The following is a 70772-nucleotide window of genomic DNA, read 5'->3' as shown; positions in this document are numbered from 1 at the left end:
TACTTCGCCCGCTCGAGAAAATGGCATCTCCCGCCGTTTTGCTTTTTGGCGGCCAGAAACAGAGCCAATCACAAGCCAGGAGACTCTGCACTCCACCCAGCATGACGTGGTACCCTTACACGTCGATAGCAGTGGTTGGCTGGCCAGATCAGGTGACCCTGGAATAGACTAGGGTCAGAGAGGGGGCAGGTTATGTTGGTGGGTGGTGATGTGGGCTGTGTATGGGGGCCTAAGGCAGTGGATAAGGAGATCCACAAGTTGCAGAACAGTGGTGAGGATATATGTGCCAGTAAAATGACTTTAAATCAGATAAATAACTGTGGAAAATTAAATTGTATGTTCACAAATGCCAGAAGTATCTCAGGCAAAATGGGCGAGCTTGAGGCTCTGATATTAGAGGAACAGTTAGATGTTGTTGGTGTAGCAGAGACATGGCTCGATGCATCGCATGATTGGGTTGTTAATATTCAAGGTTTTACACTCTTTCGGAAAGACAGGGCAAATAGGAGGGGAGGTGGTGTATGTCTGTATGTCAGAAGAGACTTAAAAGCGATTGTGAATGAGTCAATGGTCTCAGAAAAGTGTGAGGAGGCTGAAACTTTGTGGGTTGAAATTCAAAGCCAAGAGAGCTTTGAAAAAATTATTTTTGGTGTAATTTATAGACCCCCTAACATCTCTGAGGAAATAGAGGGTCACCTATATAAACAGATGGAGCGGGCTGCACAGGAGGGGACCGTAGTGATAATGGGAGACTTTAACTTTCCAAATATAAATTGGGGTCAGGGCTCGTCTTCATCTATGAAGGGGAGACATTTTATCAACTTTCTGCAGGATAATTTTATGGTGCAGATTGTAGAAGATCCCACAAGAGGTGACACATTGTTGGACCTTGTGATTTCTAACAATGAGGAGATTGTCCAAAATGTCAGTATCAGGGAACCCCTTGGGAACAGCGATCATAATATAATTATTTTCCTCTTAAACTTTAAAAAGCAGGAACAGGTGGGAAAATCGAAAACTTTGAATTTTAAGAGGGCTAATTTCCAAAAATTCAGGGCTGCAATACAGGATATAGACTGGGATCAGATACTGTCACATGGTGATACTAATGTTAAATGGGAGAAATTCAAATCTATCCTGGGTTTTTATACTTCTAAATTTATTCCAATAGGTAACAAGTATAGACGGCTAGATTACACCCCGCGTGGCTTACAGCTACAGTTAAAAGGGCAATTAATGAGAAAAAGAGGGCATTTAAAAAATATAAATCTGACAGGTCACTTGAGGCTTTCAATACTTACAAAAAACTTAACAAAATCTGTAAAAAAGAAATCAAATCAGCCAAAATACAAAATGAAAGACAGGTGGCTAAAGATAGCAAAACAAATCCCAAGAAATTTTTTAGGTATATCAATGCAAAAAAAAATGGGTCACAACAGGTTGGACCCCTTTATTCTGAAAATGGGGCATCGGTGACTGGAGACCAGGAGAAGGCGGAGATACTTAATAGGTTTTTTAGCTCCGTTTATACAATAGAAGAGAGAACTTCTGACTTGGGTGGTGCCAGTGCGGGTCATGCACCCTGTAATATACTAGACTGGCTAAATGTAGACATTATCCAATCTAAGCTCAATAAAATCAATGTGTACAAAGCTCCTGGACCAGATGGGTTACACCCCAGAGTTCTTACAGAACTCAGTTCTGTTATTGCTGTACCGCTGGCTAAAATCTTCAGGGATTCTGTAATGTCTGGTGTGGTGCCAAGTGACTGGCGCAAGGCAAATGTGGTGCCAATATATAAAAAGGGCTCTAGAACTTCGCCTGGCAATTACAGGCCTGTAAGCTTAACTTCCATTGTGGGGAAAGTATTGGAAGGGTTAGTAAAAGACTACATACTGGAGTATGTGACATCAAATAGTATAATAAGTGACAGCCAGCATGGGTTTACTAAGAATAGAAGTTGTCAAACTAACCTTATCTGCTTTTATGAAGAGGTGAGCAGATTCCTGGATGGAGGAGCAGCTGTGGATATTGTGTTCTTGGACTTTGCAAAGGCATTTGACTCTGTCCCTCATAGACGCCTGATGGGTAAAATTAGGGCTATTGGTTTGGCAAAAATCATTTGCAATTGGATTGAAAACTGGCTGAAGGATCATATCCAGAGAGTTGTGGTCAATGATTCATACTCTGAATGGTCACCAGTTATGAGTGGTGTACCCCAGGGTTCTGTGCTTGGCCCACTACTATTTAATATATTTATTAATGATATAGAGGTAGGAATTAATAGCACTGTGTCTATTTTTGCAGATGACACCAAACTGTGTAGTGTAATACAGTCTATGGAGGATGTTCATAGGCTGCAGGGTGACTTGGACAAACTGAATGTTTGGTCATCCACTTGGCAAATGAGGTTTAATGTGGATAAATGTAAGGTTATGCACCTGGGGGCCAATAATCCAAAGGCAAAATATGTCCTTGGGGGAGTAAATCTGGGAGAGTCCCTTGTTGAGAAGGACCTGTGGGTACTAGTAGATCATAAATTGAATAACAGCATGCAATGTCAATCAGCTGCCTTTAAAGCCAGTAGGATCTTGTCATGTATCAATAGTGGTTTGGACTCTCGTGATAGGGATGTAATATTACCACTATACAAGGCACTGGTTCGGCCACACCTGGAATATGCTGTCCAGTTCTGGGCACCGGTCCATAAAAAGGATGCCCTGGAGCTGGAGAGGGTTCAACGTAGAGCCACAAAAATGATAAGGGGTATGGAGGGTCTCAGTTATGAGGAAAGATTAAAACAACTAGATTTATTTAGTCTGGAAAAGAGACGACTACGAGGGGACATGATTAATTTATATAAATATATGAATGGTCCATACAAAAAATATGGTGGTAAGTTGTTTCAGATTAGATCAAATCAAAAGACGAGGGGGCACTGTCTCCGTTTGGAGAAAACAAGGTTTAATCACCGGAGGCGACAGGGCTTTTTTACTATGAGAACGGTCAATCTGTGGAATAGCCTGCCTCAGGCGCTGGTCACAGCAGGGACAGCGGAGAGCTTCAAGAAGGGTCTAGATGCCTTTTTACACCTAAATAACATTGATGGTTATGTTCTATAGAATTGTTTCCCCTAAATCCCTTCCTCATCCAATCCCTTCCCTTCCTTGGTTGAACTTGATGGACAAGTGTCTATTTTCAACCGTAGAAACTATGAAACTATGACTAGCCCCTGCTTGCGCTGCTCGGATCATTCTGTGTCTGGATGCCGCTAGGGAGAGAGCTGCTGCTGGTCAGGGAAAGCGTTAGGCTGTTCTATTAGAATAGTGTTAGGCAGGAGTGATTCAACAAGAAGCAAACAGCCCTTCTTAGGGCTACAATAACGTTATACATTTTTTTTTTTTTTATTTGCAGCTAGTACCATATTGTGAGGAATTTGCAGGGGGACTTGCTACCGTTGTGTTTAGCTCTTAGTGACACATATCCACCTCAAACACCAAAGTGGGACAATTTATTAGGGGTTTGATTTCAATTAGGCACAGTCTGGCAGTTTCTTTTTATTTTACGTTTATTTTTTCATAACTCAGCGTCATCTCATCTGGCATAGCAGTGTGCTTTCATACTTGGCTAGAAAATAGCCATAGGAGAATCCAAACGGCTTAGTTAGGCCTACAATAGCGTTGTATATTTTATTTCTGGTTGATCTGCTGGTGGCTGGCCTTGCTGTAGTGCATCTACTACCATACTGTGAGGAATTTGCATTGAGACTTGCGACCGTTGTGTTTAGCGCTTAGTGACGCATATATACATCGCAAAGACCGAAGTGGGACAATTTATTAGGGGTTGGATTTCAATTAGGCACAGTCTGGCATTTACTTTTTATTTTACGTTTATTTTTTCATAACTCAGCGTCATCTCATCTGGCATAGCAGTGTGCTTTCATACTAGGCTAGAAAATAGCCATAGCAATAGGATAGCATCGTTTGGTTTTAAAAACTTAAAAACACAAAAAAAACAAAAAAACAAAAAAACAAAAAAAAAGTAAAAAAAAAATTAAAGTTATAACTTTCATTTTCAAAATGTTTAACCCGAGGGCTAGGGGTAGAGGACGAGGGCGGGGACGTGGGCGTCCAACTACTGCAGGGGTCAAAGGCCGTGGTCCTGGGCGGGGTGAGACACCACCTGCTGATGAGGGAGCAGGGGAACGCCGCAGAGCTACACTCCCTAGGTTCATGTCTGAAGTTACTGGGACTCGTGGTAGAGCACTGTTGAGGCCAGAACAGTGCGAATAGGTGATGTCGTGGATTGCCGACAATGCTTCGAGCAATTTGTCCACCAGTCAGTCTTCCACGCAGTCCACCCATGTCACCGAAATCGGCACTCCTCCAGCTCCTGCACCTCAGCCTCCTCCCCCCCAGCCTGCCCCCTCCCAGGAAAATTTGGCATTTGAACCGGCATACTCTGAGGAACTGTTTTCTGGACCCTTCCCACAGTCACAAACCACTTGTCCGGTTGCTGCTGAGCACTTTTCCGATGCCCAGGTTTTCCACCAGTCGCAGTCTGTGGGTGATGATGACCTTCTTGACGTAGTGGAAGAAGTGTGTAAAGAGGTGTCCGACGATGAGGAGACACGGTTGTCAGACAGTGGTGAAGTTGTTGTCAGGGCAGGAAGTCCGAGGGGGGAGCAGACTGAGGGATGGGAGGATGATGAGGTGACAGACCCAAGCTGGGTTGAGAGGCCGGGTGAACACAGTGCTTCTGAGACGGAGGAGAGTCCTCGACCAGAACAGGGTGGAAGAGGCAGTGGTGGGGCCAGACGGAGAGGCAGGGCCAGAGCTTGTGCATCAGCGCCAAATGTGTCACGTAGTGAAGCTCCCGTGGCGAGGGCTCCCGCGGCGAGGGCTAGATTTTCAGAAGTCTGGAGGTTCTTTAAGGAAACACCGGATGACCGACGGACTGTGGTGTGCAACCTTTGCCAAACCAGGATCAGCAGGGGTTCCATCACGACTAGCTTAACTACCACCAGTATGCGCAGGCATATGAATGCTAAACACCCCACTCAGTGGCACCAAGCCCGTTCACCTCCGGCCGTGCACACCACTGCTCCTTCCCCTGTGTCAGCTGATAGTCAGCCCCCTGCCCAGGACCCTGGCACAAAAACCCCATCGTCGCCTCCACGATCCTCCACAGCATCCACCAGCGTTCAGCTCTCCATACCCCAGACGCTCTAGCGGAAAAGGAAATATAGTGCAACCCACCCGCACGCCCAAGCACTTAATGTCCACATCTCCAGATTGCTTAGCCTGGAGATGCTGCCCTATAGGCTACCTCATGGCGGCGTCCGCCCCTCGGTATTCGGTCCCCAGCCGCCACTACTTTTCCCGATGTGCCGTCCCAGCCCTGCACCAGCACGTGTCAGACAACATCATCCGTGCCCTGACCAACGCCATTTCTGACAAGGTCCACCTGACCACGGACACGTGGACGAGTGCTGCTGGGCAGGGCCACTATATATCGCTGACGGCACATTGGGTTAACTTGGTGGAGGCTGGGACCGAGTCTGACCCTGCGGCTGGTCATACACTGCCAACGCCGAGGATTGCGGGGCCTACCTCGGTCCAGGTGTTTCAGGCCTACTATGCCTCCTCCTCCTCCCACCCCTCCTCCACCTCCTCCTCCGAACTACCATCCGTGGGCATGGCGCCATAAGTCGCTAGCTCTAGGCACAGCAGCAGTGCCGTCGCTAAGCGACAGCAGGCGGTGCTCAAACTGCTGAGCCTAGGCGATAAAAGGCACACCGCCCAAGAACTATTACAGGGCATCACGGCGCAGACTGATCTGTGGCTGGCCCCGCTGAACCTGAAGCCAGGCATGGTTGTGTGTGACAACGGCCGTAACCTGGTGGCGGCTCTGCAACTCGGCAGACTGACACATGTGCCATGCCTGGCCCATGTGTTAAATCTGATAGTTCAGCGTTTCCTCAAGACATACCCCAATCTGTCTGATTTGCTCACGAAGGTGCGCCGCATCTGTGCGCATTTCAGGCAGTCCAGCACAGATGCTGCCACTCTCAGGGCAGAGCAGCGCCGCCTCCAACTGCCCGCTCACCGACTGTTGTGCGACGTGCCCACGAGGTGGAATTCAACATTAACCATGTTATCCAGAGTTTACCAGCAGCACAGAGCGATTGTAGACTGCCAGATGTCAACTTCCACCAGAGCTGGTAGTCAGGTCAGTCAGCTTCCTCAAGTCTACAATGAGGAGTGGACGTGGATGTCTGATATCTGTCAGGTGCTGAGTAACTTTGAGGAGTCAACACATGGTCAGTGGCGATGCCGCCATCATCAGCCTCACCATCCCGCTGCTTGGCCTGTTGAAAAACTGTCTGATCAGCATGAAGTCGGAAGCTTTGCGCTCGTCACAAGAGACGGGGGAAGAAGATTCCCTTGTTGATAGCCAAAGCACCCTCAGGTCTGTCTCTCAGCGCATATCGGAGGAGGTGGAGGAGGATGAGGAGGAAGAGGAGGAGAATGTTGGCGAGACACAAGAGGGGACCATTGTTCAGTCCTTCACTGTTCAGCGTGTATGGGCAGAAGAAGAGGAGTTGGAGGAGTTGGAGGAGGAAATGGACAGTCAGGCCAGTGAGGGGAGTGAATTCTTGCGCGTTGGTACTCTGGCGCATATGGCAGATTTCATGCTAGGCTGCCTATCCCGTGACCCTCGCGTTCAAAGAATTTATTCCAGCACCGATTACTGGGTATTCACTCTCCTGGACCCACGGTACAAGCAAAATCTTTCCACTCTCATCCCTGGAGAGGAAAGGAGTGTGAGAATGCATGAATACCAGCAGGCCCTGGTGCACAAGCTGAAACAGTATTTCCCTTCTGACAGCGCTAGCGGCAGAGTGCGTAGTTCTGCGGGACAAGTAGCGAGGGAGAGTAGGCGAGCAGGCAGCTTGTCCAGCACTGGCAAGGGTACGCTTTACAAGGCTTTTGCCAGCTTTATGTCACCCCAGCAAGACACTGTCACCTGTCCCCAGTCTCGGCAGAGTAGGGCTGATCTTTACAGAAAGATGGTGAGGGAGTACGCAGCTGACCATACCATCGTCCTAAATGATCACACAGCTCCCTACAACTACTGGGTTTCAAAGCTGGACATGTGGCACGAACTGGCGCTGTACGCCTTGGAGGTTCTTGCCTGCCCTGCCGCTAGCGTGTTGTCCGAGCGGGTTTTCAGTGCAGCTGGTGGCATCATCACCGATAAGCGTACACACCTGTCGACTGACAGCGCTGACAGGCTGACGCTTATTAAGATGAATAAAGCCTGGATTTCTCATAATTTCCAATCTCCACCAGGTGAAGGAAGCTCAACCTGAATAATTTATGCACTTCTCCTCCTCATTTTCCTCCTTCTCCTCCTCTTTGTACACTAAAGCAGAGGAAACTGGCTATTTTTTGACAGGGCCCACTGGCTCTAGCTATAGTACTTTAGGCATTTAATTTTTCTGGAGGGCCACCTACCCGGTCCTCTGTTTTAAACAATTTTTGGGACTGCCACATACAGGCACTCAATCTATTCAATTTTTCTGGAGGGCCACCTACCTGCTCCTCTGGTTTGAAAACTTTTTTGGACTGCCACATACAGGCACTATCCAAATTAAATTGTCTCCATAGCAGCCTCCACACGTTGTCTCCATTTCTACCTCCAAAAGTCTTCCATATAGCTGCCTCCATACATCGTCCCCTTATCAAACGAGGTGTGTCAGGCAGAAATTTGGGTTGTTTTCATGGATTCCACATCAAAGTTGTTAACTTTGTCGCCACCCTGCTGTGTTATCCACAACATATACTGGCAAACTTTTATGATTAACCGATATTATTTCAGCGCTTCTTGCTCATCTGTTGATTACACTGCTGTGTAATCCACAAAATATACTGCCAAACTTTTACCATTTACGGATATTATTTCAGCGCTTCTTGCGCATCTGTTTACATTCCCCTCATCTGTTTACATATCCCAAACTTATAAGAACCGTACTACACTTAACTTGGTGGAGGCTGGGACCTAGTCTGACCTTGGGGCTGGTCATATACTGCCGACGCCGAGGATTGCAGGGCCTACCTCGGTCCAGGTCTCAAAGGCCTATTATACCTCCTCCTCCTCCCACCCCTCCTCCACCTCCTCCTCCTCCGAATTACCATCCGTGGGCATGGCGCCATCAGTCGGTAGCTCTAGGCACAGCAGCAGTGCCGTCGCTAAGCGACAGCAGGCGGTGCTCAAACTGCTGAGCCTAGGCGATAAAAGGCACACCGCCCAAGAGCTATTACAGGGCATTCCACATCAAACTTGTTAACTTTGTCGCCACCCTGTGTAATCCACAAAATATACTGGCAAACTTTTATCATTTACCAATATTATTTCAGTGCTTCTTGCGCATCTGTTTACATTCCCCTCACCCGCCATATCCTAAACTTATAAGAACGCTACTACACTTGATCTTATACAAAAGGTTCTTAGAAGTGCTGTTTGGGGAGTAGCCTAGAGACAGGGGCTTGGATTGGCGAAAGCTCGCCTGGCTGCGGAACGCCAGCTCCATCTCAAGATCCAACTAACATAGTTTTAACTGCAGCACCTTTAATCTACTACTAGTTCCCTGCCTCCATACATCGTCCCCTTATCAAACGAGCTGTGTCGGGCAGAATTTTGGGTTGTTTTCATGGCTTCCACATCAAACTTGTTAACTTTGTCGCCACCCTGCTGTGTAATCCACAAAATATACTGGCAAACTTTTATCATTTACCAATATTATTTCAGCGCTTCTTGCGCATCTGTTTACATTCCCCTCACCCGCCATATCCTAAACTTATAAGAACGCTACTACACTTGATCTTATACAAAAGGTTCTTAGAAGTGCTGTTTGGGGAGTAGCCTAGAGACAGGGGCTTGGATTGGCGAAAGCTCGCCTGGCTGCGGAGCGCCAGCTCCATCTCAAGATCCAACTAACATAGTTTTAACTGCAGCACCTTTAATCTACTACTAGTTCACTGCCTCCATACATGGTCCCCTTATCAAACGAGCTGTGTCAGGCAGAATTTTCAGGTGTTTCACCACATACATAGTGGAACTCGGCGCGTCTGTCGCCGCCATGCTGGAGACCTGCAGTTGCAATCATAGAAGCGCAATATGGATGCCCCATACTGTCGCTCTTAATCATGGAAGTCCTCTCCATGGCTGCCTCCAAATGTCGTCCCCTTATCAAACGAGCTGTGTCAGGCTCATTTTTCGGGTGTTTCACCAGATACGTTATGGAACTTGGTCACTATGTCGCCACCATGCTGTGTTATCGACTAAATATACCGTCAACCTTTTGTTCAAAGAGGAAATAATTTCAGCGCTTCTTACTCACCTCCTTTGGTTCCCCTCTGCCACCCATTGGTTTGAAGCCTGAGTCCATTTGGGGTATGTCGCCATGACACTCTCTAGCCTGCCACTGCTGCCGCTGCCTCTGCATTCCGTCCCCTATAGTGTCAGGGTCAATTATTGCATGTTTTAGATGCTATCTAGCCTCATTCGGTCACTCTGTCATGGCCATGCTGTTGCCCATAATTTTGGCATAATGGTGCGATTAAGCAGCCTCAGAGGCATCCATGCATGCTGCCCCTGCTGTTTCCTGTCCATTTCTGTGGTGTTTCCATCCTTTTCTGAGGTTCCCAGGTGTTTGGCCAAGCTTCCCTGTGCAGAGCCTTGGTCCCCTTGAAAAATGCTCGAGTCTCCCATTGACTTCAATGGGGCTCGTTATTCGAGACGAGCACTCGAGCATCGGGAAAAGTTTGTCTCTAATAACGAGCACCCGAGCATTTTAGTGCTCGCTCATTTCTATTAGTCACCATAGTTTGTATCTTGAGTTATTGGCATCATAGCCAGGTTTTGATTTCTTTCTGAAGCGTGGTTGTCCCCCCCGTGTGCCAGTTATTGCCCTAGCTAGCCAGATGATAACACTGTCATGTAGCTCATTGTTGGCGTGTTAGAGGACCACTCCCTATGGTGGAGGCTGTGGAGGCAGAGGAATAAAAGGAAGCTCAGAAAAATAAGGCAGAGGCAGAAATGCCATGACCTGGCCGTCATGCTGGGGTGCATGCTTCTCCACCGCCCTTATCTAGTAAGGGCTTAAGGTTGTATATTTCACTTGGCCAAAATTACAGCTCCTCACACGCGACCTATCATAAACACAAGTCCACAGCATGTAAAAGGAGAGACTGCAGGACAAGCAACTTGGCCAGGTGTGTGTCAGCTTCTGCACCTGGATGGCTGCACGCATACAGTTTGCTGGTGATCAGTTGCTGGCAAGTGTAGTAATGGGCACAAGTAAGAGGAGAAGGATCACCATAAACTTCAGATAAAGAGACAAAAGCATAGCTTTTGCTTGCTGAGGTAGAGGAACCCTGATTGCTGGGGAAGGGGTACAGACTGCGGGAAGGAGCTTCCTCTGACTGTACCCCAAAATGTTTGCCATGGTTTTCTCAGGCAATGTTGTATCAGGGCTGTGGTGCCATCGGTAGTACCCAGTACATGCCTCATCTTCTTGGCACATACCTTAGATAATGGCAGATTTGGTTGCTCATTTGACTTCATGTAAAAATCCCGCAATTAATCCTGTCAATCAATTTTTTTAAGGAATAAAATTCCTATAAAAGTTGTAGCCCTCACCGGTCTTCGTGCAAAATACTTTATTCAATCATGCCACACACAGGAAATTGCATACCGAGGGATTAGGCTCTATTGCACACCAAGGGCGATTTCTAAAGCCTATGATGCACCTGTGTGACGTGTCGGATTATATGCAATTAGAGCTGAACTCAACATTGCTTGCTGTTACCTTGACGCCTCCGACGCTTGTGTGCATCATCTTAAGTTTGAGAAAGGGCCATTGGGTGCAAAATGGCCTATTGCCACGGTATACAATATCATCATTGAATATCGCATCATATGGGAATAAAACTTTTTGTTAGTTTCCGTTGATCCAAGAAGTTATCAGCATGTTAAAGGTTGGTTGTGTTACAATGCCCATGCGAATTAAGATATGTGGGAAAAACGCATCGAGAAATGAGGATTAGAGTGAGGGAACACCTAAATTCAATTAAAAAAACTATGACAAAATGCAGGCGGAAGCTTTGAGACAGAACAAACCCAACCTACACCAATAGCGGAACATTTAAAAAAAATTCCATAATTGCAATCCCTAGGACCTTAAAGGATGGAGATTGCCCATATAAGTTTGGGTGTACGAGGATGGGACTTAGATACCCTACTTCTCCAAACTGAGAGTCGTTGGATCTATAGGTTGGGGAGCCTTAAACCCAGTGGTATAATGACAACTTTGGATTTTATTTGTAAAAAATCTCCCCCTTTTTTCTATTCTTTCTTTTCTGTACAGAATGTTGGAGACTTATTTATTGTCTAAATACTGTTGTTCTCTTTAGAATAACACCTGTAAAAATCTGATATATGCAAAGTAACGTAGAAAACAATACAAAATATTTTAGGCTTTTCTGTTTTAATAAACTGCCATTTATAGTTTCTGGTTGTACAAAAACATGGATTTACACATTAGCCCATCATGAATTCATCAAATTATTAATGACAGTGCGTGTCATTTGATTGTGGTAATTGATTCCAGTATTTATAAACAACTGATATTCTCTTGTTACATTGTTTCCTATTGCTTAACTAATGGTTAATCTGATTGGCTAGCGCAGCTGTCAAACTGAGATTACAATATAAGAAGGGGCCAAGCCCGGCTAGCCAGAGTTTAGGGACAATTAATTGAGGGACAGTGTTAGCTATATTACCTATTACCAATGAACGATCACTCGCTGTATAAGCTCTGATATCTCCTCTATTGGCCATTACCAGCACGTGGCAGAATAGAGGCAGTCTACAGGCTCACTCACACAGTGCCAGCTGAACCTTTAGTAATACCATGGTCAGGGCCGATTCTAGGGTTTTTGCTGCCCGGGGCGAAAATTACCAAGATATTAAAGGTCGGGAAGGACCTTAATGGCCATTTTAGGAAAAAACATATTGCCATGAAATTTAGGTTCATGATGTCTCTAATAGGCAGGTAAACCCAGTTCATGAGCCAAATATCTATCTGTGGTGTACACCACTTTGTGAAGTATAACACTAGACCATGCTCATTGACAGCTCTACATGATGCCCATCCTGATTACAAGACCTTTGAGTTGAGATAAATTGTAAGAAGGTGTGAGATTGAACACAAGAAACTTGGACTTTAATTAATTATTAATTTATTTAGTAAGTTGTTTAATAAGGAATAGAAGAGGGAATAGATGTTTAGTTGGCAGAAACGGTGCTGGAGATCCAGGCGTTGTAGTTGCAGGCCTTGGTGTAGACGCCGGGATAGTTCCTGAGGGCACAGCCATATCCCCAGGAGACAATACCCTGGAGCTGTCCATTGCACACCACGGGTCCACCAGAGTCACCCTGAGAAGATAAATAGAAAGCTCTTGTTATTCCTATTTATATCTAGACACAGTTTCTTCATACTGTAAGTATAAGGTACATGCTTCTTGTCATAACTGAATCCACGTTACAGCTTTAGTAATGTATTAAAAAGATTCCAAATTACAACTTGAGACTTTAGTCAATTCCCTATAGTAAGGCCACATCTAGAGTCCATATTCCAGATTTAGCAGCTTGACCCTTTAAGTTCTATTGATCCTCCGTATATCTTCATCTCGATGTATCATGGCCAGTTCCAGTGGTCGGTCTATAATGTTAGGAACCGTATTGTAATAGTAAATTGGTGACGTGCCGTGATAACATGTATAGATGCCTATGACTCTACAGAAACCAGGATAAACCTGTAGAACATGTTGCGGCAGCGTTTCTGACTATGAATATTTAAGATAAACAATTATTAGTTTCTTTTTGTAAAAGTAAATTGGTGTCTGAAAAATGAAAAGGTTTAAGCATATTACCTGGCAGGAATCCTGGCCTCCCTCCATGTATCCAACACAGATCATGTTGGCGGTGATCTCTCCGGGGTAGGCGCTGCTACACTGGGCAGAAGTCAGGATGGGGGCGTTCAGGCACTGGAGGAGGTTGGGCATGTTGGCTGCAAGTAAATGGATATCCAGGATTAGCACATAGCGAACCTAATTCAGTATATTTCTATCTCTCTTGAATATTATCTTGAAAGAAATCTCTTGACAGTACTGAGAAACATGTAGGCCATGACTTACTTCCACTGCTCAGGGTGTTGCCCCATCCGGAGATCAGACAGCTGGTGCCGGCGCTGGCACAGCCAGAGGCAAGAGACACAGCCTTGACGTAAGTGTTGAGCGTGGCGGCAGAGGCCAACTTGATCAACATGATGTCATTGTCCAGGGTTCTGGAGTTGTAACTTCCATGTCTGATGACCTTGGCGGAGTTGATGAACTGCTCGGTACCTTCACTGGTGGCGATGTTGTGTTCTCCCAGTCTGACCTGAAGGCTCCTGTTAAAATTGGTTGGAACAGTGTTTAAACGCTGAAGGGCTTTCTTTTATCTTTAATTGATTGCTATTCGTAACTCAGTTACATTTGGTTGATTTTAGGCAATATTTTTGACTTATGAACCATATATAATCTAGCAATTAGCTATTTATTTATGTACATTTGTATTCCAAGTATTGGCATAATGATCATCCCCTAGAAAATAGGACGTTAAAATCCAAATTGGGTTGTCTTTAGCTGGAACGTTGGGGCTCTTTAGAGCCTGGGTCCAATTTTTAACTTATAATAGATTTGTTATTATAACAATATTTTAATAGAGCCAGTAGCATACAATGGTAAATCAAGTCCACAAATCAAATGTACATTTATCAGAAATCCATCTCCAAGTTTTCACATATAAGAAGTAAAGTAGAAGGAAGTAAAATAACATATGATTCTAACAAAAACGCAAACATACCAAAAATTCAGACTATGATCATGACTGTGATAAAGGAATCCATCATTGGGTGAGTCCGGATCATAGGTTGATAAAATGTAATCAAGCTCTAGTGATGCTGTAACAGATGTTACAGAGGCCTTGTAGTACATAGATTTTCCCCACAGAACCCAATTCCTATAATATGTACTAGAATACCCCAGCCCGGAATGCTATCATTCTTTCCAGGCTACAGGTGTTATTCATTCGTTTGGATATTTCGGCAAACGATGGAATCTCCATCGACTTCCAAAGAGAGGCAAGAAGAGTTATGGCAATTGTAGTTACATGTTATATTCTTTCACTCGGTAAGAAATCTGCTAATTCTAAACGCAATAATGCCAGGGCTGGAGAAAGAGCACCTGGATGGCCTAATAAATTTTGCAACATAATTTATAACTGGTTTCGAAATCTTAATAAAGTGAAGCATGACCGAAACATATATACCATGGTTCCCCTTGCACGGTTCTCCTGCAAAGGGCAAAGGCATTGGAAAAATTTCTCGCTAGCCTCATTGGAGTGTAGTACCGTCTACATAGGGTCTTCCATCTAGTCTCCAAGTAAGTCAAGCCTAAATCATTTCCCATTGCTGGAGGCGGGGGATGTATAAGTCATAGCTGTAGTTTCTATACTCTTAAAAGCTAAAGTAACACTCTTTTATAGTAGATTGGTCTAATTCAATGCGGAACTGGGGTAACTTACGACTTGTAGCAGTGAGCAGCAGAGACTACCCAGAGGTTGTTGATCAGAGCTCCTCCACAGAAGTGGTAGCCGGAGTTCAGAGATGCAATGTAGGGGACAGAGTTCTTGGTGCAGGTGTAACCTCCTACGATCTTATCGTCATCCTCAAAAGCAGCTGAGAATATGACAATGGACCCAGTTATAAAAGATTTGAAAAAGATCAAAGACTAACTAATGAAGTCAGATTAAAAACCGGCAAGACTCACCAGCTGCTCCGAGGAGCACACAGATCAGGAGGAACTTCATGGTGGAAATAGATCCGGAATGAAGATGGAGCCTAAACAACCGACTTATATACCCCAAAACTTATCACAGTATCTCCCCTCTACCCCTTTCCGCACCCAAGAGAAAGTTAATCAATATCCAAAAAACTTAAAATATACCTGGCAAACAGTGGAGGAAGGTCATTGTGTTCTACGTGTTATCTGATCTATTTAATACTGTACAAACGGTAAACACAATGTTTGGTATTGGTAGCGGTTTGGTCTTATACTATATGAAACAATATTACCTTGTACTGACTGAATCTTATGAAATTAATGTTCAAACCAATTTAGCAAGTAAATATGAAATTCAGCAATGTCTTAGAATCAAAGTCTAGTAAAATAAACATTACAATTGTTCATGGCCCTTGCAAGTGGCGGATTGCGTGTTCCATGGGTCCCGGGCTGTTCACACTACTAGGGTCCTCCGGTGTCTAAAGCAACATGTGCCCGGATGTAAGGACTTAAGTACTATTCTATATCCCTAAAACTGTTCATAAACGTAATTAAACGATGAACTTCAATCATGTTCTTATAACCCATCTATCTAGGAAAGCCGATCACATTCCCTAACTACATGAAACCCTCCACCGTACAGACCAGATCTCCCAGACAGTGTAGGAGATGTTTTAATGCCGACCCTGGCCTGGCCTCTGTGCTCTGCAGCTTATCCCCCCCCCCATGCTGTAAATACTTGCGTATAACCCAATGCTCCTAATGTTACCACAAAAAAACTCTGAAAAGATATTGACTTGAGTATAAGCCCTAGGGTAGGAAATACAGCCACTACTCTAAAATAAAATATCCAGCAGCAACCAAATCTCAGAAAGTCCACAGCAGAGACCCCCTTACAGAAATGTCCCATGCAGAGACCCCCTTTACTAAAATTTCCACATCAGGGCCCCACTTTAATGAAATGTCCACAGTAGATGTCCTCTTTACAGAAATGTCCACCCCATATGCCACCTTTTAATGACGTGTCCACAGCAGATGTCCTGTTTTAATTAAATGTTCACACGAGATCACGTAGGACCAGTCTCGTGCACATCCCAGTGATCTTGGGGTTCTTATTTACCTCTATCACCAAGGCTCTTCTCCCTCCATTGCTTAGTGTATGTGGATGGCCAGGTTGAGGAAGAGTTGTAAAGTTGTAGAACCATCTGAAGGAGGATCAGAAGGAAATGGACAGCATGTTGTTAAACAGTTAATTGACTACATACTTATAACTATGTCGTATTTCAGTGTTTCTTGTTTAATAAATTAGCAAAAATATCTACATTTCTGAGGGTTTTGTTCTGTCAAGATGGGGTGCAGAGAGTACATGAATGAGCAGAAAGTGAACTTTTTTGAACTTAATTTTGCTACAATGAAACAGAGTTAAAAACGGTCAAAGAGGGTTGTGTAGGAGTCTAAATCGGCAGATCAATCTGATCGTGAGCTTCACAACAGGTGCCAAAGAAAAGGTCAAATTTGCAAATTGCAATTTGTGTCGCACGCCCTATGTTAGAGATGCACCACAAAAAAGATGGTGAACTCTGTCGACCAGTGCGGGGAAACGACATATACATGGTTTCTGGCGCTCGTTCTTAATAAATGGGTCACACCCCGCATTATACACGGGCAGAGCGATTTTAGTGAAGTTTCTGACTTTCTGACAAGTAAATGTGCCCCATTGGGCAAAGCATCCCCCCAAAAAACTACCTAAATATAGCAATTACATTATTTAAATGAGTTTTCTGGGAATTGTGGAAAACCTCATTCTCAGGATAGGCAAACAGCATCTCCCTCAGTACCCCCCTCCCTTTGCCTACAGCACACAGTGAGGGAGGGGTGGGTGCTGTACAAAGTGGAACAGCCTATGAAGCTAAAGAACAGTGGAGATCATCACCTGACCAATCATAACCATGGCTAGTTGCCAGGGACATCAGTTGTTAGGTGGTTGTTTGGCCAGGGTAACTGACAGACCCCTTGGGATTCCTCTAGTAGCTTTGGCATACCTCTGGCAAGACCTAATAGAATCCTGTCAGTAGCTGGAAAATAGCCTGGAAAATAGGTGCAGAGATATGGGGGCACATTTACTTACACGTCCCATTGCAATCCCCGCCGTGCATTGTCCAACGAGAATTGGGGTCACTAAGATCAGGCATCCAATTTCCTGCATCTGTTCCTTCCCCCGCTGAGGTTCGCCGGAGTTCACCTTCTTCTTCCCGGTGCATGTGAGTGCTCATCTTGTGACACAATTTGCTTTTACTTTCCGCGGTTTGACCAATCAGTTGGGTTGTCCGACGTCCACACCCCCTGCTTTGTGTTGCATGCAAGTCGGCGCTGATGCGCCACAATCCGATCACGTGCGCAAAAAGCCCGGGGTAATTCATTACAAAACAGAAAAAAATTGTGAAACCCGACGAAAATGCGGCGTTCAGACCCTTAGTAAATGTGCCCCATGGGGTTAAATGTCTCTGTTAAGGTTGTACCGTATTTTCCTTGATATCTTCATGAGTTTTGATTGCAATGAACATGATGTTACTAATTGTCACTCATGACGATAATTTTCTTGTTTAATGGAATTACAAAATATCTTACTATAGACAAACACTTAATCTCCTGGTTTGCACTTCCCCTAAATTACACAGTGAGAGCCTGCCAGGTATCCGGCGATCAGTGGAGAGCAGCTACCCTGCTCTGACCACAACAAGGGAGACACCTATTCTAGGTCATGGTGGACAAGTACCAAAGAGATAAAGAAGCAGCAAGACCAAGACAAGATATGTTGGCCTGTCGTGAAAGGGAGTATGGAGAGGTCTCACAGCCTGAGCACTCTCCATAAGGTGGTCTACTGCTGAGAGCCACCATCTTTAAATGCCCAGTGCACATTACGACATTACAAGACAGACTGCAATATAGAGGCAGTATTTCTACAGTATATTACATAAGTGATCAGGCCCCCTAGGGTTCAAGTACCTTTTAGGGGCTGAAATAATATTACAAACATAAATAAATTAATAATAGTTTTAAAAAATATGAAAACAATTTTGCTTTTATGAAGAGGTGAGCAGATGCCTGGATGGAGGAGCAGCTGTGGATATTGTGTTCTTGGACTTTGCAAAGGCATTTGACACTGTCCCTCATAGACGCCTGATGGGTAAAATTAGGGCTATTGGTTTGGCAGAAATCATTTGCAATTGGATTGAAAACTGGCTGAAGGATCGTATCCAGAGAGTTGTGGTCAATGATTCCTACTCGGAATGGTCACCAGTTATGAGTGGTGTACCCCAGGGTTCTGTGCTTGGCCCACTACTATTTAATATATTTATTAATGATATAGAGGTAGGAATTAATAGCACTGTGTCTATTTTTGCAGATGACACCAAACTGTGTAGTGTAATACAGTCTATGGAGGATGTTCATAGGCTGCAGGGTGACTTGGACAAACTGAATGTTTGGTCATCCACTTGGCAAATGAGGTTTAATGTGGATAAATGTAAGATTATGCACCTGGGGGCCAATAATCCAAAGGCAAAATATGTCCTTGGGGGAGTAAATCTGGGAGAGTTGAGAAGGACCTGGGGGTACTAGTTGATCATAAATTGAATAACAGCATGCAATGTCAATCAGCTGCCTCTAAAGCCAGTAGGATCTTGTCATGTATCAAAAGTGGAATGGACTCTCGTGATAGGGATGTAATATTACCACTATACAAGGCACTGGTTCGGCCACACCTGGAATATGCTGTCCAGTTCTGGGCACTGGTCCATAAAAAGGATGCCCTGGAGCTGGAGAGGGTTCAACGTAGAGCCACAAAAATGATAAGGGGTATGGAGGGTCTCAGTTATGAGGAAAGATTAAAACAACTAGATTTATTTAGTCTGGAAAAGAGACGACTACGAGGGGACATGATTAATTTATTTAAATATATGAATGGTCCATACAAAAAATATGGTGGTAAGTTGTTTCAGATTAGATCAAATCAAAAGACGAGGGGGCACTGTCTCCGTTTGGAGAAATCAAGGTTTAATCACCGGAGGCGACAGGGCTTCTTTACTATGAGAACTGTCAATCTGTGGAATAGCCTGCCTCAGGCGCTGGTCACAGCAGGGACAGCGGAGAGCTTCAAGAAGGGTCTAGATGCCTTTTTACACCTAAATAACATTGATGGTTTTGTTATATAGAATTGTTTCCCCTAAATCCCTTCCTCATCCAATCCCTTCCCTTCCTTGGTTGAACTTGATGGACAAGTGTCTTTTTTCAACCGTAGAAACTATGAAACTATGAATTAACAATAATTAAATTAAAATTAAAATTACACCCCTTTGAAAGAATTTGGTCTTGAAGGGAATAAAAGGTATATGTTATTCGGTATCTTAGTCCTTTATCAAATGACTTATAAATGGCTTATAAGATATAATTTTTCCATTGGTCCTAAAAATACACAAATCCTATAACATCAATCATTATGAAAGCACTGTCTGCCTCAGCACCAATCAATTAGGGACATGCTTCATAGTTTGTTTTTTTCCCTATGGTGTATAATTGAGAGATTTGTAAGGTCTTTTTTGCCCTTATGTACAATCATGTACAGTTTTTCCTGTCCTGGCAGGCGAGAATTTTGGCTTTTTAAAGACTTTTTATTTCAAATGTCTCAAATCCACATAGACAAGCTAGATGAAGGGGTTAAATACAGGAAAGGACACAAGCCATGTGAGGGGGTTATATACAGGAGAGGATACAAGCCATGTGAGGGGTTATATACAGGAGAGGATACAAGCCATGTGAGATGTTATAAACAGGAGAGGACACAAGCCATGTGAGGGGTTATATACAGGAGAGGATACAAGTCATGTGAGGGGTAATATACAGGAGAGGATACAAGCCATGTGAGATGTTATAAACAGGAGAGGACACAAGCCATGTGAGGAGTTATATACAGGAGAGGATACAAGTAGAGATGAGCAAGCACTAAAATGCTCGGGTGCTCGTTATTCGAGACAAACTTTTCCCGATGCTCGAGTGCTCGTCTTGAATAACGAGCCCCATTGAAGTCAATGGGAGACTCGAGCATTTTTCAAGGGGACCAAGGCTCTGCACAGGGAAGCTTGGCCAAACACCTGGAAACCTCAGAAAATGATGGAAACACCACGGAAATGGACAGGAAACAGCAGGGGCAGCATGCATGGATGCCTCTGGGGCTGCTTAATCGCACCATTATGCCAAAATTATGGGCAACAGCATGGCCATGACAGAGTGACCGAATGAGGCTAGATAGCATGTAAAACATCCAATAATTGACCTTGACACTATAGGGGACGGCATGCAGAGGCAGCGGCAGACTAGAAAGTGTCATGGCGACATACCCTAAATGGACTCAGGCTTCAAACCAATGGGTGGCAGAGAGGAACCAAAGGAGGTGAGCAAGAAGCGCTGAAATGATTTCCTATGTGAACGAAAGGTTGACGGTATATTTAGTCGATAACACAGCATGGTGGCGACATAGTGACCAAGTTCCATAATGTATCTGGTGAAACACCCGAAAATGAGCCTGACACAGCTCGTTTGATAAGGGGACGACATGTGGAGGCAGCTATGGAGACGACTTCCATGATTAAGAGTGACAGTATGGGGCCTCCATATTGCGCTTCTATGATTGAAACTTCAGGTCTCCAGCATGGCGGCGACAGATGGGCCGAGTTCCACTATGTATCTGGTGAAACACCCGAAAATTCTGCCTGACACAGCTCGTTTGATAAGGGGATGATGTGCTGCATATCCTCTCGTGCTCCAGCGTCTGGGGTATAGAGAGTTAAAATGAGACATTGGTGGACGCTGTGGAGGATCGTGGAGGCGAAATGGACAGAAAACAGCAGGGGCAGCATGCATGGATGCCTCTGAGGCTGCCTAATCTTGGGATGGAGCTGGCGGTCCGCTGCCAGGAGAGCTTTCGCCTGTCCAAGCCCCTGTCTCTCGGCTCCTCCCCACCCAAAATGGGCCTGGGGGCCAGAAGCGTTTACTTTGAAAAAATTATAATTTTCAAAGCAGGCCGGGTCGTTTGAATATTTCATCTAGGAATAATGGAATAGCATAGTGGTTCTATTTTTAATTGTTTTTCGGAAATGGTTCCATGATTAAGAGCAACAGTATGGGGCATCCATATTGCACTGCTATCATTGCAACTTCAGGTCTCCAGCATGGCGGCGACAGATGGGCCGCGTTCCACTATGTATCTGGTGAAACACCTGAAAATTCTGCCTGACACAGCTCGTTTGATACGGGGACGATGTATAGAGGCAGTGAACTAGTAGTAGATTAAAGGTGCTGCAGTTAAAACTATGTTAGTTGGATCTTGGGATGGAGCTGGCGGTCCGCTGCCAGGCGAGCTTTCGCCTGTCCAAGCCCCTGTCTCTTGGCTCCTCCCCAAACAGCACTTTTAAGAACCTTTTGTATAAGATCAAGTGTAGTAGTGTTCTTATAAGTTTGGGTTATGGCGGGTGAGGGGAATGTAAACAGATGCGCAAGAAGCGCTGAAATAATATTGGTAAATGATAAAAGTTTGCCAGTATATTTTGTGGATAACACAGCAGGGTGGCGACAAAGTTAACAAGTTTGATGTGGAAGCCATGAAAACAACCCAAAATTCTGCCTGACACAGCTCGTTTGCTAAGGGGACCATGTATGGAGGCAGGTATATGGACGACTTTGGGAGGCAGCTATGGCGATAATGTGTGGAGGTAGCAATGGAGAATACGTGTATAAGGTTTAATATAAGATGTGATGTAATATGTAACGGAAAAAAATAATAAAAGAAAAGAGATATTCCCTGGCATTTAACAAAAAAAAAATGGTTGGGAAGGAATTGTTCCCTGCTTTGGGCCAATCGGCAGCAGTTTTTGCCTTATTCTGGATCAACGCAATATGATGTATAGGTTGAACTTGATGGAGTGTTGTCTTTTTCTAACCTTTTTTACTATGATACTATGGATAAAGTATTTTGCACGAAGACTGAACACTTTTCTATCCATCGTGTTACTGCATGTGGCTGTTGTGCTGAGCACCACCAAAGTGCATTACCTTCCTCCTGATCCCTCCTAGATATACAGAGTTGGACTACTGACTTGCTTTGCCTGGGCATTCTCTGAGTTCAATTTTTGTCCTGTGTTCAACATCCGCCTGCCTCTGCCCCAATGGGCCTTTTAGGAAAAACCGTATTGTTCATGATGTCACTAATAGGCAGCTAAAGTCAGTTCATGAGCCAAATATCTATCTATGGTGTACACCACTTTGTGAAGTATAACACTAGACCATGCTCATTGACAGCTCTACATGATGCCCATCCTGATTACAAGACCTTTGAGTTGAGATAAATTGTAAGAAGGTGTGAGATTGAACACAAGAAACTTGGACTTTAATTAATTATTAATTTATTTAGTAAGTTGTTTAATAAGGAATAGAAGAGGGAATAGATGTTTAGTTGGCAGAAACGGTGCTGGAGATCCAGGCGTTGTAGTTGCAGGCCTTGGTGTAGACACCGGGATAGTTCCTGAGGGCACAGCCATATCCCCAGGAGACAATACCCTGGAGCTGTCCATTGCACACCACGGGTCCACCAGAGTCACCCTGAGAAGATAAATAGAAAGCTCTTGTTATTCCTATTTATATCTAGACACAGTTTCTTCATACTGTAAGTATAAGGTACATGCTTCTTGTCATAACTGCAGATCCACGTTACAGCTTTAGTAATGTATTAAAAACAAAAGATTACAACTTTAGACTTTAGTCAATTCCCTATAGTAAGGCCACAATTGAAGTCCATATTCCAGATTTAGCAGCTTGACCCTTTAAGTTCTAATGATCCTCCGTATATCTTCATCTCGGTGTATCATGGCCAGTTCCAGTGGTCGGTCTATAATGTTAGGAACCGTATTGTAATAGTAAATTGGTGACGTGTAGAGATGAGCGAGTATACTCGTCCGAGCTTGATGCTCGTTCGAGTATTAAGGTACTCGAAACGGCTCGTTGCTCGGACGAGTATTTCCCCTGCTCGAGATCGAGCATTTAATTAGATGCCTATGACTCTACATAAACCAGGATAAATCTGTAGAACATGTTGCGGCAGCGTTTAAAAAAACACAGTGAAGAACAATGAAGAATAGAATAAAAACAGTGAACACAGGATCATTTAAGTGAAAAACACAGTAAAGAACACAGTGAAGAATAGATTACAGATGTTCGGCACATCTGCTTACTTGTCGGAAGATACGCGCGGAACGGTGCGAACAAAATAGTATGTGAAGAACAATATATATGTGTGAAGAACACATTGAAGAACACGGTGAGCAGGACAGAGACACCGGGGAGCAGCACAGAGACATCGGGCAGTGGCACGGAGACATCGGGCAGCGGCACGGAGCGGCACGGAGACATCGGGGCACGGAGACATCGGGGCACGGAGACATCGGGGCACGGAGACATCGGGGCACGGAGACATCGGGGCACGGAGACATAGGGGCACGGAGACATCGGGGCACGGAGACATAGGGGCACGGAGACATAGGGGAACGGAGACATCGGGGCACGGAGACATCGGGGCACGGAGACATAGGGGCACGGAGACATCGGGGCACGGAGACATCGGGGCACGGAGACATCGGGCACGGAGACATCGGGGCACGGAGACATCGGGGCACGGAGACATAGGGGCACGGAGACATCGGGGCACGGAGACATAGGGGCACGGAGACATAGGGGCAAGGAGACATCGGGGCACGGAGACATCGGGGCACGGAGACATAGGGGCACGGAGACATAGGGGCACGGAGACATCGGGGCACGGAGACATAGGGGCACGGAGACATAGGGGCACGGAGACATCGGGGCACGGTGACATCGGGGCACGGTGACATCGGTGACATCGGGGAGACTTCAGTGGAAGAAGAGCAGCGGATCCCGGGACAGCGTATCTCCCGACAAGTAAGCAGATGTGCCGAACATCTGCAATCTATTCTTCACTGTGTTTTTCACTTAAATGATCCTGTGTTCACTGTTTTTATTCTATTCTTCACTGTTCTTCACATCTGCTAACTTGTCGGGAGATAATATACGCGCGGAACAGTGAAGAATAGATTGCAGATGTTTGCATACATCTGCTAACTTATCAGAAGACATTCTTTTTCAATTAATTAACACATTTTATTCCCGAACCATGGTCCCTTTGAAAAATGCTCGAGTCTCCCATTGACTTCAATGGGGCTCGTTATTCGAGACGAGCACTCGAGCATCAGGAAAAGTTCGTCTCGAATAACGAGCACCCGAGCATTTTAGTGCTCGCTCATCTCTAGTGACGTGCCATGATAACATGTATAGATGCCTATGACTCTACATAAACCAGGATAAATCTGTAGAACATGTTGCGGCAGCGTTTCTGACTATGAGTATATAATATAAACAATTATTAGCTTCTTTTTGTAAAAGTAAATTGGTGTCTGAAAAATGAAAAGGTTTAAGGATATTACCTGGCAGGAATCCTTGCCTCCCTCCAAGTATCCAACACAGATCATGTTGCCGGTGATCTCTCCGGGGTAGGCGTTGCTACACTGGGCAGAGGTCAGGATGGGGGCGTTCAGGCACTGGAGGAGGTTGGGCATGTTGGCTGCAAGTAGAAGGATATCCAGGATTAGCACATAGCGAACCTAATTAAGTGTATTTCTATCTCTCTTGAATATTATCTTGAAAGAAATCTCTTGACAGTACTGAGAAACATGTAGCCCATGACTTACTTCCACTGCTCAGGGTGTTGCCCCATCCGGAGATCAGACAGCTGGTGCCGGCGGCGGCACAGCCAGAGGCAAGAGACACAGCCTTGACGTAAGAGTTGAGGGTGGCGGCAGAGGCCAACTTGATCAACATGATGTCATTGTCCAGGGTTCTGGAGTTGTAGCTTCCATGTCTGATGACCTTGGCGGAGTTGATGAACTGCTCGGTACCTTCACTGGTGGCGATGTTGTGTTCTCCCAGTCTGACCTGAAGGCTCCTGCAAAACAGATTACATTTTGACTATTTATATGGTTGATTTTAGCCAATATTTTTGACTTTATTTAATGTAATTCAATTTAATTTTGTAGCTATGCACATTTTCTATTCCAAATATTTTCTAGATACTTATAGCAACCAAATTTGTTGGAGTTGAGGGATGAACGTTTTTTTTTTCCCAGCCTTACATACTATGATATTATGATGGAATATTTTGGCTATTTATAGCCTTGCTCAGATTTATTCCTTTCAGTATGTTATTTCAATTTGATGCACCCGCCTTAGAGAGAAGTCAGGTAACTTACGACTTGTAGCAGTGAGCAGCAGAGACGACCCAGAGGTTGTTGATCAGAGCTCCTCCACAGAAGTGGTAGCCGGAGTTCAGAGATGCAATGTAGGGGACAGAGTTCTTGGTGCAGGTGTAACCTCCTACGATCTTATCGTCATCCTCAAAAGCAGCTGAAAATATGACAATGGACCCAGTTATAAAAGGTTATAAGAAGGTAAAAGACTAACAAGAATATTTGAAAGATAGTTAATAAAACTTTACATGGAAAAGGTTTAACAAAATGAAAAATAGACTTAAAGTCAGATGTAAAACAGACAAGACTCACCGGCGGCTCCGAGGAGCACACAGATCAGGAGGAACTTCATGGTGGAAATTGATCCGGAATGAGGATGGAGCCTAAACAACTGACTTATATACCCCAAAAAGTATCATGATATCTCCCCTCTACCCCTTTCCGCACCCAAGAGAAAGTTAATCAATGTCCACATATCCTAAAATATACCTGGCAAACAGTGGAGGAAGGTCGTTGTGTTCTACGTGTTATTTAAACAGCGAGGAATTGATATTAAAGAAAGTTGTAGAACTTTTTTCTATGCAAATAATATCGAGTATTTTGGTGAAAGTTGACAACCACTTTAATCTGTGGCATCAGGTGCAGGTGTGTTGAAATCCCCATGGATCCACACTTCATCCATCTTCACAAATTTTAGCAATGCCCCTATTATGGGTTAGCAATACCCCTGTCATAAAGAGTACTGTCACGGGTGGTCCCGCGACCCACATCGCGGGTTGCGGGCTCACCCGTGCTTCCCTGCCCCCGCCAGCGCGCCGCCAGTGCATATCACCCGTCCCGGCTCCTGGCTCTCTTCCCTCCGCTGTGCGCGCGCGTCCCCGACTGCTAGGGCGTACGCGCGTCACCTTCTCCAAATTTAAAGGGCCAGTGCGCCATTAATTGGCGCTGGCCATATTGCCCGATTCTACATAAGCCTGCCTCTTCCTGTAAGCCTTGCCGGATCTTTGTGCCTCATAGCCTAAGAGAAAGCTTCCAAGCGATTATTCCTGCGTTCCTGTGTATTCCTGCGTTCCTGTGTGTTCCTGCGTTCCCGTGTACTCCTGTGTGTTTCCGCTCCTGAGTCCTGTGTTGACATGTTACCCGAGATCCTCCGTGTTGCTGTGTTCCGTGTGCCCGTGTTCCCGTTCCCACCTGCCTGGACCTCCCGTTGCTGACCCCGGACTTGGACTTGACGTTGCATCTCTGCCGCCTGCCCTGACCCTGTCCCTGGACCTGACTACGAGATCGTCAACCGCTAAGGTACCTCGACCTCGGCTGCCACCGCGGGCTGGTCGCACCTGTGGAACGACCTGGTGGTATCCTGGCGCAGCAAGTCCAACCGGCTTTGCGGCGGGCTCTGGTGAAAACCAGGTGCCGCTTGGGCTCCGGTCCCAGGTGTCGGCTAGTTCCATCTCCCGTGTTGGTCCAGAGGATCCACTGATCCTGACAAGTACCCACATAGCAAACTCTACACATTGCGGCCACATATCCAGTTTATATGTACAGAAGTCCAAGGGATCTTTGACGAGCGGTGGAATGATCGTATCCAATCAAGTTGTCATCTGCTGCTTCAGGTTCTGCTCCATGCCATGCTGCGGTGGCCTGTTTCTTCAGCTCTCATCAGTGACTGAAGGCTCAAGTTGCTGCTGCGGTTCCTGCAGATGATGGAGCCAAAGCTGCTTCTTCCAAACTAAGAGTCCCCTCCCAAGCCGCTATTGAGTAGAATATGAGCTCACAGCCCCCCACTCCCACCTCGTTTGATCAGTTGGCGATCACAGGCAGCCACCAACTATCCACTAAAGATGTCTTTGTAATTAATTTTTTTCACCTCCTGTTCCTGAAGTAGAAAATATACACCCATTTTGCAACCATAGCCAGTGTCTAAAATGGTGGCAAGTCAGTAATCTTCCATATGATGAATTATAACTATGCAGCTGTCACTAGACCAACAAGTCAGCACGCTCCTGCAGATTTCAATCAGGGAGTCGAAGGAGCTCCACAGCATAAAGCCTGGGTGAGTCGTGTTAACCTGACTGGTCTACACAATTACCCTCTATTTCTTCCTGCTCGTCCTCCTGGTCATTACCAATCAATCGCTGATGAGACTGTGACTGGGCATTCAAGTCCTCCTAGCTGTCCTCTTCCTCCTATGGTGGCATTCCAGCCTCCAAAGTCCTGCTCCCCTTAGTCTGCTGTTTATCCATCCCGTAGTGCTGGTGATTGACAAATAAAGCGGCCTCCTCAAAGGAACGAGGCGAGCAGCAGGTGTCACACATGAACATGACATCAAAATTACACAAATGTATAGCCCGGCCTGCCTGTATCATCACTAAATAGGTCATGGGCTTCGTCTTTTCATATAACCAGTCCAACATGTACTGGATGGAGTTACAATGGGTGGACACATGACATACTGTATAAATTGATGTCTAAGAAGATCATTCTTCCTCTCTGGGCCCGGTAGTTCGGTGGAGAACTTCAGGAACCATGTAACTTCAATACTAAGCACTTGCACCATTCAGAGACCAAGGGGCAACTCTCCTTGACGCAGTGCAGATAGAATATCCCTCCTGTTGTTAGTCACCATAGTTTGTATCTTGAGTTATTGGCATCATAGCCAGGGGTTGTCCCCCCCGTGTGCCAGTTATTGCCCTAGCTAGCCAGATGATAACACTGTCATGTAGCTCATTGTTGGCGTGCTAGAGGACCACTCCCTATGGTGGAGGCTGAGGAGGCAGAGGAATAAAAGGTAGCTCAGAAAAATAAGGTGGAGGCAGAAATGCCATGACCTGGCCGGCATGCTGGGGTGCATGCTTCTCCACCGCCCTTATCTAGTAAGGGCTTAAGGTTGTATATTTCACTTGGCCAAAATTACAGCTCCTTACACACAACTAGAGATGAGCGAACACTAAAATGCTCGGGTACTCGTTATTCGAGACGAACTTTTCCCGATGCTCGAGTGCTCGTCTCGAATAACGAACCCCATTGAAGTCAATGGGAGACTCGAGCATTTTTCAAGGGGACCAAGGCTCTGCACAGGGAAGCTTGGCCAAACACCTGGGAACCTCAGAAAAGGATGGAAACACCACGGAAATGGACAGGAAACAGCAGGGGCAGCATGCATGGATGCCTCTGAGGCTGCATAATCGCACCATTATGCCAAAATTATGGGCAACAGCATGGCCATGACAGAGTGACAGAATGAAGCTAGATAGCATCTAAAACATCCAATAATTGACCCTGACACTATAGGGGACGGCATGCAGAGGCAGCGGCAGCAGGCTAGAGAGTGTCATGGCGACATACCCTAAATGGACTCAGGCTTCAAACCAATGGGTGGCAGAGAGGAACCAAAGGAGGTGAGCAAGAAGCGCTCAAATAATATCGGTACATGATAAAAGTTTGCCAGTATATTTTGTGGATTACACAGCAGGGTGGCGACAAAGTTAACATGGAAGCCATGAAAACAACCCAAAATTCTGCCTGACACAGCTCGTTTGATAAGGGGACGATGTATGGAGGCAGTGAACTAGTAGTAGATTAAAGGTGCTGCAGTTAAAACTATGTTAGTTGGATCTTGGCATGGAGCTGGCGCTCCGCTGCCAGGCGAGCTTTCGCCAATCCAAGCCCCTGTCTCTAGGCTACTCCCCAAACAGCACTTCTAAGAACCTTTTGTATAAGATCAAGTGTAGTAGCGTTCTTATAAGTTTAGGATATGCCGGGTGAGGGGAATGTAAACAGATGCGCAAGAAGCGCTGAAATAATATCCCTAAATGGTAAAAGTTTGCAAGTATATTTTGGGGATTACACAGCAGGGTGGCGACAAAGTTAACAACTTTGATGTGGAATGCCCTGTAATAGCTCTTGGGCGGTGTGCCTTTTATCGCCTAGGCTCAGCAGTTTCAGCACCGCCTGCTGTCGCTTAGCGACGGCACTGCTGCTGTGCCTAGAGCTACCGACTGATGGCGCCATGCCCACGGATGGTAATTCGGAGGAGGAGGAGGTGGAGGAGGGGTGGGAGGAGGTATAGTAGGCCTTTGAGACCTGGACCGAGGTAGGCCCCGCAATTCTCTGCGTCGGCAGTAAATGACCAGCCCCAGGGTCAGACTCGGTCCCAGCCTGCACCAAGTTAAGTGTAGTAGCGTTCTCATAAGTTTGGGATATGGCGGGTGAGGGGAATGTAAACAGATGCGCAAGAAGCGCATGATGCGCATGGAGCTGGCGTTCCGCTGCCAGGCGAGCTTTCGCCAATCCAAGCCCCTGTCTCTAGGCTACTCCCCAAACAGCACTTCTAAGAACCTTTTGTATAAGATCAAGTGTAGTAGCGTTCTTATAAGTTTAGGATATGCCGGGTGAGGGGAATGTAAACAGATGCGCAAGAAGCGCTGAAATAATATCCCTAAATGGTAAAAGTTTGCCAGTATATTTTGTGGATAACACAGCAGGGTGGCGACAAAGTTAACAACTTTGATGTGGAATCCATGAAAACAACCCAAATTTCTGCCTGACACACCTCGTTTGATAAAGGGACGATGTATGGAGGCAGCTATATGGACGACTTTTGGAGGTAGCAATGGAGACAACGTGTGGAGGCTGCTATGGAGACAATTTAATTTGGATAGTGCCTGTATGTGGCAGTCCCAAACATTTTTCAAACCAGAGGAGCAGGTAGGTGGCCCTCCAGTAAAATGGGATAGATTGAGTGCCTGTATGTGGCAGTCCCAAAAATGTTTCAAACCAGAGGAGCAGGTAGGTGGCCCTCCAGTAAAATGGAATAGATTGAGTGCCTGTATGTGGCAGTCCCAAAAATTGTTCAAACCAGAGGAGCAGGTAGGTGGCCCTGCAGTAAAATGGAATAGATTGAGTGCCTGTATGTGGCAGTCCCAAAAATTGTTCAAACCAGAGGAGCAGGTAGGTGGCCCTGCAGTAAAATGGAATAGATTGAGTGCCTGTATGTGGCAGTCCCAAAAATTGTTCAAACCAGAGGAGCAGGTAGGTGGCCCTGCAGTAAAATGGAATAGATTGAGTGCCTGTATGTGGCAGTCCCAAAAATGTTTCAAACCAGAGGAGCAGGTAGGTGGCCCTGCAGTAAAATGGAATAGATTGAGTGCCTGTATGTGGCAGTCCCAAAAATTGTTCAAACCAGAGGAGCAGGTAGGTGGCCCTGCAGTAAAATGGAATAGATTGAGTGCCTGTATGTGGCAGTCCCAAAAATGTTTCAAACCAGAGGAGCAGGTAGGTGGCCCTCCAGTAAAATGGAATAGATTGAGTGCCTGTATGTGGCAGTCCCAAAAATTGTTCAAACCAGAGGAGCAGGTAGGTGGCCCTGCAGTAAAATGGAATAGATTGAGTGCCTGTATGTGGCAGTCCCAAAAATTTTTTAAAACAGAGGACCGGTTAGGTGGCCCTCCAGAAAAATGGAATAGATTGAGTGCCTGTATGTGGCACTCACAAAAATTGTTTCAAACAGAGGACCGGGTAGGTGGCCCTCCAGAAAAATTAAATGCATGAAGTACTATAGCAAGAGCCAGTGGGCCCTGTCAAAAAATAGCCAGTTTCCTCTGCTTTACTGTACAAAGAGGAGGAGAAGGAGGAAAATGAGGAGGAGGAGGAGGAGTGGATCAATTATTCAGGTTGAGCTTCCTTCACCTGGTGGAGATTGGAAATTCTGAGAAATCCAGCCTTTATTCATTTTAATAAGCGTCAGCCTGTCAGCGCTGTCAGTCGACAGGCGTGTACGCTTATCGGTGATGATGCCACCAGCTGCACTGAAAACCCGCTCGGACAAGACGCTAGCGGCAGGGCAGGCAAGAACCTCCAAGGCGTACAGCGCCAGTTCGTGCCACATGTCCAGCTTTGAAACCCAGTAGTTGTAGGGAGCTGTGTGATCATTTAGGACGATGGTATGGTCAGCTACGTACTCCCTCACCATCTTTCTGTAAAGATCAGCCCTACTCTGCCGAGACTGGGGACAGGTGACAGTGTCTTGCTGGGGTGACATAAAGCTGGCAAAAGCCTTGTAAAGCGTACCCTTGCCAGTGCTGGACAAGCTGCCTGCTCGCCTACTCTCCCTCGCTACTTGTCCCGCAGAACTACGCACTCTGCCGCTAGCGCTGTCAGAAGGGAAATACTGTTTCAGCTTGTGCACCAGGGCCTGCTGGTATTCATGCATTCTCACACTCCTTTCCTCTCCAGGGATGAGAGTGGGAAGATTTTGCTTGTACCGTGGGTCCAGGAGAGTGAACACCCAGTAATCGGTGCTGGAATAAATTCTTTGAACGCGAGGGTCACGGGATAGGCAGCCTAGCATGAAATCTGCCATATGCGCCAGAGTACCAACGCGTAAGAATTCACTCCCCTCACTGGCCTGACTGTCCATTTCCTCCTCCTCCAACTCCTCCAACTCCTCTTCTTCTGCCCATACACGCTGAACAGTGAAGGACTCAACAATGGTCCCCTCTTGTGTCTCGCCAACATTCTCCTCCTCTTCCTCCTCATCCTCCTCCACCTCCACCTCCTCCGATATGCGCTGAGAAACAGACCTCAGGGTGCTTTGGCTATCAACAAGGGAATATTCTTCCCCCGTCTCTTGTGACGAGCGCAAAGCTTCCGACTTCATGCTGACCAGAGAGTTTTTCAACAGGCCAAGCAGCGGGATGGTGAGGCTGATGATGGCGGCATCGCCACTGACCATCTGTGTTGACTCCTCAAAGTTACTCAGCACCTGACAGATATCAGACATCCACGTCCACTCCTCATTGTAGACTTGAGGAAGCTGACTGACCTGACTACCAGTTCTGGTGGAAGTTGACATCTGGCAGTCTACAATCGCTCTGCGCTGCTGGTAAACTCTGGATAACATGGTCAGTGTTGAATTCCACCTCGTGGGCACGTCGCACAACAGTCGGTGAGCGGGCAGTTGGAGGCGGCGCTGCGCTGCCCTGAGAGTGGCAGCATCTGGGCTGGACTTCCTGAAATGCGCACAGATGCGGCGCACCTTCGTGAGCAAATCAGACAGATTGGGGTATGTCTTGAGGAAACGCTGCACTATCAGATTTAACACATGGGCCAGGCATGGCACATGTGTCAGTCTGCCGAGTTGCAGAGCCGCCACCAGGTTACGGCCGTTGTGACACACAACCATTCCCGGCTTGAGGTTCAGCGGTGCCAGCCACAGATCAGTCTGCGCCGTGATGCCCTGTAATAGCTCTTGGGCGGTGTGCCTTTTGTCGCCTAGGCTCAGCAGTTTGAGCACCGCCTGCTGTCGCTTAGCGACGGCACTGCTGCTGTGCCTAGAGCTACCGACTGATGGCGCCGTGCCCACGGATGGTAGTTCGGAGGAGGAGGTGGAGGAGGGGTGGGAGGAGGAGGAGGCATAGTAGGCCTGAAACACCTGGACCGAGGTAGGCCCCGCAATCCTCGGCGTCGGCAGTATATGAGCAGCCCCAGGGTCAGACTCGGTCCCAGCCTCCACCAAGTTAACCCAATGTGCCGTCAGCGATATATAGTGGCCCTGCCCGGCAGCACTCGTCCACGTGTCCGTGGTCAGGTGGACCTTGTCAGAAACGGCGTTGGTCAGGGCACGGATGATGTTGTCTGACACGTGCTGGTGCAGGGCTGGGACGGCACATCGGGAAAAGTAGTGGCGGCTGGGGACCGAATACCGAGGGGCGGCCGCCGCCATGAGGTTGCGAAAGGCCTCGGTCTCTACTAGCCTATAGGGCAGCATCTCCAGGCTAAGCAATCTGGAGATGTGCACATTAAGGGCTTGGGCGTGCGGGTGGGTTGCACTATATTTGCGTTTCCGCTCCAGCGTCTGGGGTATGGAGAGCTGAACGCTGGTGGATGCTGTGGAGGATCGTGGAGGCGACGATGGGGTTTTTGTGGCAGGGTCCTGGGCAGGGGGCTGACTAGCAGCTGACACAGGGGAAGGAGCAGTGGTGTGCACGGCCGGAGGTGAACGGGCTTGTTGCCACTGAGTGGGGTGCTTAGCATTCATATGCCTGCGCATACTGGTGGTAGTTAAGCTAGTAGTGGTGGAACCCCTGCTGAGCCTGGTTTGGCAAATGTTGCACACCACAGTCCGTCGGTCATCCGGTGTTTCCTTAAAGAACCTCCACACTTCTGAAGATCTAGCCCTCGCCGCAAGAGCCCTCACCACGGGAGCTTCACTAGTTGACAGTGGCGCTGATGCACCAGCTCTGGCCCTGCCTCTCCGTCTGGCCCCACCACTGCCTCTTCCAACCTGTTCAGGTCGAGGACTCTCCTCCGTCTCAGAAGCACTGTGTTCACCCGGCCTCTCAACCCAGCTTGGGTCTGTCACCTCATCATCCTCCGATCCCTCAGTCTGCTCCCCCCTCGGACTTCCTGCCCTGACAACAACTTCCCCACTGTCTGACAACCGTGTCTCCTCATCGTCGGACACCTCTTTACACACTTCCACTACGTCAAGAAGGTCATCATCACCCACAGACTGTGACTGGTGGAAAACCTGGGCATCGGAAAATTGCTCAGCAGCAACCGGACAAGTGGTTTGTGACTGTGGGAAGGGTCCAGAAAACAGTTCCTCAGAGTATGCCGGTTCAAATGCCAAATTTTCCAGGGAGGGGGCAGACTGGGGGGGAGGAGGCTGAGGTGCAGGAGCTGGAGGAGTGGCGATTTCGGTGACATGGGTGGACTGCGTGGAAGACTGACTGGTGGTGGACAAATTGCTCGAAGCATTGTCAGCAATCCACGACATCACCTGTTCGCACTGTTCTGGCCTCAACAGTGCTCTACCACGAGTCCCAGTAACTTCAGACATGAACCTAGGGAGTGTAGCTCTGCGGCGTTCCCCTGCTCCCTCATCAGCAGGTGGTGTCTCACCCCGCCCAGGACCACGGCCTCTGACCCCTGCAGTAGTTGGACGCCCACGTCCCCGCCCTCGTCCTCTACCCCTAGCCCTCGGGTTAAACATTTTTAAAATGAGAGTTATAACTTTATTTTTTTTTTTACTTTTTTTTGTTTTTTTTTGTGTTTTTTTTTTTTTTTGTGTTTTTTGTTTTTTTTTGAGTTTTTAAAACCAAACAATGCTATCCTATTGCTATGGCTATTTTCTAGCCAAGTATCAAAGGAAGCACAGTACTATGCCAGATGAGATGACACTGAGTTATTGCCTAATAGAAATCCAACCCCTACTGAATTTTGCCACTTCGGCCTTTGCTATGGATATGTGCGCCACTAAGCGCAGAACACAGCGGTCGCAAGTCCCACTACAAATTGCTCAGAATTGGCAAGTACATGCACTGCAGAAACTACAGCCACCAGCAGATCAACCAGAAATCAAATATATAGAACGCTACTGTAGGCTTCAAGATCAAGAAGCTGTTTGTATTCTCCTATGGCTATTTTCTAGCCAAGTATCAAAGGAAGCACAGTACTATGCCGGATGAGATGACACTGAGTTATTGCCTAATAGAAATCCAACCCCTACTGAATTTTGCCACTTCGGCCTTTGCTATGGATATGTGCGCCACTAAGCGCAGAACACAGCGGTCGCAAGTCCCACTACAAATTGCTCAGAATTGGCAAGTACATGCACTGCAGAAACTACAGCCACCAGCAGATCAACCAGAAATCAAATATATAGAACGCTACTGTAGGCTTCAAGATCAAGAAGCTGTTTGTATTCTCCTATGGCTATTTTCTAGCCAAGTATCAAAGGAAGCACAGTACTATGCCGGATGAGATGACACTGAGTTATTGCCTAATAGAAATCCAACCCCTACTGAATTTTGCCACTTCGGCCTTTGCTATGGATATGTGCGCCACTAAGCGCAGAACACAGCGGTCGCAAGTCTCACTACAAATTGCTCAGAATTGGCAAGTACATGCACTGCAGAAACTACAGCCACCAGCAGATCAACCAGAAATCAAATATATAGAACGCTACTGTAGGCTTCAAGAAGCTGTTTGTATTCTCCTATGGCTATTTTCTAGCCAAGTATCAAAGGAAGCACAGTACTATGCCAGATGAGATGACACTGAGTTATTGCCTAATAGAAATCCAACCCCTACTGAATTTTGCCACTTCAGCCTTTGCTATGGATATGTGCGCCACTAAGCGCAGAACACAGCGGTCGCAAGTCCCACTACAAATTGCTCAGAATTGGCAAGTACATGCACTGCAGAAACTACAGCCACCAGCAGATCAACCAGAAATCAAATATATAGAACGCTACTGTAGGCTTCAAGAAGCTGTTTGTATTCTCCTATGGCTATTTTCTAGCCAAGTATCAAAGGAAGCACAGTACTATGCCAGATGAGATGACACTGAGTTATTGCCTAATAGAAATCCAACCCCTACTTAATTTTGCCACTTCAGCCTTTGCTATGGATATGTGCGCCACTAAGCGCAGAACACAGCGGTCGCAAGTCTCACTACAAATTGCTCAGAATTGGCAAGTACATGCACTGCAGAAACTACAGCCACCAGCAGATCAACCAGAAATCAAATATATAGAACGCTACTGTAGGCTTCAAGAAGCTGTTTGTATTCTCCTATGGCTATTTTCTAGCCAAGTATCAAAGGAAGCACAGTACTATGCCAGATGAGATGACACTGAGTTATTGCCTAATAGAAATCCAACCCCTACTGAATTTTGCCACTTCGGCCTTTGCTATGGATATGTGCGCCACTAAGCGCAGAACACAGCGGTCGCAAGTCTCACTACAAATTGCTCAGAATTGGCAAGTACATGCACTGCAGAAACTACAGCCACCAGCAGATCAACCAGAAATCAAATATATAGAACGCTACTGTAGGCTTCAAGAAGCTGTTTGTATTCTCCTATGGCTATTTTCTAGCCAAGTATCAAAGGAAGCACAGTACTATGCCAGATGAGATGACACTGAGTTATTGCCTAATAGAAATCCAACCCCTACTTAATTTTGCCACTTCAGCCTTTGCTATGGATATGTGCGCCACTAAGCGCAGAACACAGCGGTCGCAAGTCTCACTACAAATTGCTCAGAATTGGCAAGTACATGCACTGCAGAAACTACAGCCACCAGCAGATCAACCAGAAATCAAATATATAGAACGCTACTGTAGGCTTCAAGAAGCTGTTTGTATTCTCCTATGGCTATTTTCTAGCCAAGTATCAAAGGAAGCACAGTACTATGCCGGATGAGATGACACTGAGTTATTGCCTAATAGAAATCCAACCCCTACTGAATTTTGCCACTTTGGCCTTTGCTATGGATATGTGCGCCACTAAGCGCAGAACACAGCGGTCGCAAGTCTCACTACAAATTGCTCAGAATTGGCAAGTACATGCACTGCAGAAACTACAGCCACCAGCAGATCAACCAGAAATCAAATATATAGAACGCTACTGTAGGCTTCAAGAAGCTGTTTGTATTCTCCTATGGCTATTTTCTAGCCAAGTATCAAAGGAAGCACACTACTATGCCAGATGAGATGACACTGAGTTATTGCCTAATAGAAATCCAACCCCTACTGAATTTTCCCACTTCGGTCTTTGCTATGGATATGTGTGCCACTAAGAGCTAAACACAACGGTAGCAAGTCCCCCTGCTAATTCCTCACAAAATGGTAAAAGATGCAAATTAAAATAAAAAAAGTAGAACGTTATTGTAGCCCTAAGAAGGGCTGTTGGGTTCTTTGAGAATCACTCCTGCCTAACAGTAAGCTAATAGAACACCCTAACGCTTTCCCTGAGCAGCAGCAGCTCTCTCCCTAGCGGCATCCAGAGACAGAATGATCCGAGCAGCGCGGCCAGCGGCTAGTCTATCCCAGGGTCACCTGATCTGGCCAGCCAACCACTGCTATCGACGTGTAAGGGTACCACGTCATGCTGGGTGGAGTGCAGAGTCTCCTGGCTTGTGATTGGCTCTGTTTCTGGCCGCCAAAAAGCAAAACGGCGGGAGCTGCCATTTTCTCGAGCGGGCGAAGTATTCGTCCGAGTAACGAGCAGTTTCGAGTACCCTAATGCTCGACCGAGCATCAAGCTCGGACGAGCATGTTCGCTCATCTCTACACACAACCCATCATAAACACAAGTCCACAGCATGTAAAAGGAGAGACTGCAGGACAAGAAACTTGGCCAGGTGTGTGTCAGCTTCTGCACCTGGATGGCTGCACGCATACAGTTTGCTGGTGATCAGTTGCTGGCAAGTGTAGTAATGGGCACAAGTAAGAGGAGGAGGATCACTATAAACTGCAGATAAAGAGACAAAAGCATAGCTTTTGCTTGCTGAGGTAGAGGAACCCTGATTGCTGGGGAAGGGGTACAGACTGCGGGAAGGAGCTTCCTCTGACTGTACCCCAAAATGTTTGCCATGGTTTTCTCAGGCAACTCAGGCAATGTTGTATCAGGGCTGTGGTGCCATCGGTAGTACCCAGTACATGCCTCATCTTCTTGGCACATACCTTAGATAATGGCAGATTTGGTTGCTCATTTGACTTCATGTCAAAATCCCGCAATTATTCCTGTCAATCAATTTTTTTAAGGAACACAATTGATATAAAAGTTGCAGCCCTCACCGGTCTTCGTGCAAAATACTTTATTCAATCATGCCACCCACAAGAGATTGCATTCCGAGGGATAAGGCTCTATCGCACACCAAGGGCGCTTTCTGAAGCCTATGATGCACCTGTATGACGTGTCAGAATAAATGCAATTAGAGCTGAACCCAACATTGCTTGCTGTTACCTTGACGCCTGAGATATAATATGTTGTGGCGCTTGTGTGCATCATCTTAAGTTTGAGAAAGGGCCATCAGGCGCAAAACAGCCTATTGCCACGGTATACAATATCATCATTGAATATGACATTGTATGGGAATTAAACTTTTTTGCTAGTTTCTGTTGATCCAGGAAGTTACCAACATATTAAAGGTTGGGTTCGATCATAAGGGAAGAAAGCAGAATAACCCGGCTACGGAGTCGGCGGTGCAGCTGACAAAATTATAAGCTCAGTACCCAAAGTAATGCAGATAGTCCAGGACTTTGGAAGAAAATCTGGATTGGAAATTAATTGGGGGAAAATGGTGCTTTTGCCTTTGGAAGACACTCCACAAGGTAGCTGTGGGACAAATAATATAATAACATTCCAACCAGACCTTGAAAACCTTGGACTTAATATTTCACCTAGGCTAGAGGACTTCGTCACCTTGATTGTGGTCCCGGTCATTAACAAACTAAGAGGGAAAGTCTCCGTATGGACTAAACTACCACTGTCCAGAGCTGACATGGTGGGCCTTCTTAAAATGATAATACTCCCACAATTGCTGTATGTGTTGTTGGCCTCCCCGGTATGGATTCATGGTAAATTCTTTCGATAAATAGAGAGGCTGCTAAATGAAATTTGGGGGCAGAAACACATAAGGATAAAATTAGATTCCTTGTATAAGAAATACAAAGAAGGTGATCTCTCTGTTCCTAACTTCAAATTGTATTTCTTGGCTGCTAGACGGAGCAATAGAAAGCACCCCATTATGGTATAATACACATATTAAGGAATTTTGGAAAATGAGGGAAAGCAGGCACAAATTGGCGTTCAATGGGAATTACGAGGGTTTCACAAATGTTTAAAAACGGTAAATTAATTCCTATTTCGAGATTGCAAAGAGTGTATGGGGTGGGAAACAAATATTATTTCCACTACATACAGATCAGGGATGCATTTAGGGGATCTAAGAATAAAACACGTTTTACGGTGGAGCAAGACACTTTGATAGATAAAATTTGGATGGGCAGATACACTATATCTAGAGTTTATAACACGCTACACATAGAGAACACGGCATAAGAAGTTTAAGGCAGAAGGACACTGGGAATCAGAACTAGGAACAATGACAAAAGACCATTAGAATAGTGTGTTTCGTAATATAAAATTTTCGGTGATTAGCATGAATCACAGGATGGTGTACTTTAATTACCTACATCGATTATACTACATCCCTCGGAAAATAGCGAGGGCAAACAAGCACAAGATGTGGGACAATTGAAGCGGGGTTCCATCATATGGTATGGAGTTGTTCTAAGATTGGGAGGGGGTTCATTACAGAATGGAGACTCTGGGGGATATTTATCAGGACCTTTGCGCTCCGCCAGTGGCGCAGAGGCCCTGAAATAATCGCAAATGCTAGCTTATTGCTAGCCTTTGCGATAATTTGCCCCGATCCGCCACCTTCACGCCAGTGGGGCGTGAAGGGGCGTGAAGGAGGGGGTGCGGCCGGCCGAGCGCAGGGGGTGCGGCCGGCCGAGCGCAGGGGGGCGGCTGGACGGGAGTGGGCCAGCGCAGGGTGTAACTGTCCCCGCGCCTGCGCACTTGCTGCTGCCGGGGGACTCCCCTTGAGAAAGCCAGTGGGCGAAACACCTGTTGGGGCTACACAGTGCACACCCGGTATCCTGGTATGGTAATGACTTTCTAGTATTGTTTTAGAGCCGTTCATGTTAGCAAGCTTAGGCTTGTATATAGCTGTTTTCTACCTCTAGTTACTAGGTCTTCTACTCCATACTGATTCATTTTATTCCCTATGGCACTTTGCTTGTTCTATATGTGGCTATGCACTGTTTTTAATCATGTATTCCCATTGTATAACTACCATGCTATGTAAATTTGCTATGTAATTTTTTGCATAACTAATAAAATTTATTTAATATTTACAATTGTTTGAGCATAGTACCAATTTGTATTTTTTGATACTTACATTTTGGGGCACAGGATTTTGCAGTGGCATTTGGATTTGGTGCCCATATCCTTAGCTCCCCCATCTGTTGGATTTGATTACTGACTGTCTGTGACTGGGCATTCTCTCAGTTTAATTTTTGTCCTACGTTTGACATCTGCCTGCCTCTGTCCCATTTTAGAAAAAAAATTCAGGTTCATGATGTCACTAATAGGCAGTTAAACCCAGTTCATGAGCCAAATATCTATCTATGGCAGTGATTTTCAACCAGTGTGCAGCGACACATGGTCGGGTGTGCCCCAAACTATGGTGCCCGCTGTGTTTTGTTTCCCGGCAATGCACAGCGATGCGCAGTCACGGCTTCTTACAATGTAGGAGACGTGTACAATAACACATGCGCAAGCTTTGAACCTCGCGCGACAAAATGACGTCACCGAGGCCGGCGCATCATCCTGAGAGCGGAGAGACTCCCGCATTTGCCCACCGCCAAGGTAATGCCCACCAATAATACTGACTATATGAGCTTTTGCCTGAGTATATGAACTGTTGGCAGAATACTCAGCATATGAGCTGGTACTTGTAGTTCTCCATCAGTATACTGCATATAACAATGAGAAATTCTATAGTCATGAGGCTGGAGTACTACAAGTACCAGCTGATATGCTGAGTATGTGAGCTGGCACTTGTACTCTGGCCTCATGGCCATAGTACTTCTCATTGTACCCCTTTATTTTGCAGTATATGAGCCACATAATAATCAGCACCATATACTAAAAACAGGGAGAAACTGAGAACTGTTGAGGAAGAGCTTTGTGTGTGTCTTTCCACAAAAAAGGTTGAAAATCACTGATCTATGGTGTACACCACTTTGTGAAGTATAACACTAGACCATGCTCATTGACAGCTCTACATGATGTCCATACTGATTACAAGACCTTTGAGTTGAGATAAATTGTAAGAAGGTGTGGGATTGAACACAAGAAACTTGGACTTTAATTATTAATTTATTTAGTAAGTTGTTTAATAAAGAATAGAAGAGGGAATAGATGTTTAGTTGGCAGAAACGGTGCTGGAGATCCAGGCGTTGTAGTTGCAGGCCTTGGTGTAGACACCGGGATAGTTCCTGAGGGCACAGCCATATCCCCAGGAGACAATACCCTGGAGCTGTCCATTGCACACCACGGGTCCACCAGAGTCACCCTAAGAAGATAAATAGAAAGCTCTTGTTATTCCTATTTATATCTAGACACAGTTTCTTCATACTGTATGTATAAGGTACATGCTTCTTGTCATAACTGCAGATCCAAATGTATTGGAATTAAAAACAAAAGATTTCAAATTACAACTTGACACTTTGAAATCTGAAGTCCCTATAGTAAGGCCACAATTAAAGTCCAGATTTAGCAGCTTGACCATTTAAGTTCTATTGATCCTCCGTATATCTTCATCTCGGTGTATCATGGCCAGTTCCAGTGGTCGGTCTATAATGTTAGGAACCGTATTGTAATAGTAAATTGGTGACGTGCCATGATAACATGTATAGATGCCTATGACTCTACATAAACCAGGATAAATCTGTAGAACATGTTGCGGCAGCGTTTCTGACTATTAGCATATAATATAAACAATTATTAGCTTCTTTTTGTAAATTGTAAATTAAGTAAATTGGTATCTGAAAATGAAAAGGTTTAAGGATATTACCTGGCAGGAATCCTTGCCTCCCTCCAAGTATCCAACACAGATCATGTTGCCGGTGATCTCTCCGGGGTAGGCGTTGCTACACTGGGCAGAGGTCAGGATGGGGGCGTTCAGGCACTGGAGGAGGTTGGGCATGCTGGCTGCAAGTAGAAGGATATCCAGGATTACCACATAGCGAACCTAATTAAGTATATTTCTATCTCTCTTGAATATTATCTTGAAAGAAATCTCTTGACAGTACTGAGAAACATGTAGGCCATGACTTACTTCCACTGCTCAGGGTGTTGCCCCATCCGGAGATCAGACAGCTGGTGCCGGCGGCGGCACAGCCAGAGGCAAGAGACACAGCCTTGACGTAAGAGTTGAGGGTGGCGGCAGAGGCCAACTTGATCAACATGATGTCATTGTCCAGGGTTCTGGAGTTGTAGCTTCCATGTCTGATGACCTTGGCAGAGTTGATGAACTGCTCGGTACCTTCACTGGTGGCGATGTTGTGTTCTCCCAGTCTGACCTGAAGGCTCCTACAAAAATTGGGTGGAACAGTGTTTAAACGCTGAAGGGTTTTCTTTTATCTTTAATTGAATACTATTAGTAACTCAATTACATTTTCAATATTTGGTTGATTTTAGCCAATATTTGAACCATATGTAATCTAGCAATTATTTATGTACATTTGTATTCCAAGTATTTACATAATGATCATCCCCGAGAAAATAGGACCTTAAAATCCGAATTGGGTTGTCTTTAGCTGGAACATTTGGGCTCTTTAGAGCCTGGGTCCAATTTTTAACTTAACTTATAGTTTATTTAATTTATTAACTATTAATTATTTATTTAACTTATAGTAGGTTATAATTACAACAATAGTTTAATAGAGCCAGTAGCATACAATGGTAAATCAAATCAAATGTTCATATATCAGAAACTATCTCCAAATTTTCAGAGAGAAGAAGTAAAGTACTGTACAAGGAAGTAAAATAACAAATGATTCTAACAAAAACACGAACAAATAAAAAATTAAGGCAAGACTACGATCATGACTGTGATAAAGGAACCCATCATTGGGTGAGTCAGGGTCATAGGCTTTAGATATTTCTAAACTTTTATCAAGCTCTAGTGATGCCGTAACAGATGTTACAGAGGCCTTGTAGTAAATAGATTTCCCCCATAGAACCCAATTCCTATAATATGTACTAGAATACCCCAGCCCGGAATGCTATCATTCTTTCCAAGGTACAGGTGTTATTTATTCATCTGGATATTTCGGCAAATGATGGAATCTCCTTCGACTTCCAAAGAGAGGCAAGAAGAGTTATGGCAATTGTAGTTACATGTTATATTCTTTCACTCGGTAAGAAATCTGCTAATTCTAAACGCAATAGTTCCAGGGCTGGAGAAAGAGCAACTGGATGACCTAATAAATTTTGCAACATAATTTATAACTGGTTCCAAAATCTTAATAAAACAGAGCATGACCGAAACATATATATCATGGTTCCCCTTTGTTTGTGACATCCCCTGCAAAGGGCAAAGGCATTGGAAAAATTTCTAGCTAGGCTCATTGGAATGTAGTACCGTCTATATAGGGTCTTCCATCTAGTCTCCAAGTGAGTCAAGCCTAAATCATTTCCCCATTGCTGGAGATGGTGGGGGGGAGGGGGATATAAGTGATTGTTGTAGTTTCTATATTCTTAAAAGCTAAAGTGACACTCTTTTATAGTAGGTTATTCTAATTCAATACACCAGCCTTAGAAGGAACTGGGGTAACTTACGACTTGTAGCAGTGAGCAGCAGAGACGACCCAGAGGTTGTTGATCAGAGCTCCTCCACAGAAGTGGTAGCCGGAGTTCAGAGATGCAATGTAGGGGACAGAGTTCTTGGTGCAGGTGTAACCTCCTACGATCTTATCGTCATCCTCAAAAGCAGCTGAGAATATGACAATGGACCCAGTTATAAAAGATTCAAAAAGATAAAAGACTAACAAATGAAGTCAGATTAAAAACAGACAAGACTCACCAGCTGCTCCGAGGAGCACACAGATCAGGAGGAACTTCATGGTGGAAATAGATCCGGAATGAGGATGGAGCCTAAGCAACCGACTTTTATACCCCAAAACTTATCACATTATCTCCCCTCTACCCCTTTCCACACCCAAGAGAAAGTTAATCAATGTCCAAAAAACTTAAAATATACCTGGCAAACAGTGGAGGAAGGTCATTGTGTTCTACGTGTTATTTGATCTATTTAATACTGTACAAACAGTAAACACAATGTCCGGTATTGGTAGCGGTTTGGTCTTATACTTACTGGGGTATATGAAACAATATTATCTTGTACTGACTGGATCTTATGAAATTAATGTTCAAACCAATTTAGCAAGTAAATATGAAATTCAACGATGACTTAGAATCAAAGTCTAGTAAACATTACAATTGTTCATGGCCCTTGCAAGTGGCAGATTAAGTGTTCCATGGGCCCCAGGCTGTTCACACTACTAGGGCCCCCCGGGGTCTAAACCAACATGTTAGGACTTAAGTGCTACTCTATATGCTTAATACTGTTCATAAACGTAATTAAATGATGAACTTCAATCATGTTCTTATAACTCATCTATCTAGGAATGCCCATCACATTCCCTAACTGAATTAAACCCTCCACCCTATAACTGTCCAGACCACATCTCCCAGACAGTGTAGGAGATGCTTTAATGCTACCCCTGGCCTGGCCTCAGTGCATCCTGCAGCTGATCCCCCTCCTCATAATGTAAGTACTCACGTATAACCTGAGGCTCCTAATGTTACCACAAAAAAACTGTGAAAAGATATTGAGCCCCCCATTACCGAAATGTCCATATCATGGTTCCTTTTTAATGAAATGTCCACAGTAGATGTCCTCTTTACAGAAATGTCCACCGGACATGCCTCTTTAATGAAATATCTATTGCACATGCCCCCTTTAATAAAATGTCCACAGCACATGCCCCCTTTTAATGAAATGTTCACCCCAGATGCCCCCTTTTAATGAAATGTCCACTCCAGATGTCTCTTTGATGAAATGTCCACTCCAGTTGTCCCCCTATAAGGAAATTTCCACTCCAGATATCCCCTTTAATGAAATGTCCACCCCAGATGGCTCCTGTAAATGAAATGTCCACCCCAGATGCCCCCTTTAATTTAATATTTACAGCTGGGCCCTCTTGAGAAAATAAAAACCTCTTTACTCACCTGTGGCTTCTTATCCCTTGCCCTGCGGCTCCGTCTTCTACTTGGTTCTACTTTTGGAGTCTATCTATTTAAACCTATTTTTAATCTCTTTGTATGCCCCGAGAACACATGGGCCAGTTTCGTGCACATCCCAGTGATCTATCACCAAGGCTCTTCCCCCTCCATTGCTTAGTGTAGGTGGATGGGGTTGAGGAAGAGTTGTAAAGTTGTAGAACCATCTAAAGGAGGATCAGAAGGAAATGGACAGCATGTAGTTAAACAGCAAAGTGACTACATACTTATGAATATGTCATAATATGCAAAAATATCTACATTTCTGAGGGTTTTGTTCTGTTAAGATGGGGTGCAGAGAGTACATTAATGAGAAGAAAATTTACTTTTCTGAACTTACTTTGGCTACAATGAAACAGAGTGAAAAAACGGTCAGAGAGGGTTGTGTAGGAGTCTAACTGAGCAGATCAATCTGATCGTGAGCTTTACAACAGGTGCCAGAAAAAGGTCAAATTTGCAAATTGCAATATGTGTCGCACGCGCTATGTTAGAGATGCACCACGAAAAAGATGGTGAACTCTGTCGGACCAGTGCGGGGAAGCGACATATACATGGTTTCTGGCGCTTGTTCTTAATGAATCGGTCACACCCCGCATTATACACGGGCAGAGCAGTTTTAGTGAAGATTCTGACTTTCTAGTATATGTGCCCCATTGGGCAAAGCACCCCCCCCCAAAAAACTGCCTTAATATAGCAATTACATTATTTAAATGAGTTTTCTGGGAATTGTGGAAAACTTCATGCTCAGGATAGGCAAACAGCATCTCCCTCAGTACCTCCCCCCCTTTGCCTACAGCACACTGTGGGGGTGGTTAGTCAATGGCTAGACAATGAGTTACGAAACTATGTATACCAATTCCCATCCTATACCAGAGACACCATGCAGTTACTACAAGATCTGGATGGTGTTATTTTAGGGGATGATGAAATCCTTGTAACTTGTGATGTCGAGAGTCTACACACAAGCATGGGACACAATTTAGCCTGTAAGGGTGTGGAATTCTTTTTACTTAAGGATTCAGGATATAGACTACGTAGGGATTTCTTACTGAAATTGCTACTTTTTGTCCTTACTTTACCTTCAATGGCCGCTTCTATCCGCAAACTCATGGAACGGCCATGGGGGCAGCATGCACACCCACTTTTGCCAATCTATTTCTAGGGTGGTGGGAAGAAGAATTTGTCTTTAAAGAAAACCACTTAGGATGGAAGGAACATATAGTTCTATGGCACGGTTACATAGACGATGTCATATGTATCTGGAAAGGAGGAGAATTAATAGAGTACTTTCAGGCTCTTAATGACAATGAATACCAACAAAAATACCCTCCACAGTCAAATGTAATCCCTATACCAATCAAGAGACCAATACCAAAAAGCAGTATATAGGATCAAAGATTTGTACCATTATCAATACACAATTACTATAACGGTATTAGATTAATTCAAACTTTATTATACCATAAATTGACACAAAAATATAATAAAAACAAGATTAAAACCACAGAAACAACACAACAGAAGGGTGGTGGTCAGAGTAGTAATAACAATACATTCCACTGTGGAGAGGATACAAGCCATGTGAGGGGTTATATACAGGAGAGGATACAAGTCATGTGAGGGGTAATATACAGGAGAGGATACAAGCCATGTGAGGGGTTATATACAGGAGAGGATACAAGTCATGTGAGGGGTAATATACAGGAGAGGATACAAGCCATGTGAGGGGTTATATACAGGAGAGGATACAAGCCATGTGAGGGGGTTATATACAGGAGAGGATACAAGCCATGTGAGAGGTTATATACAGGAGAGGACACAAGCCATGTGAGGGGTTACATACAGGAGAGGATACAAGCCATGTGAGGGGTTATATACAGGAGAGGATATAAGCCATGTGAGGGGTTATATACAGGAGAGAATACAAGCCATGTGAGGGGTTATATACAGGAGAGGACACAAGCCATGTGAGGGGTTATATACAGGAGAGGACACAAGCCATGTGAGGGGGTTATATACAGGAGAGGATACAAGCCATGTGAGGGGTTATATACAAGAGAAGACACAAGCCATGTGAGGGGGTTATATACAGGAGAGGATACAAGCCATGTGAGGGGGTTATACACAGGAGAGGATACAAGCCATGTGAGAGGTTATATACAGGAGAGGACACAAGCCATGTGAGGGGTTACATACAGGAGAGGATACAAGCCATGTGAGGGGTTATACACAGGAGAGGATATAAGCCATGTGAGGGGTTATATACAGGAGAGAATACAAGCCATGTGAGGGGTTATATACAGGAGAGGACACAAGCCATGTGAGGGGTTATATACAGGAGAGGACACAAGCCATGTGAGGGGGTTATATACAGGAGAGGATACAAGCCATGTGAGGGGTTATATACAGGAGAAGACACACGCCATGTGAGGGGGTTATATACAGGAGAGGATACAAGCCATGTGAGGGGGTTATACACAGGAGAGGATACAAGCCATGTGTGGGGTTATATACAGCAGAGAATACAAGCCATGTGAGGGGTTATATACAGCAGAGAATACAAGCCATGTGAGGGGTTATATACAGGAGAGGATACAAGCCATGTGAGGGGTTATATACAGGAGAGGATACAAGCCATGTGAGGGGTTATGTACAGGAGAGGATACAAGCCATGTGAGTGGTTTTATACAGGAGAGGACACAAGCCATGTGATGGGGTATATACAGGAGAGGACACAATCCATGTGAGGGGGTTATATACAGGAGAGGATACAAGCCATGTGAGGGGTTATATACAGGAGAGGACACAAGCCATGTTAGGGGTTATATACAGGAGAGGACACAAGCCATGTGAGGGGGTTATATACAGGAGAGGATACAAGCCATGTGAGGGGGTTATACACAGGAGAGGATACAAGCCATGTGTGGGGTTATATACAGCAGAGAATACAAGCCATGTGAGGGGGTTATACACAGGAGTGGATACAAGCCATGTGAGGGGGTTATATACAGCAGAGAATACAAGCCATGTGAGGGGTTATATACAGGAGAGGATACAAGCCATGTGAGGGGTTATATACAGGAGAGGATACAAGCCATGTGAGGGGTTATGTAGAGGAGAGGATACAAGCCATGTGAGGGGTTATATACAGGAGAGGACACAAGCCATATGAGGAGGTTATATACAGGAGAGGACACAATCAATGTGAGGGGGTTATATACAGGAGAGGATACAAGCCATGTGAGGGGTTATATACAGGAGAGGACACAAGCAATGTGAGGGGTTATATACAGGAGAGGACACAAGCCATGTGAGGGGGTTATATACAGGAGAGGACACAAGCCATGTGAGGGTGTTATATACAGGAGTGGACACAAGCCATGTGAGGGGTTATATACAGGAGAGGACATAATCCATGTGAGGGGATTATATACAGGAGAGGATACAAGCCATGTGAGGGGTTATATATAGGAGGGGTTATATACAGTAGGGGGTTATATACAGCTATAAAACTGATGTCAAACGTTAATGCAAACGTTGTGCTGCTATCATTTTTAATAGATTCCTAACTTTTTCCAGAAGTCATTAGAGTTCATTCCTTCCAAAGTACAACGTGTTTGCCAGCTCCCCCTTGTGATCAAACCAGAGAAGTGTCACTAGATTTGTTTTTTCACCAGTTCATCCTCAACACCTAAGCATACCTTAAAAACGATAGCGGCACATATAAAAATAGTTGCTGCATTGACCAGCACAAAGGTAGCACTAACGTTTGACACCTGTTTTTTTTTTTATTCAGTTAATGTGGGGGGGGGGGGGCTGGTTGACCTTTTGACCTTTAAAATTTTGTTCATATATTCATAGCAAAAGCAGGACAAACACATTTTTGGCAGCAGTTTTTCTTGATTTGGGCAATGAGGGGGTGGAGGACCTCTGATAACCTATGGAAACTTTTATTATTATCTTAAAAATAGCGGCACAAACCAAAAATTTCTTCTGCACGAACCAGCACAAATGTAGCACAAATGTTTGAAACCAATTTTGTATGATTTAAACAAGTTGTGGGGAGGGGGCAACGTCACTCTTGTTAGAGGTTGGCATCTGAGTCTATGGGGTTTTGCGACTCTTTTTTAAAAAGTAGCACAAAAGTTTCGGACTTTTCTGCAACTTCTTTTAGAACTGGAGTTTATTTGTGACATTTTAACCATAATTTGTGCCAACATTGTAAATTTTTTATAAGTGGGTTTTAAAGATATATAAGCTGCAACTCTGAAGAATTCTTGTGCGGTTAACTTTGTTAGGTGAGTGAAAAAATCCGAAATTTAGCCACAAATATTTGCCAAAACATGCCGCAAAATTAAGAGAAAAAAGAGAAAATTCAAAGATAAATGACTCTCAACAAGTTCCGTTTTCAACCCCTTAACGTCTTGGCCATTTATCATTTTTATGTTTCCATTTTTCCAATTTTCAAAAATCTAAAAAGATTTTATTTTTTTGTGTACAGAGCGGTGCGAGGGCTTGCTTCTGCATAACAAAATGTACTTTGTAGTAACAGGGTCTCCTATTCCATGCCATGTATTGGGAAGTAGGAAAATAAATTTCAAATGCAGTGAAATTGGTGAAAAAACACATGTGCGCCATTTTCTTGTGGGCTGTTTTTATGGCTTTCACTGTGCACACCAAATAACGTATCTTATATATTATTTCGGGTCAGTACAATCACCAAGATACCAAATTTATACATGTTTTATTATGTTTTAATACATTTTTAAAACTAAAGCCTTCTGTATAAAAAAAATATTCTCGTTTCACCATCTTGTGACGCTAATAACTTTTCATACTGTTGTGTGCAGAGCTGTGTGAGGTGTCATTTTTTATGGGCCAAACTAAAATTTGCCTTTATACTATTTTGGCAACTGTTTGCCCTTTTGATCACATTTTATTACATTTTTATATATGTTTCAAAATGGCGGAAAGTAACATATAGGACATTTGGGCGCAATTTTTAGTTACTAGGTTCAGTAAAGGAAATAACCATCATTCTAGTTTGATAGATCAGGCCATTTTGGGACATACATGTCTATGATTTTATTTTTTTAATTTTTTTTGCATCATTTCTACTTTTATTTTACAATTTTTTATTTTTTTTACTATTTTTCAGAACCCCTAGGTTATCTGATTGATCCTACCATACACTGCCATACTAGTACTAGTACTATGACAGTATATCTGGATTTTGCAGATGATCTATTATAATCTCTTAAAAAATAAACAGAGGCTGCCATGACAAAGGACCGTCACTCCTAGATGACTTCATGGAGAAAGATGATCAAAACTAATATGGCAGCTCCCAGGAGCCACCAGTGGCTTTGCCAACAACGATCAAAGAGTTAACACCCGCGATCGGTACTAGCACCGATCATGAGTGTTACCAGCCATATGCAGCAAACACCCAGCTCCTGAACCCTCTCTATACTCCCCTAAAAGATATGTGATGTAATAATATTAAGGATTAAGCTATATTTATATTGCTTTATATTGTATTTTGTGTTGTACCAAAGTGTATCTATTCCATTATCAATTATATCACATTTTTAAGAATATATATTATATTACGCCATTATATATTCCACCATTATAATACAACATCATTATCACTTACTGTATTTTCCATATACCACATTTATACTCAATATGTTATATACATTATGTAATTACATTATGTAATATTACAGGTGATATCCTATTATTAGTCTACAGGATATTACATTATACATTCTTTCAATCCATGTACTGACTTCAAAATAAATTAGAAATTATATTATTATATACACTCACCGGCCACTTTATTAGGTACACCTGTCCAACTGCTCGTTAACACTTAATTTCTAATCAGCCAATCACATGGCGGCAACTCAGTGCATATAGGCATGTAGACATGGTCAAGACAATCTCCTGCAGTTCAAACCGAGCATCAGTATGGGGAAGAAAGGTGATTTGAGGCCTTTGAACGTGGCATGGTTGTTGGTGCCAGAAGGGCTGGTCTGAGTATTTCAGAAACTGCTGATCTACTGGGATTTTCACGCACAACCATCTCTAGGGTTTACAGAGAATGGTCCGAAAAAGAAAAAACATCCAGTGAGCGGCAGTTCTGTGGGCGGAAATGCCTTGTTGATGCCAGAGGTCAGAGGAGAATGGGCAGACTGGTTCGAGCTGATAGAAAGGCAACAGTGACTCAAATCGCCACCCGTTACAACCAAGGTAGGCAGAAGAGCATCTCTGAACACACAGTACGTCGAACTTTGAGGCAGATGGGCTACAGCAGCAGAAGACCACACCGGGTGCCACTCCTTTCAGCTAAGAACAGGAAACTGAGGCTACAATTTGCACAAGCTCATCGAAATTGGACAGTAGAAGATTGGAAAAACGTTGCCTGGTCTGATGAGTCTCGATTTCTGCTGCGACATTCGGATGGTAGGGTCAGAATTTGTCGTCAACAACATGAAAGCATGGATCCATCCTGCCTTGTATCAACGGTTCAGGTTGGTGGTGGTTGTGTCATGGTGTGGGGAAGATTTTCTTGGCACTCTTTGGGCCCCTTGGTACAACGCCACAGCCTACCTGAGTATTGTTGCTGACCATGTCCATCCCTTTATGAGCACAATGTACCCTGTAACATCTGATGGCTACTTTCAGCAGGATAATGCGCCATGTCATAAAGCTGGAATCATCTCAGACTGGTTTCTTGAACATGACAATGAGGTCACTGGACACAAATGGCCTCCACAGTCACCAGATCTCAATCCAATAGAGCATCTTTGGGATGTGGTGGAACGGGAGATTCGCATCATGGATGTGCAGCCGAAAAATCTGCGGCAACTGTGTGATGCCATCATGTCAATATGGACCAAAATCTCTGAGGAGCTTCCAGCACCTTGTTGTATCTATGCCACGAAGAATTGAGGCAGTTCTGAAGGCAAAAGGGGGTCCAACCCGTTACTAGCATGGTGTACCTAATAAAGTGGCTGGTGAGTGTAGGATTTGCTTTATTATATATTATGTATTGTTTCATGATACACTACTTACTTGTATGATATGTTATACAATACTACTTACCTTAAACTGTGCTAACTTGTAGGGAATAACTGGTTGACAGTCTCTACTCTGGGTAAGTCCTCAGAACAGAAGAGAAAAAAAACGGAGAGAGACAGATAAATGGACAAATGAACGTGAAGTCTGAATAACCGGGTAATATAATAATAATAATTCTTTATATAGCGCACACAGATTACGCACCAGTCCCTGTCCCCAATGGGGCTCACAATCTAATCAACCTAACAGTATGCTTTGGAGTGTGGGAGGAAACAGGAGGACCTGGAGGAAACCCACACAAATACAGTGCTGCAAGGCTGTAATGCTAACCACTAAGCCACCGTGCTGCCCCACTAAGCCACCATGCAAACAAGATAGTGGCAATGAACGGATAAATAATAAGGCAAGGGTTAGGGGCAGCACAGTGGCTCACTGGTTAGCACTACAGCCTTGCAGAGCTGGGGTCCTGGGTTCAAGTCCAATCCAGGTCATCTGCAAAAAGTTTGTATGTTCTCTTCATGTTTGCGTGGGTTTCCTCCGGGTCCTCCGATTTCCTCACATGCTCCAAAAACATACTGGTAGGTTGATTAGATTGTGAGCCCCATTGGGGTACAGGGACTGATTTGGTGAAATCTGTGCAGCGCTGCGGAATCTGTTTGCGCTATATAAATAAATGAATTATTATTATTAGAAAAATTGCTTTTCAACTGCATGAAAAGCTGTCAATCATAGCCTCTTGCAGAGCTGCCCTGGAAGTGGTTTACAAGCTTAGAACCTGCAGCAATGACCCATTTAACCAATTTATATAAACACTGTTGCCGCCTCTCTTATCTGGCTTGTCTTCTTTTCTGCTACTTTGGTGACTTTTTTGCTGCATGTCCAAATTCACACATTGGGGCAGATTTACTTACCCGGTCCATTCGCGATCCAGCGGCGCCTTCTGCGCATATCGCAGCAAAGACCCATCGCTCTCACCCGCGGTGGCGGCGCATGGGCGGTTTGACCCGAGGATACATGGCTTCTGCACATGCATTACAATGAGCCTGTGGCTCATTGTAATGTATAGTGAGCAGAAATGCCATATACTGCGATACAGTAGCATTGCAGTATATGGCAGGAGCGATCAGACCATCTAGGGTTAATGTACCCTAGAGGGTCTAAGAAATAGTGGGGAAAAAAAAAAAGTTTAAAAAATGTAAAAAAATAATAAAATATTAAAAGTTCAAATCACCCCCCTTTCCCTAGAACTGATATAAAATATAATAAACAGTAAAAATCACAGACACATTAGGTATCGCCGGGTCCCAAAATGCCCGATCTATCAAAATATAAAAACAGTCATTGACGGCGGTGACCTCAGACGGCAAATGGCGCCCAAATGTCCAAACCGCAACTTTTACACCTTTTTAGATGACATAAAAAATGTAATAAAAAATGATCAAAATGTTGCACAGACCTCAAAACGGTAGCAATGAGAACGTCGGCTCATTTCGCAAAAATGACCCCTCACACAGCTCCATGCGTCAGAAGATGGCAAAAAAATTATTTTCTTTTTTGTACACAGTCGTTTAATTTTTGAAAATATATTAAAACGCAATAAAACCTATATAAATTTGGTATCACCGCGATCGCACCAAACCAAAGAATAAAGTAGAGGTGTTCTGTGGAGCGCAGAGTGAAAGTCGTAAAAACTGAGCCCACAAGAACATGACGCACATGCAGTTTTTTTCAATTTTTCCACATTTGGAATTTTTTTGTGGCTTCCCACTACATGGCATGGAATAATAAATAACATCATGGGAAAGTAAAATTTGTTACGCACAAAATAAGCCCTTACACAGCTCTACACACAGAAAAATGAAAAAGTTATGGATTTTTGAAGATGGAGAGCGAGAAATTAGCGAAAATACCCTGCGTCCTTAAGGGGTTAAAATTATGCAAAAGAGCCTGAGGGGCTCCAGAGAAGTTAATGGAACGTGGAGCCCCTGAGGCTCATTTGCCTAATTTTTAAATCCCTTTTTTTTTCTTGAAAACAAGAAGAAGCCAAAAGAACCGCAGATCCTGCCAGACGGGCACCTAACAGTATGTCTGTATGTTTGATTTACAATCCTTGATCTTTAAGCTCTTCAGTCCTAATGATGAATATTTTACAAATGATTTTAAGGTGCAATAAAGAAAAAAATTACATTTTAATTAGTTTTTTTTTTCACTTTTAACATAGTTGACTTAGGGCATAGCTCATCGTGACATTTATGGTAACTTACTAAATCTTTCTTTTAACTGGGAATCTTAAAATTGATTTATTTTTTCTCTAAAACATATATTCTACAAGACTTGTATGTATTGTGGAGAGATGTGGTAGCTCTATAGATCAGAGATTCACAGGCAAAGCAGATTGGTTTAATTACTCAATGGAGAAATAGGTTCATATTTTCACAAATACTGAAAGTAAAAAAAAAATTGTGTGTAGCAATATACTAGTATTATCACAACTGTGACTAACGTGACTAAAAAAGCCACCAAGGTCAGGGCGGCCAAACGTACTATTCCGAGCCGTATATCTTCTGTAAACATTAACAGACAAGGTCCCTTATTGGTCAGACTGTGCAGTGTGTAGGAGTTGAGATATTCCTAAAACATATAAATACCTATATTCCTTCCATCCGTCCTCCCCCAAAGACCCATCCACCATGAAGTTCCTCCTGATCTGTGTGCTCCTCGGAGCAGCTGGTGAGTCTTCTTCATGAGAAGATCCATGATGTTCCATATTGGCTAAAAGCTTGAGATGTTCTGTATGTGATATTATTCTGACTTTAGTCAATGTTCTCCACTTGCAGCTGCTTTTGAGGATGACGATAAGATCGTAGGAGGTTACACCTGCACCAAGAACTCTGTCCCCTACCAGGCTTCCCTGAACTCCGGCTACCACTTCTGTGGAGGAGCTCTGATCAACAACCTCTGGGTCATCTCTGCTGCTCACTGCTACAAGTCGTAAGTACAGTAGTATTAGAGGAACTATACAAAACCTTCCCACCATCATGTGATCAAACCTTGAGCATATTACTGCCCGAATGTTCCCTACAGATCAGAAGAGACCAGTAACACCTATTGCTACCATTGTAGGAATCATTGTCTCATCTGCTGTGTAGATTTCTAGTTGCAATTGCCATATATTATTGAACAGACAATTGTGCAAGTATTATAGCATCCACCTTTTACAACATAGCCAATGATAGAAGACATAGCAACATAGCCAATAATAGGAGACATAGCAACATAGCCAATGGTAGGAGACATAGCAACATAGCCAATGATAGGAGACATAGCAACATAGCCAATGATAGGAGACATAGCAACATAGCCAATGATAGGAGACATAGCAACATAGCCAATGATAGGAGACATAGCAACATAGCCAATGATAGGAGACATAGCTACATAGCCAATGATATGTTAACCTAAATGCCTAAAAGTTTTAGAATCCACACCAATGTCCAAAACATGGGTCTCCTGACCTCCATTCCAAATGGTACTGCAGCCATAGTGAATAGAGAGGAGGTGGTGCAATGACTTGGGGAAGTGCCTAAGCATGTGTCTCAAGCAATTGCAAGGAAGACAATTATTATGATAAACTGACCATAAGCCAACATTAAGATGAAAAAACTCAAATGTTCTTCATCCAATGCCCACTCATCCAGGAGCCTTCAGGTCAGACTGGGAGAACACAACATCGCCACCAGTGAAGGTACCGAGCAGTTCATCAACTCCGCCAAGGTCATCAGACATGGAAGCTACAACTCCAGAACCCTGGACAATGACATCATGTTGATCAAGTTGGCCTCTGCCGCCACCCTCAACTCTTACGTCAAGGCTGTGTCTCTTGCCTCTGGCTGTGCCAGCGCCGGCACCAGCTGTCTGATCTCCGGATGGGGCAACACCCTGAGCAGTGGAAGTAAGTTACTAGCACAACTTGTCTGGCTAATTTGTTCTATGACAGTGGCTGCTAAATCCTAGCAAAAGCATCCTAGATCACAATGAAACAATAAAATCTAAAGATTAATAGAGAAATGATGTAATTGTTATTACTAAAATGTATATTATTTATGCTTTGTCCCCAGCCAACTACCCCGACCTCCTCCAGTGCCTGAACGCCCCCATCCTGACCTCTGCCCAGTGTAGCAGCGCCTACCCCGGAGAGATCACCGGCAACATGATCTGCGTTGGATACATGGAGGGAGGCAAGGATTCCTGCCAGGTAGGTGCCACCATTCCGTCTTCTAAACTTTTCCGATATTGGGTCATGCCAACAATTAGGTCTTGCCAAGGTCTTGGGATGAGAGGAAACATTTAGGTTCGGGTATGGTCAAATTCTGAACACAGAAATGGATCCTCCTTCTGCAGCCTCTAAACTTGACTTATCCAAGGAAAATATGACTCTTTGAGGCTAATTGTCACTTGACTTCAAAGGAGATTGTTTTCTTAGGTAAAAGGTTGAGATTTCATATAAAAGAGGGACATTTTATCCACTACCTGAGGGGGCTGCTAGTTTATTGGAGTTAAATCTGCGGACAAATTGGGGCACATTTACTTACCCAGTTCTGTCGCAATCCCGCGGCGTGTTGTCCGACGAGGATTCAGGTCTGCCGGGATTCACTATGCTTGTGCGCCCGATATCCAACAGGTGTCGCTGCTGCGCCAAGGTCCGCCGGAGTTCACCTTCTTCTTCCTGGTGCATGTGAGTGCTGCTCTTGCGACACAATTCTTTTTTTAAATTCCACGGTTTGTCCCCCAATTCTGTTGTGGCGCTGATGCGCCACAATCCGATCGTGTGCGCCAAAACCCGGGAAATATTTGTGAAAACCCGACAGAATCACGGCCGCAGGACCCTTAGTAAATGTGCCCCAATGATTTACACACAGCTCTACTGAAGTCTAAGTCCGGGAATACGATGAGAAGAAAAAGTAGAATGTGTTGTTAAGACTTATAACTACTTGTATAAATATATGACTATTTTCTATCTTCTCAGGGTGACTCTGGTGGACCCGTGGTGTGCAATGGACAGCTCCAGGGTATTGTCTCCTGGGGATATGGCTGTGCCCTCAGGAACTATCCCGGTGTCTACACCAAGGCCTGCAACTACAACGCCTGGATCTCCAGCACCGTTTCTGCCAACTAAAGTTCTTGAAGAATTATATCTTCAGATTGTTCCATCTCTGTATCTTACATACCATCAAATATTTAACTGATTGCAAAAATGTCTTCTGTATTGAGTGAATAAATATTTTTCTTTACAAAAAATGTGTTGTGTAACGTTTCAGTGAAAATTGTTGGTGGTGGTTTATAGTAATGTACTATTAGTACTAGTAGTAGTACTGGTAAAATAGTCATTGTAGTGGCGGTGATTATTGTATTATTAGTGATAGTAGATGTGGTAATGGTAGTAGTAGTTATTAGTAGTAGCGATAGGTTATAGGTAGGTAGGTATTAGTGATAGTAATAGAAATAGGAGAGGTAGTAGTGGCTTGTAGAAGTGGAAGTACAAGTAAAATAGTAGTATATAGCTATACTATTAGAATTGAACGTGGTTGGAGTGGTAGAAGGTAGTTGTGGTAGTAGTTTCCGTGTAAGTAGTAAAAATCTGAAGGGGTAGTAGTAAAATGAGTAGTAGTGATGTTAGAAGTAGTAAAATGTAGTAGTATTTGTAGTAATAAAAGTAATGGTGATCCTAGAAGTAGTAGTAGACGTAGTAGATATTTTAACATTGTTATACAATACATAAATTATTATTGAATACGGTGGTTTGGATTTTTATTTTTAAATACGAAAAAGTTTAGCAGTAAGAAAGTTGTAAATGGATTATTTATTGGGTAAACCATAAAACATGAACTAAATGATCCATAGATGGATTTGTAATCGCTAAATAGTTTGAGTGAGAAAATCTTCACAGAAAGAGACAACTGCTTCTCCAAGCAAAGAGACTGCTTATACTTCCATCATTAAATTGTAGACTTTAAAGGGAACCCGTCATCAGCACATGGTGTAATAAAACGATGTAGTATATTGTCAGGCAGCGTAACACCTTCTTGTTTTTGTTTCTTTCATCATCCTGAAAATCAACTTTGAAGTGAGATGTAAATTGGTTGTATAAAGTCAAGGAGGCGGAGAGTTTAACACTGAAGTCAAGGTGGGGGGCTCTGAACGCCTCCTCCTCTGTGACTGACATCATGCGCCGGAGATAAGGAGATCTGGTTAGTGATGTCTCTGGATGCAGGACCATCAATTACAGAGTAGGGGACTTTCTGAGGAAGAGAGAGCTTGACTTCAGTGTTAAAATCTCTGCCTCCTTGACTTTATACAACCAATTTACATCTCATTTCAAAGTGCTCACTTCAGCTGCTTGGCAACATACTGATCGTGGTTTATTAGGTCAATTTCTAATGACAGGCTCCCTTTAAGAAGCCATCTCATATTATGATTTACATGCAGTCAATGGGGGAGATTTATCAAGCTGCGTAAGAGTAATAATTTGATTAGTTGCCCATGGCAACCAATTACAGCTCAGCTTTCATTTTGCCAATGCTCATGAATATTTTAAAGGGGAGCTGAATTTGGTTGCAAAGGGCAACTATTACTATTAACTTACTATTACAATTCTCGATAAATCTCCCCCAATGACTGAAAGCTCTAGCTCATGGTACCAAAATTTGTATATTCCCGGGCCATAAACAGTGGGGGGAATTTTATCATTGGCTTTTTGTCTGTGGTTGGCGTTGTTCTGGCGCATATTTTGACATAGAGATTTGCTGAGACTAGTTTTCACATAACGACTGAATTCAGGATTTGCGTTTTGGTGCAAATTTCCGTTAGGCACAAGTTTTGGCGCAAATTTATGCCAGTCCCTACCCTGGTCTGTGTTGCGCCTTTTGTTTGGGTTTTTGCAACTTTTCATGCGTCTGTTGCAAGCAACCCACACAGCAAAACATACTGGCAGATGATTTATCAGGGGCTAAAGCCTCTTCAATGAATGTGACTGATGCAGAGCTCCAAAGACATAGAACTGTTGTAAGGAGTCGGTCTAAGTCGCTCCCCCGAGGACATCCCATCTTTGTAAAAAGTCCAATATGATGTGCTAACTGTTTTTGATGTAAACAAACCACTGGTGCCCAAGCCTGACGAATGCTCCATTCACTGATGTAAACGGGGGGGGGGGGCAGGCTGGTTGTATAAAAGGGGGGTGGGGGCTGGTTGTATACAGGGGGGAGAATGGCTGTATACAGGGGGGGCAGGCTGGTTGTATACAGGGAGGACTGGTTGTATACAGGGGGAAGGCTAGTTGTATACAGGAGGTGCTGACTGTATACAGGGGGCAGAATGGCTGTTTATAGGGGGCTGGATGTAAACAGGGGGGAAGGCTGGTTGTATAAAAGGGGAGTGGGGGCTGGTTGTATACAGGGGGGGATAATGGCTGTATACAGGGGGGCAGGCTGGTTGTATACAGGGGGGCTGGCTGTATACAGGGGGCAGGCTAGTTGTATACAGGGGGGGGCTGACTGTATACAGGGGGGCTGGATGTAAACAGGGGGGCAGGTTGGTTGTATAAAAGGGGGGTGGGGGCTGGTTGTATACAGGGGGGAGAATGGATGTATACAGGGGGGGCAGGCTGGTTGTATACAGGGGGGGCTGGTTGTATACAGGGGGCAAGCTAGTTGTATACAAGAGGAGCTGACTGTATACAGGGGGCAGAATGGCTGTATACAGGGGGCTGGATGTAAACATGGGGGGCAGGCTGGTTGTACACAGGGTGGCTAGCTGTATACAGGGAGCCTAGCTGGCTGTATACAAGGGGGGCTGGCTGTATACAGGGGGAGCTGGCTGTATAAAGGGGGCTGGCTGTATACAGGGAGCCTAGCTGGCTGTATACAGGGGGGGCTGGCTGAATGTATACAGGGGGGAGCTGGCTGTATACAAGGGGGCCTGGCTGACTGTATACAGGGGAGGCTGGCTGGCTATATCATGGGGGGGCTGGCTGGCTATATCATGGGGGGGGGGAAACTGTCTATATCCTGGGGGCGGCAGGCTAGCTAAATACTGGGGAGAGGCTGTCTGGCTATATATAGGGGGCTGGCTATATACTGGGTGTGCTGGCTTGCTATATACTGGGTGGGCTGATGACTATACACTGGGTGGGATGTCTGGCTGTATATTGGGGGGGCTGGCTGTATACTGGAGGGGTGTCTGGCTATGTACAGGGGCAGCTGTCTGTCTATATACAGTGGGAGCTGGCTGTATGCAGGGGGGCTGGCTGTATACTGGGGGGCTGAATGGCTGTATACTCAGGAACTGGCTATATACTCGGGGGCTGGCTGGCTATATACTTTGGAGTGCTGGCTGGCTATATACTGGGGGGCTGGCTGGTTATATACTGGGAGGGGACTGACTGGCTATATACTGGGGGTGACTGGATAGCTTTATACAGGAGATTGGTTGGTGGTGTTATATGGCAAAGTAGTAGTAGTAGTTTCAAAATGCGTAGGCTTTGCCTGATTTCTTCTTGTGTGCCTTCCCAAGATCTTTATTAGCCTGTTTGGATTTTTTATCGTATTTTGAAAATAAACCATTGGATTGATATTTTAAAGAACCAGTCTGCAGCGGGATCTTTTTTCTGATTTTTCTGCCTGTGATTTGCCCTGTTGATCCTCGCACGGACTAACGGTGTTCTAGCGGCTATGTGGCAGGAGAGGTGAGCTGACTTTTTCCCTTTTTGAAAATAATATTATATAATTACTAAGACAGAAATTCTAAAGCTCGAAAAAAGAGAAAAATATATTTTATTTAAATAAACCCCCAGTTACCACCCTCAGTTTCAGGTGGCCCTGGCATCCCACCTGACAGAGTAAAGAATGGAGAATGTGCACTGTTATATACATATTAAACTGCACATTTTACATCAATATATGTATATAACATAGATGTGATGTATATATGCTGTGATGTGTATGTTGTATGGTGTGTATGTACAGAATGTGTGTATATATGTTGTAAATCTGTATATGGCACTGTATGTGTGTATATGTGATGTGCATATAGCCTATATGTGTGCACAAGTGTATAAATGTGTGTATATACTGTATATGAGTGTAAAAATGTGTGTAATAGTATAGCTGTAAGTGTACAAATATGTACATTTTTCAGGGGGGAATGGGGACATTCCACTTCAACAATTTAATGAGCCCCTCCCATTTAGACATTATTATTATTTTCATTATTATTATTTCACCTTCTTACGTAGTAGTAAAGTGTTTACTAAATGTTTTACTTTTTATTCATTCGTTGCTCTTTGCCTCCCTGTGCCCCTCAGCATTACCGCAGGCTCACTCACCTGCCCACGATCCACCGCTGGCTCCAGCGATCCGGCACATGTGTCCCCGCCTCCTAGGGCGCGCATGCAGGTTTATAGAGATCTAAAGGTCCAGTGCGCCGCTAATTGCCGCTGGCCACCTGGCAATCTAATAAATAGCCAGCCTCTTCCCTCATGCCTCCGGATCTTTGTGCCTCATGCCTCAGAGAAGCTTGTACCTTCTACCTAGTACTTGTCTTGTGAAATCCCATTGTGACCCCGGTTCCGTCCCTGACTACACTCCTTTGCTGCCTGCACTGACCTGCTTTGCCTTTGACGTTCATCCTGTTCTGTCTGTCCCGACCACAGTCCTGCCTGACGACTCTGTACCTTACCTTGGCAGCCACCGCAGACAAAGTCGTGCCTGTGGAGCGACTTGGTGGTACCACGCCACAGCAAGTCCAACCCATTTTGCTGCGGGCTCTGGTGAAAACCGGGTACTACTTAGACTCCAGTCCCAGGTGTCGGCTTACGTCATCGTCCGTGGTGGTCCAGTGGGTCCACTACCCCTGGTGCCTGCCACTCCTCTGCACCTTACTTCTTATGATGAAGATATACTACCTTGTATTTTGTAGTTGATGATGACTTGTTTACTTTTGTATGTTTTTATTTTACTTCTCATGCTACCCTGTACAATATATCATAACAGCCTTTGCCTTTTGACATATCGGTAATCCATAAATACTACAATTGTGTTAACACTGCTTAATTGACTTCAACCCAAGACGTATCACAAGTTTTGGGTCTGGCGCAATCTAACATGTTTTAGAAATGTGGGTTCAATCTGGAATCGATTTGTTCATTTCTAATGAGCACGATATAAAGATTTAGCCTATTAACCTTTCATTCAAACGAGGCTGTGCGGGGGAAATGGTAAGTCATTTTTGGTATAGAAAAGGTTCCTTACCTTTGTCCTAGATACAACTAAAGGACATTCCCCATCTGTTCCCGTATAAGATATCCATGTGTTCCCTATGTGTCTGCCATCAGGTGCATTCACAGTTATAATCTACAATACTGGATAAAGGTCACACATTAACCTTAAATGTGTGATACCCTAAACTGTATGGAGCTGTTTAGATGTTGTAAAATGTACAAAGTCATTTTACTGTAATGAAAATCCCAATGTTGTGGATCCTGATTCGGAAAGAATCCGGTTACTGAAGCTTAGACAATCTAAATATTATAAGGACACAGTGAAGGTTATTTACTAAGGGCCCGAATCGCGTTTTTCCGTCGGGTTTCCCGAATATTACCGTTTTGCGTCGAATTGCCCCGGATTTTTGGCGCACGCGATCGGATTGTGGCGCATCGGCGCCGGCATGCATGTGACGGAAATCGGGGGCGTGGCCGTCGGAAAACCCAACGGATTCGGGAAAACCGCCGTATTTTTTTTTTAAAATGTGTCGCTCGACACGCACTTACCTGCACCCAGCAACGGATGGTGAACTCCGACAGACTTCAGCGCAGCAGTGACACCTGGTGGACATCAGGCGCAATATCTTAGTGAATCGCCGGGAGACCCGAATCAGCGTTGGAGAACCTGCCCTGGATCGCGAATGGACCGGGTAAGTAAATCTGCCCCAGTGTTACCAGTGGGGGTGAGCATTCAGACAATCGTGGTGAACCCAACCTGAATGTGATCGCTCATATATTCTGGTGACCAGGGATGGTAATGACTCCAGAGGAGGCTTCTTTATCACAAAACAGATAGGGGTGTGTCACTGGTTCTCCCGCAACCCATATCTCAGGTCGCACCCGTGCCCCTCTGTATGTGCATGTGCGTGTGCATCCCCGTCTCCTAGGGAGCGTGCTCGTCGGCTTAAAAAATTTTAAAGGGTCAGTGCACCATTAATTGGCGCTGGCCATTTCCCAGAATTCTATATAAACCTGCCACTCCCTGCACACTATGCCGGATCTTCGTGCCTTGTTCCCTAGAGAAAGCTGTGTTCCGTGCTCTTTGCTGGGTTTTTGATTTCCTGTTGTTTCCGTTCCTGACTACGCTCCACGACTCTGATCCCGAGCCACCCGTCCTGACCACCTGCCTGTCCATGACTACGATTTTCTTAACGTCTTTGAACACCTTGGCTGCCACTGCGGACAAAGTTGCACCTGTGGAATGACCTGGTGGTACCACGCCACACCAAGTCCAACCTGCTTTGCAGCGGGCTATGGTGGAAACCGGGAGCCACTTAGATTCCGGTTCCAGGTGTCAGCTTAGGTCATCGTCCCCGGTGGTCCACTGGGTCCACTACCCCAGAAGCCTGACAGGGTGGAAGGGATTGACATAAATAGCAGCAGACAATTGTACTATGTTTATACATGTTACATGGGTTTCCTTTATCAGGGTGTTTGAATAAAGTTGGCATATTCTGAGTACACCACCCAAACTCCCCACAAATCACACACGGATCAGTTTTTAAGTCTTTCATCAATGTTTTTATATAGTTGTTTAGTTAATATAGTATTGCTGTCACCATTTCTCTAAAAAGCCGTTTTATTTACCACATTGATAAGGTCAAGGAGGTGGGGTAGCTCCAGCATACAGTCCAGCTACCCAACTTCAACTCGTCCTTTCACAGTCCTAATCTGGCACCTTAATTAGGGGTATTATTATGAACATCTAATGTTTGCTTGTTCATATCAAATAATGGGACAACTAAAAAAAGTTTTAAAAAGTACAAAAAATTTAGATTTTTACCTAACTTGCCCCACATAAAATGCTATAAAAGTAATCAAAAATAGATCCATACAGAAATAGCTATATAGACCAAACATTTTAATTGTTATGCCACTTGGAAAATGGTGATGCAAAAATTATATTATTTTTTCCCCACATTAGGTTTTGACTATATTTGGCTATATACTGGGGGAAGGAGTCTGGTTATATACTGGGGGCAGGGGCTGGCTATATACTGGGGGGGGGGGCATGGGCAGGCTGTTTATATGCTGGAGCTGGCTGGCTATATACAGAGGGCAGGGGCCTACTTGGTATATACTGGAGGGTATGGACTAACTGGATACATATTAGGGGGAATGAGCGAGCTAGCTAAATACAGGGGGGGGCAGGGGCTGGCTATATACTGGGGGCAGGGGGCTGGCAATGTACTGGGGAACAGGGGGCTGGCTATATACTGGAGAACAGGGGGCTGGCTAGCTATATACTAGGGGGCATGGGCTGGATGGCTATACACTGGGCCATGGTTGGGCTGGTTATATACTGGGGGTAGGGACTGGCTATTTACTGGGGAGTATGGGCTAGGTGGCTATATAATAGGGGGCATGAACTGGCTGGCTATATACTGGGGGTAGGGGGCTGGCTATATACTGGGGGACAGGGGACTGGCTATCGATATATTAAGGGGCATGGGATGGATGTCTATATACTGATGGGCAGGGGCTGGTTATATACTAGGAGGCATGGGCTGGCTGGCTATATAATGGGGGAACAGGGGGATGGCTAGCTATATATTAGAGGGCATTGGCAGGCTGGCTATATACTGAAGTGCAGGGGCTGGATATTTATTAGGGGGCATTGGCTGGCTGGCTATATAATGGAGGAACAGGGGGATGGCTAGCTATATATTAGAGGGCATCGGCATGCTGGCTATATACTGAAGTGCAGTGGCTGGCTATATACTAGGGGGCATGGGCTGGCTGGCTATATAATGGGGGAACAGGGGGCTGGCTAGCTATATATTAGAGGGCATTGGCAGGCTGGCTATATACTAAAGTGCGGGGGCTGGCTATATACTAGGGGGCATGGGCTAGCTGGCTATATAATGGGGGAACAGGGGGCTGGCTAGCTATATATTAGAGGGCATGGGCTGGATGGCTATATACTCGGGGGGAAGGGGACTGGCTAGCTATATACTGGGTGGAGGCTGTGACCAATGCATTTCCCATCCTAGGCTTATACTCCAGTCAATGGGTTTTCTCAGTTTATTGTGTTAAAATCAGCTTATACTCGGGTCGGCTTATGCTCAGGTACGATACAACATGTGGCAAACAAAGGCAAATAGAGGAAAGAATACTGTAAATTAAATGTTTTAAATGTAATTGTTATCAAACCTTTAAAATCTTTGTAGGAAAGACAAATCGATAAATGACAAAGTGAGTAATGAGAAAAATGTCATGAAGGACACAGCAAGAGGAACATGCTATTCCGAGCTGTGTACACTTGTCTTCTTAACAGACAAGGTCCCTTATTGGTCAGACTGTGCAGTGTGTAGGAGTTGAGATATTACTAAAACATATAAATACCTATATTCCTTCCATCCGTCCTCCACCAAAGACCCATCCACCATGAAGTTCCTCCTGATCTGTGTGCTCCTCGGAGCAGCTGGTGAGTCTTCTTCATGAGAAGATCCATGAGGTTCCACTTTGGCTAAAAGTTTGAGATTTTCTATATGAGATATTATTCTGGCTGTAGTCAAAGGGGTCATTCATCTTATCTCTGTTTGTTTTGTCTCTTTGTCTTTATTCCATCTGCCTCTTTGGTAATTTATCAATCTCCCATTTTTATATTGTGTTAATTGTTTTTTTTTTAAGATCTCTTTTTGAGACTTTTGTTACAAATGTCACACAAATGTCTCAAGTCACTTCTTTTCATTTTCTAAGTTTTCCTTAAAGAGGACCTGCCACCTATAAAAAAGGTAAGCAGCTCCTAGTGGTAGCCCATTTTTAGCAGTGAGAAACTGCTAGCTTTATGGGAACCCTCTGACATTGCCGAGTGGTACAATGGAAACACCGGACTGGGCTCAAAGCGGTCTGATTCATGAGGAGGTGGGACTAGGACACCGCTGGTCTATGGAGTGGGAGGGGCCCAGGCCTATGGTCCGGGGGAGAGGCAGCGCCTTGGACCGCCCCCTCATGAATACGCTGGAACACTTTGAGGGTGGTCCAGTGTTCCTATTGTACTTCGTGGTAGTGTCTACTAGCGTTATCGGAGGGTACCAATAAAGCTAGCAGTGTATCACTGCTAAAAATGGACCAGCACTAGAAGCTGCCTTAGCTCCTAGTGCCTTTTATATAGGTGACAGGTCCTATTTAAGTATGGTTTAGTCTGGAGTTACAAAAAAAAATGTTACAAATTTTAGACAATTTAAAATGATATGTGTCATTTGCGAGATTTTGCACATCTGGAATAGAAGAAAAATGTGTCTTACTGAAGAAAAACAAATATCCAGCAGACATTTCAAAATGTCCCCAAAAAGGCGCAAAAATTACAATGCGCCAAAATATGTCTCAAAAAAGACCAAAAAAACAGGAAGAAAAATAAAGATAAATGACCCCCAATGTTCTTTACTTGCAGCTGCTTTTGAGGATGACGATAAGATCGTAGGAGGTTACACCTGCACCAAGAACTCTGTCCCCTACCAGGCTTCCCTGAACTCCGGCTACCACTTCTGTGGAGGAGCTCTGATCAACAACCTCTGGGTCATCTCTGCTGCTCACTGCTACAAGTCGTAAGTACAGTCCTAAATGAACTCTACGAAGTCATTCCCAACACTTTCAGACCGTAGAAGAATAATGTTCTTCTGGCTGTTACAAAGCAAACACTTATCTTAGAAGAGGTTAGACTCCTTCACAGTAGGATTCCTGGTCTGCAGGCAGTTGGTATGTTAACTACATGTCCCATGACACCTTGGCCAGAAGTCACATGACTAGATGTGGTTACATTTATTTGAAGGTATAGTTAAGCTGTATAGCTACATTTAGAGATTTTACTCTTGAAGCTTCTGGGCCCCAATCCATAATCTGTAAGGGCCCCACCTATCATATAGCCTTTCATTTTTTTCTTTTTATGAGGTTGTAAAGCCTTTGTTTTTGAAGTTTCCCTATCACATAGGCAAAATTTTATTTATATACCTCCAAATATTGGGGCTGTTAATATCAGATTACTCAGGAGGCCTTCAACGATATTGGGTGATCGTTGTCTTTGTCAAATAAAAGTGGATTCTCGGGTTGAAAAAAACCACCGGCTAGGGGTTAATATTACAGAGACTGATGCTTATTACAACCTACAAGCTATTTGTTAATTTGTCAAAATTCTTCTTCTAACTCTCCCGATGTCCCGACCCAGGAGCCTTCAGGTCAGACTGGGAGAACACAACATCGCCACCAGTGAAGGTACCGAGCAGTTCATCAACTCCGCCAAGGTCATCAGACATGGAAGCTACAACTCCAGAACCCTGGACAATGACATCATGTTGATCAAGTTGGCCTCTGCCGCCACCCTCAACTCTTACGTCAAGGCTGTGTCTCTTGCCTCTGGCTGCGCCAGCGCCGGCACCAGCTGTCTGATCTCCGGATGGGGCAACACCCTGAGCAGTGGAAGTAAGTTACTAGCACAATGAGTAATATAGCTGCACCTTTCACACCTGCACCAATGCTGCCGCATAAGACCTAAAATTGCCTATATATATAATTTTAATATATTTTACATTTTTTTTACATAGCCAACTACCCCGACCTCCTCCAGTGCCTGAACGCCCCCATCCTGACCTCTGCCCAGTGTAGCAACGCCTACCCCGGAGAGATCACCGGCAACATGATCTGTGTTGGATACCTGGAGGGAGGCAAGGATTCCTGCCAGGTAAATGTTCCATCGTTGGTGGTATTATTATTTCTATAGTGTATTATATTATATGACCTGCTCTGGGAGGATGACGCTGTCTTTTTGTACAACTTCTGGAGATTCCATTTTATGTTGGAAGAATAGGAGTGAGGGCCCTGATCACAAGAGCATCCAGTCTATGAGGATGAGGGGGTGACACAAGAGTTTTAATAAGAGCTGGTATAATGGTCCAGCCTTTTTTTTTGAAGGGTACAGAATAAAATAATTTAATAAATAAAAATGCTACTGTATGAACCAGCCATCAGCCGCCATTTTATTTACAAAGTCCAAAGTCAATGGGACTGCAGAGAAGCCTGGAACTTGGTGTCTATCAGGTGTTTGCCAGATAACAGACATGACACAGTTTGAGTTAGTAAAGAGATCTGCCTAAAGAGATGGGTTTTAAGAGCATGTTTGGAACTTTAGAGATTAGATATTAGTCTGATAGTCCAGGGAAGGGCATTCCAGAGAATTGGTGCAGCTCAAGAGAAGTCCTAGAGACGTGAGTTAGAGGTTCAAGTTATGGTAGAGATTAATGTAACTTAATTGGCAGATGGAAGAGTCCGGTTTGAGTGATAGATTGAGATGAGAGAGTTAGGGAGGTGCAGCACCTCCTGAACCTGATCTAACTATCCAGGATCCTGGAGTTCTTCCCAAGGCTGAACCTGACCCAACTATCCAGGATCCTGGAGCTCTTCCCAAGGCTGAAGTTGACCCAACTATCCAGGACCCTGGAGCTCTGTAAAAACTGTATACTGTATCTCCAATCTAGACATCCTCTGTGAGGTAGACACATTCACAGCAGCTGCAGAGATCCCCCTTCTATTTTCTACAATGGATCAGACCAGAGTTTTAGCTCACAGAGCATGGTCTAGACTGGATACAATTGTCCCCACTTCATCGCTATGTGCAGGATTAGCTATGTATCAAGTTTGCAGCAAACATCAATGCATAAATATAAAGAAGGGTCAAAACTTAAGATATATTAGGCAGTTTTGCCTTTTTACTTAAAAAATTCATATGAAAACTTTTAAGATGCTCAAATAGTAATAAGTCTATTTGTCCAAGGCCCTTGTTTCCACATCTTATACAAATATTTGACTCTATTTTCTATCCTGTCAGGGTGACTCTGGTGGACCCGTGGTCTGCAATGGACAGCTCCAGGGTATTGTCTCCTGGGGATATGGCTGTGCCCTCAGGAACTATCCTGGTGTCTACACCAAGGCCTGCAACTACAACACCTGGATCTCCAGCACCGTTTCTGCCAACTAAAGTTCTTTAAGTATTATATCTTCAGATTGTTCCATCTATGATCCTTATATATATCACTAAATATCTACTGTATGGAAAGAAGAAATAAATTATTTTTAAAAAAACAATTTTTTTTAATGTTTTCTATACTAAGAAGATTTGTTTACACTCACCACATGGTTGTAATAATTCTTGTTCTTTAAGGCCTTTACATTCTGCCCCCAGGATAAGGAATGGCTAATAGACATGATAGGATAGGGCATAAATGTCTTGCATAAATGTCTTCCTCTCTCCACTGCAATGCCCCAGCATTTTAGGAATAGAAAAAAAAAAATCGAAATTGTCTCAAATCGTCCCCTGTTACCAGATTCTACCCCTTTAAACTACCAGACCCTCAGTTATGGTATGAAATTTGCTTTCTAGAATTCAATATTTTATGTGAAATCTCATGTCTCTCCTTTTCCTCAAATTTCCTTCAAAGTCATGTGAAAGAGAAGAGTCATATTTTGTCTAAGATGAGTCAAAATAGAGAAGCGTAGAAATGGAGAAACGTCACTTCAGACCCTATCCTTGATTATGTACTATCTACAAACTAACTTTGCATTAGTCATTAGTAGAAGCTCTTCCACAGCCTAAACCAGATACCTATAAAGGATCTTGAAGCTCCTCCCCAGCCTAATCCTAACCCACCTGTCCAAGATCCTGGAGCTCTTCTCCAGCCTGAACCTGATACCCCAATCCAGACTCCTGGAGTTTTTCCCTGCATAAACTTGACCCCACTATCCAGGACCCTGGGGCTCTTCCCCAGCCTAAACCTGATCCAACTATACAGGATCTTTGAGCTCTTCCCCAGCCTGAACCTGAACTAACTATCCAGGATCCTGGAGTTCTTCCCAAGGCTGAACCTAACCCAACTATCCTGGAGCGCTTCCCCAGCCTGAACCTGATCCAACTATCCAGGACCCTGGAGCTTTTCCCCAGGCTGAAGTTGACCCAACTATCCAGGACCCTGGGGCTCTTCCCAGGCTAAAGTTGACCCAACTATCCAGGACCCTGGAGATTTTCCCCAGGCTAAACCTGACCCAACTATCCAGGACCCCGGAGCTCTTCCCCAGCCTGAACCTGATCCAACTATCCAGGACCCTGGAGCTTTTCCCCAGGCTGAAGTTGACCCAACTATCCAGGACCCTGGAGCTCCTCCCCAGCCTGAACCTGATCCAACTATCCAGGACCCTGGAGCTTTTCCCCAGGCTGAAGTTGACCCAACTATCCAGGACCCTGGGGCTCTTCCCCAGGCTGAAGTTGACCCCTTTAACCAGGACCCTAAGGCTCTTTCCCAGGCTAAACCTGACCCAACTATCCAGGACCCTGGGGCTCTTCCCCAGCCTG

At 44.6% G+C, this 70772-nt stretch overlaps 5 protein-coding genes across 5 annotated transcripts; 2 read left to right on the top strand and 3 right to left on the bottom strand.

The window, feature by feature from the left end:
* Positions 1–12291: 12291 nt before the first annotated feature.
* On the bottom strand, positions 12292–15056 carry LOC140105660 (trypsin-like). The gene is made up of 5 exons (XM_072129665.1): positions 14940–15056; positions 14695–14848; positions 13266–13519; positions 13002–13138; positions 12292–12504 (listed from the first exon to the last, which is right to left on the bottom strand). The coding sequence occupies exons 1-5, from the start codon at positions 14977–14979 to the stop codon at positions 12355–12357; spliced, it is 735 nt and encodes a 244-aa protein (XP_071985766.1). The 5' UTR covers positions 14980–15056; the 3' UTR covers positions 12292–12354.
* Positions 15057–22391: 7335 nt separating this feature from the next.
* LOC140105658 (trypsin-like) lies at positions 22392–25761 on the bottom strand. The gene is made up of 5 exons (XM_072129664.1): positions 25631–25761; positions 25322–25475; positions 24764–25017; positions 24500–24636; positions 22392–22604 (listed from the first exon to the last, which is right to left on the bottom strand). Exons 1-5 carry the CDS (start codon positions 25668–25670, stop codon positions 22455–22457), a joined length of 735 nt encoding a protein of 244 aa, XP_071985765.1. The 5' UTR covers positions 25671–25761; the 3' UTR covers positions 22392–22454.
* A 15278-nt stretch (positions 25762–41039) lies between these two features.
* Positions 41040–43851, bottom strand: LOC140105661 (trypsin-like). Its single transcript, XM_072129666.1, has 5 exons — positions 43769–43851; positions 43525–43678; positions 42020–42273; positions 41756–41892; positions 41040–41254 (listed from the first exon to the last, which is right to left on the bottom strand). The coding sequence occupies exons 1-5, from the start codon at positions 43806–43808 to the stop codon at positions 41105–41107; spliced, it is 735 nt and encodes a 244-aa protein (XP_071985767.1). The 5' UTR covers positions 43809–43851; the 3' UTR covers positions 41040–41104.
* Positions 43852–54729: 10878 nt separating this feature from the next.
* Positions 54730–57335, top strand: LOC140105664 (trypsin-like). Its single transcript, XM_072129669.1, has 5 exons — positions 54730–54846; positions 54954–55107; positions 55815–56068; positions 56235–56371; positions 57143–57335. Exons 1-5 carry the CDS (start codon positions 54807–54809, stop codon positions 57290–57292), a joined length of 735 nt encoding a protein of 244 aa, XP_071985770.1. The 5' UTR covers positions 54730–54806; the 3' UTR covers positions 57293–57335.
* Positions 57336–65796: 8461 nt separating this feature from the next.
* On the top strand, positions 65797–69457 carry LOC140105665 (trypsin-like). The gene is made up of 5 exons (XM_072129670.1): positions 65797–65858; positions 66828–66981; positions 67599–67852; positions 67975–68111; positions 69255–69457. The coding sequence occupies exons 1-5, from the start codon at positions 65819–65821 to the stop codon at positions 69402–69404; spliced, it is 735 nt and encodes a 244-aa protein (XP_071985771.1). The 5' UTR covers positions 65797–65818; the 3' UTR covers positions 69405–69457.
* The last annotated feature ends 1315 nt before the right edge of the window (positions 69458–70772 follow it).

The sequence above is a fragment of the Engystomops pustulosus genome, chromosome 11, assembly GCF_040894005.1.
Source record: "Engystomops pustulosus chromosome 11, aEngPut4.maternal, whole genome shotgun sequence".
In the NCBI taxonomy this organism is placed as follows: Eukaryota; Metazoa; Chordata; class Amphibia; order Anura; family Leptodactylidae; genus Engystomops; species Engystomops pustulosus.
This window is presented reverse-complemented; position numbering and strand designations above follow the sequence as displayed.

Coding starts and splice junctions, on each gene's coding strand:
- LOC140105660 (XM_072129665.1), bottom strand. CDS start 14,979: ATGAAGTTCCTCCTGATCTGTGTGCTCCTCGGAGCAGCTG. Junction 14,849..14,939: donor TGTGCTCCTCGGAGCAGCTG/GTGAGTCTTGCC, acceptor TCATATTCTCAG/CTGCTTTTGAGGATGACGAT. Junction 13,520..14,694: donor GCTGCTCACTGCTACAAGTC/GTAAGTTACCCC, acceptor CAATTTTAACAG/GAGCCTTCAGGTCAGACTGG.
- LOC140105664 (XM_072129669.1), top strand. CDS start 54,807: ATGAAGTTCCTCCTGATCTGTGTGCTCCTCGGAGCAGCTG. Junction 56,069..56,234: donor CAACACCCTGAGCAGTGGAA/GTAAGTTACTAG, acceptor CTTTGTCCCCAG/CCAACTACCCCGACCTCCTC. Junction 56,372..57,142: donor GAGGCAAGGATTCCTGCCAG/GTAGGTGCCACC, acceptor CTATCTTCTCAG/GGTGACTCTGGTGGACCCGT.
- LOC140105658 (XM_072129664.1), bottom strand. CDS start 25,670: ATGAAGTTCCTCCTGATCTGTGTGCTCCTCGGAGCCGCCG. Junction 24,637..24,763: donor CAACACCCTGAGCAGTGGAA/GTAAGTCATGGG, acceptor TTCTACTTGCAG/CCAACATGCCCAACCTCCTC. Junction 22,605..24,499: donor GAGGCAAGGATTCCTGCCAG/GTAATATCCTTA, acceptor TTATCTTCTCAG/GGTGACTCTGGTGGACCCGT.
- LOC140105665 (XM_072129670.1), top strand. CDS start 65,819: ATGAAGTTCCTCCTGATCTGTGTGCTCCTCGGAGCAGCTG. Junction 65,859..66,827: donor TGTGCTCCTCGGAGCAGCTG/GTGAGTCTTCTT, acceptor CTTTACTTGCAG/CTGCTTTTGAGGATGACGAT. Junction 66,982..67,598: donor GCTGCTCACTGCTACAAGTC/GTAAGTACAGTC, acceptor GTCCCGACCCAG/GAGCCTTCAGGTCAGACTGG.
- LOC140105661 (XM_072129666.1), bottom strand. CDS start 43,808: ATGAAGTTCCTCCTGATCTGTGTGCTCCTCGGAGCAGCTG. Junction 43,679..43,768: donor TGTGCTCCTCGGAGCAGCTG/GTGAGTCTTGTC, acceptor TCATATTCTCAG/CTGCTTTTGAGGATGACGAT. Junction 41,893..42,019: donor CAACACCCTGAGCAGTGGAA/GTAAGTCATGGC, acceptor TTCTACTTGCAG/CCAGCATGCCCAACCTCCTC.